The 72,089-nt window shown below is 42.9% G+C and overlaps 3 protein-coding genes across 4 annotated transcripts in view; 2 read left to right on the top strand and 1 right to left on the bottom strand.

The window, feature by feature from the left end:
• The window catches only part of epha2b (eph receptor A2 b), a 42,682-nt gene extending 19,819 nt beyond the window's left edge, over positions 1 to 22,863 (top strand). The window contains exons 4-17 of the mRNA XM_083770043.1: positions 4,626 to 4,781; positions 5,582 to 5,950; positions 7,453 to 7,586; positions 9,457 to 9,619; positions 10,001 to 10,100; positions 10,805 to 10,860; positions 10,971 to 11,096; positions 11,733 to 11,918; positions 12,455 to 12,516; positions 13,287 to 13,496; positions 15,379 to 15,528; positions 17,184 to 17,377; positions 18,240 to 18,395; positions 20,108 to 22,863. Of these exons, the coding sequence (XP_083626169.1) occupies positions 4,626 to 4,781; positions 5,582 to 5,950; positions 7,453 to 7,586; positions 9,457 to 9,619; positions 10,001 to 10,100; positions 10,805 to 10,860; positions 10,971 to 11,096; positions 11,733 to 11,918; positions 12,455 to 12,516; positions 13,287 to 13,496; positions 15,379 to 15,528; positions 17,184 to 17,377; positions 18,240 to 18,395; positions 20,108 to 20,216 (2,171 nt within the window). The 3' untranslated portion in view covers positions 20,217 to 22,863. The remainder of the gene's footprint in view (positions 1 to 4,625; positions 4,782 to 5,581; positions 5,951 to 7,452; positions 7,587 to 9,456; positions 9,620 to 10,000; positions 10,101 to 10,804; positions 10,861 to 10,970; positions 11,097 to 11,732; positions 11,919 to 12,454; positions 12,517 to 13,286; positions 13,497 to 15,378; positions 15,529 to 17,183; positions 17,378 to 18,239; positions 18,396 to 20,107) is intronic.
• Positions 22,864 to 36,313: 13,450 nt separating this feature from the next.
• Positions 36,314 to 66,316, top strand: fam131c (family with sequence similarity 131 member C; the record flags this gene model as incomplete). Its single annotated transcript, XM_083769775.1, has 8 exons — positions 36,314 to 36,382; positions 38,030 to 38,065; positions 38,213 to 38,358; positions 45,329 to 45,440; positions 47,120 to 47,204; positions 64,208 to 64,432; positions 65,006 to 65,095; positions 66,039 to 66,316. 8 exons carry the CDS (start codon positions 36,314 to 36,316, stop codon positions 66,314 to 66,316), a joined length of 1,041 nt encoding a protein of 346 aa, XP_083625901.1.
• Positions 53,991 to 57,497, bottom strand: LOC310861793 (uncharacterized protein; the record flags this gene model as incomplete). 2 transcript variants are annotated; one of them, XM_083769428.1, is made up of 3 exons in its annotated part: positions 54,594 to 54,732; positions 54,346 to 54,498; positions 53,991 to 54,086 (listed from the first exon to the last, which is right to left on the bottom strand). In XM_083769428.1, the coding sequence occupies exons 1-3, from the start codon at positions 54,678 to 54,680 to the stop codon at positions 53,991 to 53,993; spliced, it is 336 nt and encodes a 111-aa protein (XP_083625554.1). In that variant the 5' UTR covers positions 54,681 to 54,732. The 2 variants fall into 2 exon arrangements, 1 of the variants encoding a protein (XP_083625554.1); XR_014569524.1 differs by lacking the exons at positions 53,991 to 54,086; positions 54,594 to 54,732 and adding an exon at positions 56,090 to 57,497 and having other exon boundaries at positions 54,363 to 54,498.
• Positions 66,317 to 72,089: the final 5,773 nt, after the last annotated feature.

The following is a 72,089-nucleotide window of genomic DNA, read 5'->3' as shown; positions in this document are numbered from 1 at the left end:
TCTCCGCTCCCGGTACGGCTCCCCGCACGTCAGCAGGACCCTAGAGGCCATGTTCCTCCTGGCCTACTCCGGCTTCTTGAGGTGCTCCGAATTCACCTCCTCCTCTCAAGCCTTCGACCCTCGCCGCAACGCCCGCATCTCGGACCTGTCGCCGTACTCAAGCGACACCCTGGTCTATTACATCAAGCACTCAAAAACTAACCAAACCGGCCCCAGCACACCCGTCTTCATCTTCAAAAACCAGTCCGCCCTAAACCCGTTCCAAACCCTCTCAGCCTACCTCTCCTACCGGAAGTCTCAGAGCCACTCTCCTTCCGATCCCCTCTTCACCTCCGAGTCCGGCCGTGTCGCTTCCAGACATTGGTTCCTCAAACACCTCCGCAACGTACTCGCCCTGTCCGGCATCTCCCCCACACACTACTCGGGCCACTCCTTCAGGATCGGAGCTGCCACCTCCGCTTCTCGCAACGGCATCCCCGACCACCTCATCCAAATCATGGGCCGCTGGTCCTCCCAGGCGTACCTACGCTACATCAGATTAGATCTGCAAGATCTGAAGGCCGCCCAATCCCGTCTCCTTAATGAGGCTTTGGGGGTCTGACGTGCCTCGGGAGCACGCCGGGTCCCCGAGGCTTCCCCACTCTGCTTAAACCTCGACGCCGCCGCTGGCCCGTCGTGGGCCATCCGTCATAACCTAACCATGCTTTCCTCCCCTATACATTTCAATAAATGGTTAAATGTTTCCATTGGTGGTGTGGTCCTTGATAGTGAAATGGTGTTAGAGATAACTGAGATTCAGGGTCAGGACCACACCCCCAATGCAGCCACCTCCACCTCCTATCAGCTATCTCCAATCAAGCCACCTCCACCCATATATAACCAGCCCATCTAACCACTGGCTCTCCCCTGTTCTCATTTCTTGTCACCCCTCCCCCCCACCCCATTTCTCATCCTACTCCCCCTACAGGTTCCTAAAGGGGGTCTGACGTGCCTCGGGAGCACGCCGGGTCCCCGAGGCTTCCCCACTCTGCTTAAACCTCGACGCCGCCGCTGGCCCGTCGTGGGCCATCCGTCATAACCTAACCATGCTTTCCTCCCCTATACATTTCAATAAATGGTTAAATGTTTCCATTGGTGGTGTGGTCCTTGATAGTGAATTCAGTGTGCCATGTGGCATCGAGGCTATACCCATTCGTAACAAGTGTGTGTGCATGCATTTCTTTTTTCCTCCTCCTTTCTGCCTTGCTTTGGCAGTTGAATGGTACCGCATTCTCCTTGTCTGCTGCCGGGCGGCAGTGAATAGCCATGTTAATGGGTTAGCTGGGAGTCTTTTTTTTCTTCGTCTTTTTTTGCGAGGGAAGGGAGGGGACAGAGGAATTCGGGGATTACGATGAGGAGGAGAGGTAGGGGAGTTGGGGATGTGAATCAGGGTTCAGGGCGGCAGCTGTTACCCCTACTCAATGGCACAATTCCGCCTCTCTCTCTCTCTCTCCCTCTCTCTCTCTCCCTCCCTCTATCTCCACTGTTTTCCTCAAGTCCCCCAGCAGGACTGAGTAACCCTCTCTCTCTCCGTGTTCCTGTCTCTTTCTTTCTTTGACCTTCTGTCTCTTCATCCCTCCATTTTCCGCCTCAGCCATCCTCTGCGTAAAGTCTGTGTTAACGAGTAGCTGTGGCAGCTATTGGTCAAACAGCTGCCGATGATGAAGAAAGCGAGGAGGAGAGGTCGTCTTGAAAGGACGAATGAGCCAACATGTGAGGCCGTCGGACAAAAGGTCACGCTTGGCTCTGGTACGCTGTCATCAACTTCAGCTAATCCTCACCTATCCCTTAACAACAGTCGGCTCCACTGAGATGCGGAGATGGTTGAAGTGAAACTTTTGGAGTCAATTGAGTAAATCCCCTGGATATGCTGGCCGGGGAGAGACGGTTGGCTCTCCGCAGTGTCGTCACTTGTGGCTTCTATGTGAACCTCGCTCAAAACCCCGACCACAATGAAAGCCGGGTGCAGATCAATGGAATACATGCCCTGAGAATATGATCTCGCCGCCGTTCTTTGGTTTCGTCTTGTAACTCGCCTTAACTCTTTGGATGCCAACGGTGAAACTGCCTGCCTGTCTGTCACTTACTTGACACGTTTCACCTCTTCACTCAGGTCACCACGGTTAAACTTCAAACTCGCCATCTGTCACACCTCTCGTTCTTTCCCCTTTGAATGCTTTCTGTTTCTGTCTCTAAAGCTCAGCGGTTGTCACATGCTGGCCCCCAAACTGACTTTCTGTAGGTCCTGCAGCACCCCATTTCAAACAATTCTGTATGGACGGTCGCGGATATAAAAACAGATGTGGTTTAAATTGTACTTGAAATATAAATTTAATATAATTTAACAACTAACAACAAACTCAAAAATACCCCCAAGATTAAACTTAGGTCTCAGACAGTAAATAAAGTACTCCAGCCTGCCATAATCACATGTAGATTTTAAGAGTTAATGCAAACCACATTTGTCATTCATTGACTAAAGAGCTTAATTGTGGATTTGCTTATTTCTAACCTAGTGGTGATATTGAAACATATTATTTTAGATTTGTATTGAAGAAAGTGAGTTAAGTATAGTGAAATTAAACAACTCCATTTGTCTGGGGACCCCTTGAAAGGACCTTCGGGGGATACCAGACCCTACTTTTAGAACCGGTCCGGTGTCAAGGCTGCTGCCATTTCTTTCCACTTCATTCTCAGTATCTGTACAACCGGACACTGGTTATGTAAAATTGTAAATATATGTATGCCTCATCATCTCTCTCTCGCTCTCTCTCTCTCACACACACACATACACACACACGCACGCACGCACGCACAAACACACTCTTGTTGCAACCTTGTATTCTTTGTTCTTTCAAACTAGTTTAGTGTGCTTCTGCAGTATGTGTTCATGTTAATCACCGGAAGTATTCATAGAAAAGTGTGTGTGCGTGTGCGTGTGTGTGTGTGTGTTCGGAAATTGAGGTATGAGAGAACAGGTGACAGGGAGATCACATAATCCATCTTCTGATGTCAATTTTACCCGCCCACAGGTGTGTGTGTGTGTGTGTGTGTGTGTGTGTGTGGGTGGGTGGGTGTGGTTGTCAGCGTGTGTAGGGTATGTGTGAGTGAGTGAGAGATCAAGTGCATTGCGCTTTGCATACATGTGGGTGTATTTTGTGCATACATGTGCACGTGGCTATGTAGTCTGTACATGCTTGTGTGTGTGTGTAACTATGTATGTGTACTGTACGTGTGAAATGGGATAGCTGTGTGTGTGTGCGTGTGTCTGTCTGTGTGTGTCTGTGTGTGTGTGTGTGTGGACATGACTGTAACAGTTAAAGGGAGGTCAGTCTTCTCATTTTCTCTCTCCTTTTGGCACGCTCGCCGAGAGATTTCACAGCGCATTAAGTTCATATTTCGACACCGCCACGCACAGCTGGATTCCGTACCTGCCTCCCTTTTATTCGGAGCTGGACGTGTGAAATTAGTTGTCATCTTATCTAAGCGATATAGTTTCAGCAGCCCCACACGGGGGTCTGTAAGGCAGAACATATATTAAAAAAGACAGTGGTGTAAAGTAACTAAGGGCATTTACTTAAGTACTGCACTTAAGTACAATTTTGAGGTGTTTTGTACTTTACTTGAGTCTTTCCAATTTCCAATACTTTTACCTCTACTCCACTACATTTCAGATATAAATATTGTACCTCTACTCCACTACATTTCAGATATAAATATTGTACTTTTACTTCACTACATTTCAGATATAAATATTGTACTTTTACTTCACTACATTTCAGATATAAATATTGCAATATTATTGCAACACATACATTAACCACATCAGCCCTATATAGCCTACATTTCGGCGATCTACAAGCTCACAATGTGATGCATTGTGAGCTTGTAGATCGGCTATTTTCAAAAGATCTTTATGCATTTGAAAACTTGAAAATTCTGCATAATGAGCATACTTTCTACTTTTGGTATGTAGGTACATTTTTATACCAATATCTTTTTTTTACTCAAGTACATTTTGAATTCCGGTATTATACTTGTAACAGAGTAGTTAACAGGGTGGGCACAGGGACCGTGGGCAAGCTCGCTCATTTCTCCTTTTGCTCATTTCTTGATGTTTTCTTTTGTGTCCCAGCAATCGATGACTGACTTACTGTCCTGGAATGTGGAATGACTTGTTGTGTTTGTTGAGAGAGAGAGAGAGAGAGAGAGAGAGAGAGAGAGACAGAGTGGGGGATGGTTTCAAAACTAGACTGAACACTGAACAGATCCTTAGATCGATGCACAATAATGACATGCGTGTGTGTGTCAGTTTAACTCAGTGACCTGTACAGGGTCAATTTGTTCACTGTATTAATCACTAGAGTCAACACTGCAGAGTCCTGACTCTGTTTTCCCTCCCGCGTCTCAGCTCTGACCTTTAACCCTGACCCAAAATGGTATAGGCGACTATGCTTGCTCGCAGGCGAGGTGAAAAGTTCACATTTACACAAACGCGCTTGAAGAGCTGTGTGAGAAGAAGAACAACGGATCGTGTGCCTCATTATAAATTCCCATTGTTGTTCTCTCTCGTGTGTTTGTTACAGAATGCCAGCCTGGCTTCTTCAAGGCGTCGGCGTCCGGCGAGAAGTGTGTGTCGTGTCCTGCCAACAGCCGGCAGCTGGTCTCCGGGGGGCTGCTCTGCCCCTGCGCCGACGGCTTCTATCGCGCCTCTGACGACCCGCCCACCGGACTCTGCTCAGGTGAGGGAACCTGGTTTGACTGAGAAACAGACCCTGCCTTTTGCCTGTGACCTTTCCCCCCCCCATTGAAGCCTGACTTGTACTACTTATACATGAACCCATTCTGACCTGAGATCAGATTCTAAAAATGTCTGTTTGAAAATGACAGTTTTCTGAAAAAGCTATGTTTCTACATGTCAGTCGTTCTTCGATTAAGATTAAAAAACGTTTTGACCCGACCTTTAGTCTGGGCTTAAGACTAAAACAATTTCAGGAGACTAAATACTATGACTAAGACTAAATGGTGTGTATTTCAAAAGACAAAGACTAAATCATTTCTGGCTGAATTAACATTGCATTAAGACTAAGACTAAAAGACTAAGATTTAGATTTGTAGTCAACTGAGACTAGACTAAACCATTTCAGAAGACTAAATAGGCTAAAGCCCTAACCACACCAAAGGGTCACCATGCAACTCCTTGGGTCCAAACGGTTGCAAGGAGTTAAGGCTTAAACCGTCTCGACCCTTTGGTGTGGTTTGGGCCATTGAATTCTATGCGTTGAATCACTAGGGTCAACGTGCAACAGGACATCTCACACCGCAGATACAACGTTAAAACCGTCTCGACCCTTTGGTGTGGTTAGGGCTTTAATGCTGTGTTATCAAAAGACTAACTGTAAATCTTCTGAAAAAATTAACACTGGCCAGAATAGGCACGCTGGGCTTCAAAAGCCCAGCATGCCTGATGAAGTACAAATCAGGAGTAAAACCTCCCTCCCCTCCCCTCCCCTCCCCTCCCTTGCGCTCCATTCCACAACAGGCCCTCCCTCCGCCCCGCGGGACCTGACGGCCGCCACCGCCTCTTCCGGCAAGCTCCTGCTCTCCTGGAGCCCGCCCGAGGACACGGGCGGCCGCAGCGACGTCACCTACGGCGTGGAGTGCCGGCGGTGCGAGGGCTCCTCTGCGTCGGAGTGCGGTCTGCCGTGCGGCGACAAGGTCCGCTACGAGCCGGCCAGCGCGGGCCTGACGGACACCAAGGTCTGGGTGAGCGAGCTGGACGCCCACCTCAACTACACGTTCACCGTGGAGGCGCATAGCGGCGTGTCGCACCTCGCCGGCCAGGAGACGCCGGCGCGCGCGGGCAGGCCGCCGTCCACCAGCGCCCTGACGGCCACGCTGCAGCACACAGGTGAGCATCGTCACGCGCCCTGTGATTGTTATTATGTGATTATAATACGTGCCCTGTGATTATTAGATCTTTAACTCTTGAGAGCGTATACAATGAAACCAAATGCTTGGTTACATTTCATACGCTCTCAAGGGTTACATTATTGTTAAACATCTGCATGACTTCATTTACAAGAAGTCTACGTTAGAGAATGTAAAATATTTGATCGTTGTCGCCTGTTATCTCTAACCTGACGCTGCCAGATGAGGGCGGTATTGGGTAACCATGTTCCCCAACACAACACTCATCTGGGATCTCTCAGGCAGTTGAGCTGACAAAAATCTGTTCCGTACCGGACCAATCAGCGTGAGCTAAGGGCGGGACATGGGCGAAACCGGATGTGAAGCTATATAGACACGTCAATATGATTGGTTGTGTTTGCACGCCCACACGGTGATAGACAGACGGTCCCATCCAATCATCTACCAAGTATCTTGAAAAAAAGGAACAGCCCCGTCATCGAATTTGCTTCCGCGATCCCAGATCCCAATAAGCTGTGAAACAAATTTGTGTAGCAAGCTTCTTGGATCTGGCAGCGTCAGGTTATGTTATCTCTGCTATGGTACCAATATCAATACAGCATGGAATTGTGGGCAAAGATTTTCCCAACGATAACAAAATATTCTTCAGTTTTGGGTTAGGGTTAGAGAGGCTAAATCTGATCAAATGGTGGTCCGTGGCTCAAATACCGAATAAATAATGGTCCTTGATATGAAAAAGGTTGAAAACCACTGGCCTAGGGTGATTTTGTGGTGTGTTTTTCCTGTAGGTTAAAAACTACAGAAGCGTAGGAACTACAAACATGGCAGGCAGAGCTTATAGTACACTGTGATGTGAGCAACTCACAAAACAATGAATAGAGTGTCTCGCCCCCTTTCAGAACGACGAGCGGAAGAGAATTTCCCATTCATTTTTCCATAGACGTTTCAAAAAGCTTGCACATTGGCAGTGGCACGCCTTAATCTAACACACCCATTATAATGTGTATTAGCTGCAACTGTGCATTGCTTACACAATGTTCCACAGGGCAGGGCTTCTCAAAGTGGGTGCTGCGGCACCCCAGGGTGCCTTGACTCCAGCAGTGCCACTAATGATTTGATATTGGACATTTACCAATATTACTTATACAATTATTTTATATCAGTTTAAATGTCAACTACAAAATTAATTTCAATCACTTGTAATGAAATCAGATATTCTCTCAAGTTTTAAATGCGACATATCTTAGAGGGTGGGGAAAAACATGTTTACAGTTATGCTAAATATCTGTACTGTAATGTCAGATACAGGAATGTTATACATGGGAAAGAGAGAATAGTGAAGAAATGAACACAGACTTGGTCGATTTCAGAGTTTGAAACTGAAAGTTACAGCTTTACTTCTCAGTTGGAGTTATAATTATTTTATTAAGTATGCTTAAGAATTGACTCACATCATTGGCTCGATCCCCTTCCCTCCCCCAGAACCCACCAAGGTGACATCCATGCGTCTAGACGAGCGGACCCCCACTAGCCTGTCCCTGTCCTGGGCCGTGTCCCCCCGTCCACGGACCCAGCAGCCCCGGCCCACGCGCTACGAACTCACCTACCGCAAGAAGGTACCGTACCACACTCCTGATGCTCTCCTGTTCACTGACATCAACAATAGTAACTTGAAATATAATTTATCTTATAACTGCCAGGTGCAGCAAGCTCTCATGTTAGCTCATAACATTAGTGCTCTCACTTGCGTTCTCATACAAACCCCTTACACAACAGCAGACGTTCAAACTATGTGATTTATGGGTAAGTCTCCCATTGGCTTAGAGGCAGCCAATCATGAAAAAGTGTCTATTAAGGTCGTCTTTACCAGAGTAATCTAGTAGGAGAGTGGCGACACTAGCGTTGACTCCAACAATGGAATGCGGAAGTGCTCATTCTATCTCAATGGGATAGTTCCAATGTTTGGAACTATAGCCCATAGGCACCCGCTTTGCGGCGAGATCAAAGCGTGTTGCCACTCTCTTACTAGATTACGGTCGCTAGTAGAGAAGTAGCATATGTGGTCTAGTTGCTTTTCAAGCACCTGACAAAGAGCAGATCTACAAGCTCACAAGTTGTCGCGATGTGACACGTTGTGAGCATGAGCTTGTTTTTTCTTTAAATAATATCTAATGATGTGAAACGTTTTTAAACGTTTTTTAAATTACTTGCCCAAAACAGGGCCTCCAGGTTGAAAGTGTTAAACAAGTTGCAGTTTTTCATTAAAGTGCATAAGCAAGCACACCCAGAAAGCACACCCGGAAAACGTCTCGTATGGGTTGCATGATTGTGGCTATTTTCCTAGCGATGTTTTACAAGACATGCATAGCATATGGTTTATATGCTTTTACTTACTGTTTAAACCCAAGCTTGTAATATTTAACTTATCACAAAATCCTACGAGATTTCCTGTAAAACGTGATGCATGAGAAAACAGCGGAGCATGTAGTGAAATTTGAGATGTATGTGTACGAAGCCACAGGAGACCATAATAAACTAAACGTTTAGGGGGCAAATTGATGAATACATTTATCACAGATAGATCTGTCGTGTCAAAGATTACACCACAGTGCAAACAATTTAATAATAATATACTCGGCGCATAAGCAATCACAATAAACTTTGTGACAGCATATTATTATATACAGTAAACGACATCCTGTTTAATCACTTGATCCCTAGCGTCCCTATTCTTGGGGGCAAACATAGGCAAAAACAGAAGATTTCCACGCTCACAACGGGCATAACACAGAGCATAAACAGGAGGGGCCCTAGGTGTAAGACTCATGGGGAACTCCAGTCAACAAAGTATAGGGTTTAAGTCAGTGAAAATACAGAATATATACACACAAAGGACACTAGCTCCATACCATGCCGTACCCGTGAAAGGGATATACGGAACTTATCAGAGCTTGACATGTCACTTGAAATCACGTGACTATAGCAGAGGTTTTCAACCAGTGGTCCTTGAGGGGGTTCCGGGTGGTCCCCAGCTAAATGATGGAGAGTTGGTAACCAAATGGACCCTTATAGATCTTTAACTCTTGAGAGTGTCAAATGAAACCAAATGGAGGGTCCGTTTGGTTTCATTTTACGCTCTGAAGAGTTAAATTATTGCTAAAAAATAATGTAGTAGAGTTGTTATTTTGATCAACGTTTGCCTGTTATCTCTTCTAATGGCACCATAACAATACGGCATGGAATTGTGTACAAAATCTTATCCAACGATAACAAAAAGTCTGAGAGGCAAAATCTCATCAAATGGTGGTCCGTGGCACAAATGCTGGATAAAATAATTGAAAACCACTGGACTAGAGCATCAGGTATGGACCATCATATACGTCAAGTGATAACTAACAGCACGGGAAAAGGGAAATATAATCTTAACATATTATAATGGTCCTCTTCATCTTTACGAAGCTCTGTTTGTCATTGTCCGTTCCACAGGACGACAACCTGGACGTGAGCACGTCCATGTACACGGTGCTGATGCTGGAGAAGAGCTCTGTGCAGATCAGTGAGCTGGCCCCAGGCACGGCGTACCTGTTCAAGGTCCAAGCACTGCCCAGCGGCTCCAGCATGGAGGACGAGTTCGAGACCCTACCAGAAGGTATTCATGGATTAAAGCTCTCAGTCACCACGACTGGTTTCAGTCTTTCGGATTCCATATAAAGCCTTCTGTGAAAGCATGCTGCGCACCGTAGCAGATCTACAAGCTCACAACATGTCGCAGCGTGACGTGTTGTAAGCTTGTAGATCGGCTAGCAATAGAATACAAGTTTAGAAGCATCTTCCAGAAACATTTCTGGTGTCAGAAAAAAAGTTAATGCCTCAAATCTGTGATTTCTTCGTCTGGTTGGAAACAATATGGGTATTGGAGAGATGAGGAGTTTAAACAGCTTTGACCCTGTCGCCAAGGGACCATGTTCTTCACAGTGTTTTTTTTTGTACGTAAATGTTTATAACGACGAAATCCCTCCATGTGTTCCAGTGCCTCTGGCCCAGAGCAACACCGCGGTCATCTTCGGGGCAGCGGTCGGCGGAGGGGCGATGCTGTTTATCGTGGTCGTGGTCCTGCTCATACGCAAGCGGTGAGCGGCACTCCCCCCCCCCACCCACACTCACTGCTCTCTCTGTCTTAAACAGTTTGAACACTCCTTCAAGCAGCTTCCTTTCCCATTCTTCCCTTCTTCCTTTGTGGGGCCTCCAAATGGCCCCCCATGCATTCACTCTCTCTTCACCTCTCTCTTTTCTCTCTTCCTTTGGCCAACTCTCTCGCTCTCTCTTTATCTGGATCTGTGTCCCAGCACTTGCTGGGGAAGAATTGGTGTTGAATGGGTCTTGTCATTGCTCAATGGGCATAAAATTATAGGAGGGAGTGTTGGGGGCTTTTGAAAGGAAATGGGCCCAGAGTGGCACATTGTTGGTGATAAGAGGCGCTCGGCTCTTTCTGTACCAGACCGTAGCCACTTTGTAAAGGTGACCCTGACCTATACTGTAGCAGTGTGTAGCTGTCTGTCCGCCTTGCTGCCTGCCTGTCTGTCTGTCTGTCTTTAAATCGGTTTGGCAAACAGAGTCTGACGACAGCTTTTTATCAAAGCACCGCGTCTATCTGAATGGGGGCAGCGCACTGATGTCTGGTTTCTTTGATAGTACAAAGTCTCAAAGCTCCTTGACAAATCACGACAATGGCTGCTATCTGCAATTAGGATTGAATCAAGACAAATGACGCAAGGATGTTGGGACAGAATCTGCTGAAATTAGATAATAATTTTCAGATTATGTTTTTGTTTAGGAGAAGAAACTCCCACACCAGACAAGGACCAGAGGACACCTACTTTTCCAGCTCAGGTAGACAGAAGAAAATCACTCCCTCTCTTATAATCTTGTTTTTCTTTTCTATTTGTCCAGGTTATATTCACCTTCTTTCACTAAAATCTGTTTATACTTGTGTCTCCCAGAACAATTGAAGCCTCTGAAGACCTACGTGGATCCACACACTTATGAGGACCCCAACATTGCTGTCCTTAAGTTTGCCAGTGAGATCCATCCCAGCCACATAACCAAACAGAAAGTCATTGGAGCTGGTGAGTGAGAACACTGTTGAAACAATGTGTGCTTTGGGGCTTAACTCCAAGATGTTGAAAGATTTTTCCAATCTCTAAAGTCACTGTTTATATTGCGTCTTTTTCTTCATACAGCTTAGCAGATTGACTGACAGTGGTTACTTGAGCAAGATTAACATCTTTGCGGCTGAGTTCTCATTCGACATGTTTGAACATATTTCCGTGTGGCAACCCCTTTTTTGGCTGCAATATCCACATGTTTTGGTAGACACGCAAAACAGTCAAATCAATGCGCTTCATTGGCAAATGAGAGAAACTGTTGCAGAAGTTCTGTGGGAATTCCAGAGCACCTGGCTTCTCGTTAAATTAGAAAGTTTATTGAAGCGACCACCTTTACCCTTTGAACCAACACCCCATTGCCCCCCATCCCCCACGTGACAGCTGATTCCCATGCCCCCACACCACAGGCACTCCAGAAATCATGCAACGCTGGCTATCAACACCCCAGCCAGCACACACACCTACATGAGAGCGCCTGAGGCAAAACAGCCGATGAGACTTCCCTGTTTACTTTCTCTCTGTTACAACCAAGTCAGGAAACCGGAGGAGACTGGAGACTTTTTCTTGATTTTTCTTTTTTTATGTCATGCCCCGCAGGGGAGTTCGGCGAGGTGTACCGTGGAATTCTGAAGGCGCCGAGCAGGAAGGAAGCGGCCGTGGCCATCAAGACGCTGAAACCGGGCTACTCCGAGAAGCAGAGGCAGGACTTCCTCAGCGAGGCCTCCATCATGGGACAGTTCTCCCACCAGAACATCATCCGCCTGGAGGGCGTTGTCACCAAATGTAAGGATTCAAGTTCTCAGTCCCCGTGACCGATTTCAGTCATTTTGGATCCTAGAGATGCCAGCATTTCTTCTATTTAAGCATAAGCGAATAAGCCTATTCTGTAAGCTTGTAGAATGGGCTACTTTAGCTTATTTTAACATTAGAGCATTTCAAGTGTTCAAACTAAGCATTATGTGCAGAAGCATCGTTCCATAAAACCCTATAGTCTCGGATGTTTCATATAAAAGCAAACGTTACGGCCTCTGTCTGTGATTTCAGTCACTGTTTCAGTCGTAAGATTACATTTTGCTTTAATCCATGTGTAAGGACCCTCCACCCACCCATATAAATCATGAGTGTGAAATTAACGCTGGGAGTGAAAATGTTTTTTTTTACTCATCAGCATTTATTTTACCCTCTCATAATAAAACTGACACTCAGGATCTTGCAGTGTACCTTCCTTCCTAGCTATTATCGTCTCTTATTGCAGTTGTATAAATGTACAAGGTGCCAGTTTGAGCAGTCGGTAAACTTCTCTTTTTTTGTGCTTTCAGTCAAACACGCCATGATCGTGACAGAATACATGGAGAATGGAGCACTGGATAAGTACCTCAGGGTAAGATTTGTTGAGAATTATGATATTTCTCATTGAGTGCAAACTGTACCTCTCTGACATATACAATACATCTACATATTTAACAACTTTAATCCGCCTGCCGTCCTTGTTTTGGGCATGCCATATTTGTCATTATAGGTGAACATTTCCCCCAAAGAACTCTATGAAACACAGTTATACGAAAGTATTAAATAGTATTGTCAAGTCACAGTGGTGGAAAGTAACTAAGTAAATCTACTTAGGTACTGTACTTAAGTACAGTTTTGATGTATTTGTACTTTACAATTTCCAATACTTCTGCTCCACTACATTTCAGAGGCAAATATTGTACTGTCACAATGCGAGCGCATTGTGATCAGCTATTTTCAAAAATATAAACATTTGAAATTTTGAAATGAGCCATTCTGCAAAATGAGTACTTTTACTGTTGGTACTTAACTACATTTTGATGTCAATACTTTTGCACTTTCACTCCAGTACATTTTGTATTCCGGACTTTTACTTGTATACATTGCAGTATACTTTTAGTTATTTACTTTTAGTATACTTTTACTTTTAAGTAAAACATGCAAGTACTTTTTCCACCACTGTCAATTCATCTTTCATTCCAGTGTTCCATATTTCAGCCTAAGCTTATAACTAATTCCACTTCCCAGCAGCCTGTAGCCATGTGTTTCACAGAACATTGTGCAACGGCCGTACGCAAATAATGAATTTTAGCTCTGAAATGACCAAAACATCTGTTGTTGTGGTCTTCTCGTCCCAATCAGGACCACGATGGCGAGATCTCCTCCTTCCAGCTGGTGGGCATGATGCGCGGCATCGCCGCGGGCATGAAGTACCTCTCCGACATGAGCTACGTTCACCGCGACCTGGCTGCCCGCAACATCCTGGTCAACTGCAACTGCGAGTGCAAGGTGTCAGACTTCGGCCTGTCCCGCGTGCTAGAGGACGACCCCGAGGGGACGTACACCACTAGCGTGAGTTGAGGAGGTCACACCTGTCATGGCGGAGGATATTCTTTTCTTGTTTTTGAGGAGGGCGCTAGCCCCTCCTGTGCCCAGCTTTGTGTGTTTGTGTGTACTGTGTACCACGTAGCGATGATTTGATTGGCTGAGCAGGTGTGATATTTTCTTATTTATGATACTTTTTTAGTTTTTTGCCTTTATTGATAGATTGATAGTAAGTTGGCAGGAAATGGGGAGAGAGATGGGGGGAAGACTGCAAAGGTCGTCGGGATCAGGACTCGAACCTGAGCCTAGCCTAGGTGCCTGGACCGTTAGGCCGGCCCGGGCCAAGAGTGTGTAATAGTTTGCTAGTTTTGTCTGCTAGCATGCTGAATCTACCTAACGTATGTTTGTCTATGCCAGTGGCTTTCAACGCTTTTCATATCAAGGCCCATTATTTATTCTGCATTTGAGCCACGGACCACCATTTGATTACATTTAGCCTTAATGCAGACCCCAAACTAAAGAATATGTCCACATTTCCATGCTGTTGGTACCATAGGAGAGATAACAGACAAACGTTGATCAAAATACCAATTCTTCTACATTCTCCAATTGTGTAGACTTCTTATAAATGAAGTAATGCAGATGTTTAACAATCACTTAACTCTTGAGAGTGTAAAATGAAACCAAATGGACGCGTAAGGGTCCATTTGGTTTAATTTATAAAGCTCAAGGCCAAGTGGGGACTGCATCTTTGCCTCTTGAGTAGTAGAAATGTAACACTCTTGCCTGAGAGTGGTAGAAGAAATGTAACACTCTTGTGTCTGAGAGTGTTAAAGTTTAACCAAATGGACCCAGACCCAGAAGCATCCATATGGTCGCATTAGTACACTCAGATTTAAGTCAACACTTTTTTTTGTCATCAACGATTTTCAATAAATAATACAAAATACACAAGACTTACATAAAAGAAAAGAAACTGACATGAAAAAACAAACAAAAACAAAACACAACTAGCAGTCAAAAAACTAAGCTAAATGGACAACACCCCTCCACATTCTGTTGACAATAGTGATTATATCATCTGTAATGTATTACAAATTGTTAATGCAACAATCCTTTAATATACAAATAAAAGTAGTCCCATATTAAATGGAACTTCCCTTTCAGATTGAAGTCAACACTGAGGATCTGACATGGGAAGATCAAGTAAACAGGGATTGTTCTTTTGTGGTAGAGTAGACACTTTATCCATTAACCAAGTTAACCATTATTTTATACTTTAGCTATTGAAAAATTGCAGATGTACAAGCTATGAGCTTGTAGATCTGCTATTTTTGAAAAATCATGAATATGTGTGCACATCTTTGAATATATATTCTTTCAGAGCAAACCTTTTTTTCACTTCATTTTTATTGAGAAAAAAGACAGTGACAACAAAAAGGAAAAAAACACTACAAAAATAAACAAGAAAAAACAAATCAAGAGACAAAAGAAAAGAAAAAAGGCTGCATTTTTCATATTACAGGATACATTCATTGAATTCTTCATACATAGGCTGGATGAAGAGATCCCACTTTTACCAGTTTTTCCATGACATACAATTCCTGTCCATCCAATGTTCTTTCGTTGGTGGGTAGAGCGAACGTTTTTAACTCAAATCTTTGCTTCTGGGAGGTCCCTGGAACAAACTATTTTGAGATGGGAGTTTGCGGCCAAATACATATCATTCTGGGGGTCCTTGACATGAAAACGTTTGAGGCACCACTGATTATAGAAACAGAGTTCAGAAAACTGTCAGCATTTAGAAGACATTTGTAGAATCCGGTCTCAGGTTGAAATGTGAGAGTGAATAATAACCACACGGATCATCAGAGTTCGTCTGTATAATCATCCATATACTTTTCAACAGGGTGGTAAGATCCCTATCCGCTGGACAGCTCCGGAGGCCATCGCATACAGGAAGTTCACCTCGGCCAGCGACGTGTGGAGCTTTGGCATCGTCATGTGGGAGGTCATGGCCTTCGGGGAGAGGCCTTACTGGGACATGAGTAACCATGAGGTAAAGCTTCAGCTTCAACTGTCACTTTGCTATCATACACTAATGTTAGAGCAGATGTGAAAAGAAGGCGGAGGACTTTTAAGTACTTACTGGGTCAACATTTCAGAGCAATGGAGAGTGTGGAAAAGAGGCGAAGAAACGAGTGCAAGCAGGTTGGAATGGGTGGAGAAAAGTGTCAGGTGTGATGCGTGATAGGAATGTAACAGCAAGAATGAAAGGGAAGATGTACAAGACGGTGGTGAGACCAGCTATGTTGTATGGTTTAGACTAGAGACAGTCGCACTGACTGAGGAAAAGACAGGTAGCAGAGACTAAAATGTTGAGGTTCTCTCTGGGAGTAACAAGGATGGATAGGATCAGGAACGAGTACATCAGAGGGATAAAGCCAGAGAGGCCAGACCGAGATGGTTTGGACACGTACAGATCGAGGAGCGATAGTGAGTATATCGGTAGAAGGATGTGGAGGTTGGAACTTGGATCTGGAGATTTATGGATGCAGTGAAAGAGGACATGAAGTTAGTTGGTGTGAGAGGACAGGCTGAGATGGAGGCAGATGGCTTTACCCAAAAGGGAAAAGTCGAAAGGAAAAGAAGAGTTAGCCAATGTGTTAAGGAAACCAGCTGCAAGAAAGCTTTTGTGACTTCCGCTAATGTTTGAATTTACAAGTTTAATATCCTGCTATTGTACATTGTGGGAATTCAATATAATATTCAGTGTAACATCATATGCAGTACATCTTAATACACAATATTCACTGCTACAGTCAGTTCCGATCTGTTCTCATGTTCTGCATTTATTGTGTAAATACTCCTCCATGCCTGCACACCGGGGTGCTCAGACAGGCCCTTGTGTAAATATGACTCACTATAATCAGATTTCTTATTCTTTATAAATATTGTACTGTATCAGATTTATTATTTCTGATTTTGTGATAGTTGGATCAACCAAGAGAGCAACTTACCAAGTTGAAGCTCTTGTACTGTATATGTGTGACAGTACTCGGCCAAGAAAATCTGATTCCAACACTGCTATTCTGGAAATCAAAACTCCTGTTTTGATTTTCTGTCGGGTGAAAAAAATGGGTTGCAAAATCGTGGGATAAAAAAATATATAGAAAAAAACCTCCTGTTGAAAGCCATTTTGTACTTTTTAAAACAGAATGCTAACATTAATTTTGAGCAAACCGAGGCATTAGCAGTGGTGGAAAAATTACTCAAAGTTTTTACTTAAGTAAAAGTATCAATACTGCAATATAGAATACATTACAATACGTAGTAATAGTAAAAGTCCGGAATTCAACATTTATTTGAGTATTGGCTTCAAAATGTACTAAAAGTACCAAAAGTAAAAGTTTTCAAATGTATAATAAATCTTTGAAAATAGTGAGCTTGTAGATCGATAATATGGTTAAAACTTAAAAGTAACTAGTAACTAAAGTTTTCAAATAAATGTAGTGGAGTAAAAGTACAATATTTGCTTCTGAGATGTACCGTAGTGGAGTAGAAGTAAAAGCACTGGCAATTGGAAATACTCAAGTAAAGTACACATACCTCAAAATTGTACTTAAGCAGAGTACTTAAATGTAGCTTAGTTACTTTCCACCACTGGGCATTAGCAGCACTAAGTCTGCCTTGTGTCTCCTGCTGTGATTGCAGGTGATGAAGGCCATCAACGAGGCGTTCCGGCTGCCGGCGCCCATGGACTGTCCCTCGGCCGTTTACCAGCTGATGCTGCAGTGCTGGCTCCAGGACCGCTCCAAGAGGCCGCGCTTCCCCGACATCGTTAGCCTGCTGGACAAGCTGCTGCGCAGCCCCGACTCCCTGAAGGCCATCGCAGACTTTGACCCCCGGTAAGATTTTTGTTACAGTGTTTAGCCTGTTTAAACCTGAGGAGGACACATCTGTGTCGCCTTAACTTTATTAATCATTATTTTAAACTAGCTGTTGAAAAATAGCAGATCTACAACCTCGTAGAATGGCACCGAGTGCCGCGCTACGAGCTTGTAGATCTGCAATTTTTTGAAAAACCCATGAAAATGTGGTGCAAGTTTTTGTATATATATAATCTTTCACAGCAAACTTTTTAATTCAAATCTTTTGGGTGGGTTCCCTGAAACAATATATTTTCAGATGGGGGTCCAAGGCCAAATACATATCATTCTGGGGGTCCTTGACATGAAACAGTTTGAGCACCACTGATCATAGAAACATAGGTTTTTCAGAAAACTGTCAGAATTTAGAAGACATTTTGTAGAATCTGGTCCTCAGGTCTCAATGGGCTAATTACACCCCAAGAAGGACACGTCTGACAGGCTCGAGCGTACGATGTAAAGTCGAGTGCGGGCCTACACAGCTAATGAGAAAAATCTGCCGACCTTGTCTGTGGCTCTGCTTGGGTTTCTGGTGAAGAATTATAGTGGTATTTAGTGTTGTCTAAATGTTGTGTGAACGCACGCACAATATTTGTCTTTTGTGTGCGAACGTGTATATAGACGTTAATGCGCATTGTGAGAAGCGGGTGGAGGACAAAGGTTGCCGTGCTGTGTTCATATCTTAATCGGCGCTCTCTCTCACCCTGACTGAACCAACTGGTTTTTATCACTGGGGTTTCCTGCACAGTAATTACAGCCCTGCTCTCTCTCTTTGCCGGCTTTGTTGTGGGAAAGCCTGTTGATGATTATCGCTCTCTCGATCTGCTTGCCTTTCCGCCAGCGTATCCATCCGTTTGCCCAGCACCAGCGGTTCGGACGGCTCCCCCTTCAGGTCGGTCTCGGAGTGGCTGGAGTCCATCAAAATGAACCAGTACAGCGAGAACTTCACCTGCGCCGGGGTCGTCACCATGGACCAAGTGCTGCAGATGAAGAACGAGTGAGTGGCCTCGCATTCAGTGTTGTGCAATGTTACATAAGTATTCTTTTTTAAATCAAAATGTCTTTATTAATATGTTCAAATCACATAAGGGTGAAATAGAAAATAATAACAAAAATAGTATGTTTAGCCCTCCCACCCCCCCAAAGTTCCCGCTCCGAAGGAGCCACAACCCTGGTATCTTGTACCATTAACAAAAAATACAATTAAAATAAAAAGTACAGTACATACAAATATAAATATTCATGGTGAAGCACATAAACAGTTCAAAAAAGGTTAAGTATTGACGTTACGTAATTAGACGGTTTACTTGCTCGCTATCTTATTGGCAGAGATGGGAAAGAAATGGTTTACCGTGGCCAAACTGCCGTTGTGTCTTGCATGAGAATGTTGTGACTTCTCTGAAACCTGCGTCTAGCCTACGTATTGTTTTTGTTTTTCCAAAATGTCACTCTTTAACAGCCAGCTGAATAGTTTACGCACAATATAAACTTCGGCCTCAGCTACAACTTGAGAGACGGATGAGACGGAAAAAATAATGGGAGGGAAAGAGAGAGAGCGGCCTCATTTGTGGTAGCGTGGCGGTGGCGGCTTGTGGTCTCTCCATTCCCTATTCTTCCTCCTCCCTTTCTCCATTCTTTCTCTCATCCCTCCCTTCCCTTCACCCACACACTAGCAGCCCTGGGCAGCACTTTTGCTATTGCCATAAACCACTAGTTTTGCCTGTTTGGGGCAATGGCCTTTGTGGCTGCTCCGACATTAAAGGGAGTGGAGAGAATAGCCTGTGGAGCGAGAGGAACCGGAGGAGATCAAGCAACCGAAATAGACGAACGAGACTTTAAGCCCCAAAGTCTGTCCTTTCCCCTTTTTCTTTCCACTGAAGAGGTGTAGCCGAATTGGTCAGCATTCTGCCCAGCTTATCACCGCTGCGCAGTTTGAAACAATTATCATGCCGATTAGATCTCCTCGGATCTGTGGGAGCACCAAGGGGGTCATGTACTTACATGGTCGGAAATTTGGGGAGGAATTGGTTAGTGAAGCACATAATATGAAGTTGTTTTTGGACAGTAACAAGGTCCAAGTGATTATTCATAGCCATAAAAATAAATAAAAACGTCCGCCTGCGAGGGTTTTACGTAACACGGTTGGTGTTGGTAGCCGTTGGCAGAGATAGGCATACTCTTAAAGCAATCCCCCTTTGAAGTGTTTGTCATATTCTGTGGCGAGATTTCACAGCCGTTTCCATCTCATATGGTTGCACTCTCGGAAAACCAGCAGCTATTTACGACCCACCCTTCTGTTCACCAGACAAGTGATTCAGGGCAGACAGGGAGAATCCTCGTTAAGTAATTATGGCTGTAATTAAGGCTTTGACTATGGGCTGACTATGGCACGTTGAAGGCATTTTAAAGGTTTGCATCACATAGGTGAAACCACCATTACCACCCCCTTTGATGGTAAAGAGAAACCCTGGGAGATTACTAACTTGAATACACTCCAAACTAAGCCAAGTGACTCAATGATGGAGTCACACATGAATGGAGGTTATGTATTATGCCGGTAATTCGTCACAATGGTTTAGTTGGTGATCACTTCAAGGAATGAGAGAGAGGAAGGAAGGATGTGCTTGGAGAAAAAAAAGTGCTGGAACGAGGCCAAAGTATGAACCCATCTGTGGCTCCTCTTACACAAGTCTCATCTCTCTTTCACAGGGATATCAAGAACATTGGCGTGAGGCTGCCCGGCCATTTGAAAAGAATCGCCTACAGTATCTTGGGCTTGAAAGACCAGACCAGCACGCTCAGTGTGTTCGCAGTGTGACGATCCCGAAACAAAAACAAAGGGAATTCGAATCGGGGCACTGAAGTGGGCAGCCCCCTAAAAAGACTGAATGTTGAACTCTTAAGCTGAGCTGGAGTCGAGCTGCAGGGACGGCAATGGATTGACTCAAGCAAACAAAACTCTCCAACCCCAGGGGGCCTGCCCAAACAGACTGACTTACTGTACATTTTTTTGTTCCTGCGAGTTTTGTTACAATTGTTTTTTGTTTTGTTTTTCATCTTATTCAAATTGGAATGGCGCAATTTAAATATACAGCAATAGATGTATCAAGTAGTAGACAGTGTATATTTTTTGATATATATTTTTATTATTCATGCCTAATGTACAGATACAATTAATGCTCACGCATCTATTTTTTATTATTTTTTCTTTCCTTTTGCATTCCTACTTCGTGGAAAAACAAGAATGGAGCCAGACATTAAAGTGGCTTGAGCTTTGGTCCTTTGCCAGATTCCATGCAAGAAATGATAAGGAAAGCACAGTAAGTCAGATTGTACAGGAGAGGGTGGGCCGACCGGGCCGTCGCCTCGCCTAGGACTGAGGCTGGTGCTGATGTTGTGATGTCATCTCCTTTTGAATGGCACTTTGACCGGAGTGGACTGAGATGAGCTTGAGCTGGCCTGAAGTGAACCACTTTGACTCCTTAGTGTCCCAATGTGGGGGCATGTCATAATAGACGTGGGGGGGGGGGGGGGGGGGGGATGTTTGTGGAACATTTCAAAGTTTGTTTTAAAACGGCAGATCTACAAGCTTTTTATGCGATGGATTGTGAGCTTGAAAAATTGCTATTTTTGAAATAATATCAAAAAAGTGGTTAAAGGCAGACATCATAGAGGTGTGATAACCTTGTTGGCTTCTACTAGCTGTGTCCGGATATTAAGCTAATGCTGTTGTCATATAATGATGTTATATGGTGAAAATAAGAATGAACTAGCAGTATATGAGGTACTCTTCACGTACAGTTTCTGCACACACTTTTTTTTGTTTTTTAATTTGGGTAATTTCCCAAAGCATTGGGATCAAGAACGCCACTTATAATGTAGCACTTGGACTAAGAGTCATTTGGTCTGGAGTCGTGTCAGATGGAGAGCACAATGGGTGACTTTGATCTTTTTCCATAAGGAGGAAGCAGACGTTAAGATGAATGAGGTGGCATTTTAAGAAAAAACGTGTTCCATTTTGAACACATCTACAGGCCAGTTGCGACATCAGTCATTAATGAAGTGTGAGAGTGGATTTGGACTAAAAGGGCATCATGACATTCATGATGAAACTATTATGGTTATAATGATTTCATACCCATTTATATTTTAGTATGGTTTGTTATTTCAATGTTTAATTCCCCCCCCCCCCCCCCCCCCCCCCACACCCCTTACTAGCAGAACACAGATTAAATATATTCTATCTTTTAAATTGGTCTATATACCCATACTATTGTTGTGGGATGAAACTATCTGCTTTCACATTTAAGATTGGTGTGAACCTCTGCTTTCTTTCATGCATTACTTTTCATCCATTACTTTTTAAGCACCCATTTCAGGGGTGGCAGTGGGGAGTTCCTGTCTCTGCACTGTAAAATCAGGGGGCACTAAGTTAAATCACCCTTACCGGGTCCATTTGTACACTTTCAGAGTTTACAGATTACAGTAGCACTGCCGATGTCACTGTTTTATCCAAACAGGTCTTTGGTATAGTGGGCAGTTTTACAGTAAACATATAGATTCCCCCAGTGCTCTTAATTGATGACTGCAAATCGTCACTGTCAGTTGGAAACCTTGTATGTCCAAAACAGTTACTGTGTTACTAGTTATTAGTCACAAGCACAAACACACTGAACCACTTTTATTTTCACTCATTTCGAAAATGGCAAATATAGCAGATCTATAAGCTCAGAGTTTAGGTTACTGTAGGTTATCAAACTATCAGGCGATCCAGCTTCTAGATACTGTATATTTTTGCTACTTTTGTGTGACACTAGTATGGCAAATTAGGGCATTAATTTACCAAAAAATTATAATAAATAAAAATGGAGATACAAGGTTTCTGCCTGACAGCAACGGAATATTTTTCGTTACTGTTGTATACCTTCCTTTACTTGAATTTGTGCTGTAATTTGCTTTTGTTCATATCAGTGATTTATTTTTATTGAGTAGTTAGACCCAACTCTGGAAAAGGGATTTTTTTGTGTGTGTGTTGTTATTACTCTGGGTTATTGGCTGCAATTGCTGTTTATACCTTTTGTATGATTTGACTTTTTAGTATTTACCACAATACCAAACTTAGTTTTTTTGTGAACACTCCCATCACTATGCTTAATTCATCCCAATCATGTCAAAAGCCTACTGTTTGCTGTCTTTCTTCTGAAAATGTTTGCCTGTTCCTTCGTCAAAAAAGCCAATTCCTATCCTTTGACCCTATTGTTTTATACTGTATTTAATAGTCTATTTATTTTTTACTTTTATTTATTCGTCAAGATACACACTGAGCTGGGAATTTATGGTTGAAGGTTGTTCTCTCAGTTATCAATAAACTAGAAATCCTCCAACATTACCCTTTTGTCCAACAATTAAGATTTCCCACAGAATGTTTGATCACAGTAGTGGAGCAATAAAAACCTGAAATGTTACTTCTGTCTGGCTTGGTTTATGATTGACACACCAGGACAGAGGAATGTGTTGTTATTTTGGCTGGAAGTGGCCTTTTTAAAGACATACGACGGGATGTTTAGACTCAACCTGGATTTCCTTTTATTTATTCCTAGTATTTTCCCAAACAAACAAACTGGAGAGGAGCTTGGTTATACCTGCAGTGAAGCCTTGAGTTAGCAGTTTAGTAGCTGGGCATGTGCATGCTTGTATGCGCACACGCACGCACGCACCCACACACACACGTTTGCATTAGGCCACACTGTTAGGCCATACTATACTTGTGAGGAACATTTTAGGATGGCAATATTATGAAAGCAATTCTTTCCTCCATTATTTAACCCTATAACTAAAGCCAAAAATAGGCCATGTACAGCGCGTGTCGCGCTGTGACACGTTGCGAGCTTCTCGGTCATGATGACACCTACATGCAACTACTTGTAAATTTGGGCATAACTAAACTCCAACCCCTGAAGCCTAACCTCCAAATGCCTAAATCTAACACGAACATGAATCGTTTCCTAATTGTAAACCGAATTCTTCAGATTTATTTTAGCATAAAAAAAAGAAAGAAAACAAACATGCTGGGACATTTGGCCCTCACAAGTATATTAATACAAGTACACACACACACACACACACACGCACGCACACATGCACTCACTCACTCAGGCACTCACGCACACGCACACACACACACACACACACACACACACACACACACACACACACACACACACACAGACTCTCTGTCAACAACTATTGACAGCATTTGACATGAGAATATATATTCCCCAATCAAATTCCTCCCAGATGTTTATTAAACAGACATTCACATTTAACACCAGTTCCTCTCCCGTGAACTCCTGTAGTGAGGAGGAGGTGGGTGAGGTCGATTTCACATTAAGTGAAATGTTTGTGTGTTGCGTTTCCCCTCTGATTCTCCTGATTCTTTCATCTATTTGGAAGCGACGCTCGCATTTATGACCCTCTTTAGACTGCAGTGTCATTATTCTAGGGTTGCAACTATCAATGATATTCTTAGCAATAATAATTCTAGTTTTTTAGATTCATCGAATAATTGAAAAGCACATTGGTTTTTATATAATTAAAAAATATATATATATATATATATATGTCAACGTATATTAATTAATCACTTAAAGGACAACTTTAGTTTTTTTCAACCAAGGTTCATGTTTTAGTTTGTTATTAGATAAAGTAAAAGATAATCTTTTTTCATGTGCTGCTTTCTTTCGTTTTAGGTATTTTAGCGGTTTTGTACAGGGGGGCGGGGGCATTCGAGCATGGGGCTAAATATGCATTTTTTAACACAATTTTATGGTGATTTCTTTTTCTATGGTACTATAGTCCTAATAAACGCCAGGAAATTTCATATGGCCACAGAAGATCACAGGATCTACTGAATGTGAAGGTAGCCTACTGGGGGAATGCTTATACTGTGTGTATAGGCTCAATATGTCAGTTTGTCACATTCAATAGATCCTGTGATCTTTTGTGGCCAGATGTAATTTCTTGGGTTTATTAGGACTATAGTAAACCATAAAAAAATAAATCACCATAAAATTGTGTTAAAAAATACATATTTAGCCCCATGCTCGAATGCCCCCGCCCCCCTGTCAAAAACTGCTAAAATCCCTAAAACGAAAGAAAGCAGCAAATGAAAGAAAAGGAACACTCACCTTTTAGTTTCTCTAATAACAACCTAAAACATGAACCTTGGTTGAAAAAAACTAAAGTTGTCCTTTAAGCGTTTCTTCAGACAACAGTGTTGTCAAGATCTGCAAGCTCACATTTGAGCTTGCAGAATGGCTAATTTAGATTTTCTTCCTATATGGCCTGCATGACATGCCCAAAAGAGTGATTTATTATTGATCAAAAACATTTTTTTTTATTGTAAATTATCGTTTATTTCTTATGCACGCTTACAAATACAGTAAATACAGTCGGGAAGCAATGAAATCCAGCATGCATGTACCTAGGTTTACCTTGACCAAGCCCTTTGCCTAATCTCTTCTACTTGACCTTGCATGGGCAGGCAAGTGACCCTGGCGCCTTCCTTCTATTATAAAAAAGTTATCAGCTTTACTTGATTGATGCCTGTAACAAATCCTTTAATGCATTCCACAGATAAGAGCGACACACACCAGCTAGGAATGTCAATATTTAGACACTGAAGTAATCTGCAGGTCAACAAAGTGTACTACTGTAGGCTACCAAGGAATTACAACAGGTAGACTATACTATGAGAATTTGAGATTTGCTACTTAGGTACTTAACGCCTTAAGGTCATGTGTTCACATGGCCTTGTTCAAGCAAATGTCATGACTACAAATAGTCCTCGCTTTGTTTGGGGACTGTAAACCAAGATCTTCCGCCATTGCCTCCAGCCCTTCTTCCATTCATCCAGTATATCTCCTTGTGGGTGTGGTAGACTCGGTTACGCTTTTTCTCTTCCGCTCACGAGGGCAAACAACGAGAACATGGGTCCACCGCACTGCACTGTTTATTTGCAGAATGTGTGTCCAAATTTGTATTCACACAAATTCATGTCTGAATGTGTGTGTGAATCAGCTGAAATGTACTATATCACTGTCGTCGACTGTTGTTTTCCATTTTATTGCCCTTGGTGCGGAGTGGATGGATATGTGGAAGCTTGTTTATGTCTGTCGTTGGGGGAGTGTACAGTAAATGAGAGGGATGCATGCAGAGGGGGGCCTTGAGAAAGGCCTGATTTATGCTCGGTCGTATGATGGTGTCGCATGCCAAGAACAGCAGATCTACAAACTCTCAACGCATCACAAATTGAAAATTCTGAGCTTGTAGATCTGCTATGTTCTGCGCGTGACACCGCCATATGAACTATACGTCTGGCTAAATAGCATAATGGGAGGGGAGATGTAGGGGAGAGGGAGAGGCAGAGAAAAAGGCAATGAAAGAGAATTTGAGATGGGAGCCAAGCCATCCCAGGGCTTCACTGCAGGCCACAATAGCATGTGTGGTGATTGTGTTGAAGGCTGTGCGTCCTGAGCCAGTTAAAGCCTCTACCCATGAGGATTCTTGCACGTGGGATCCGTGGCTTTCGCTTTCATAGCTTGTCCCTCTTCTTGTGGCTCCTTAGATGTCTCTGTTCCTATAGTAAATGTCCATTTAAAACAAGTGGGGGAAAGGAAGCATTGGAAAACGGTACTGGTCATATATGACCTCTCCCTTCCACTGCTGTTTATTTTCCTTTTTCTTTTTTCTTTACTTCTTCTTTTTGTTCCCTGTAGGCTATATTGCACTGAGTTTCATGTGCGGATTTGAAAACCGGCAACGCTGAGGAATTTACATCCATGCTAATTTTAGCGATGGGTTCCTGACCAGAAAACACATCCTCCAATTTCTGTCTATATTGGTCTTCCTGCCGCTCTCCACTGCTCTTTCTCTCAATAACACTCCAGGGTTTTTGCAGATTATTCTGTTCCAACCTTTCCTCACAGACCCTCAATTTTACAATGTTCGCAGAATAGAAAATGCTAAATAAATAAAAATACATTTCCTGATCTAACACATAATTGCAGAGACCACAATTAGATCCAGTTGTGGATAAAATATACTGAAGTAAATACTCAAGAATGAGTATGTCGATTGCATATTTTAATATCGATGCTTTGCTGTATTGAAAGTTGGTTATCAAGAAGGTAGGATGAGAAACGTGCCATTTTAGGTCTCAGGAGTCAAGACAAATATAACTGACACAGCAAGTGCACTGGTTTTACTATTTTGTGCATAGATTAAATTGCATGGGGAGAAGGCAAATGTTCTCCAATCCCGGAGTGGGTTTTCCATCATATTCCACCTAAATCTGCAGAACCTTTGACATCGCGGTTACTCCGATTTTCCCAGAGTTGGACATTGCGTAGGCAGCGAAGACAGTGACAGGTTAACACTTGACCACATGTGTGCAGTTTGATTGACATCAAACACAGTCCTGTGATGACAGCAGTCCCTGCCTTCTTCACAGCCACTGGATAAATGCCAGAGTTTTACAAAGACATCTGTCCTGCAGTGCTTTGACTTTTGAGAACTTTAGAGCCAATCAAAATATGGGACAAGGGATATAAATGCTGTGCAGTAGGCTACAGTGGGATACTTGGTGACCCTAGTGCACGCCTATATTACAAGTTTTATACTTATTTTGAATGAATTAAACTTGTAGACGAAAATGTGTAGACGAAAGACGTTAAAATATAAGACACCCATTATTTGAGTGTATAGTGCCAGAAGGGAATATCTGCCTACACGCTACGGTATACCTCCCTGTAACCATGTGATGGCTGCCTCAGCATCAGCAGCCACACATTGAGACAGCATACTGTATGGTGACTTTTCTTTTTGGTTTATTTATTTATATGTTATTATTTAATTATTTGTTTATATGCATTCTTTCTATATTCAACATGCAAACACACTACACACAAGACACAACCAATTGAAATGACAGTTTATTGTTTTCTCTAGCTGTGTTATTTATTTGCATTTGAGTTGACTCACTTAACTTACTGAGTGTGGGAGAATGATGATTGGCTGGCCAGAGCAAGGGGAAGCAGCAGCAGTTCCATATCGGCAGCTGATGGGGACAATTGGACTGCACCACAGTCTCTCTGCACCGTGGCCCGTGGGGAATGGCAGGGGTTATTTCTAGTGTGTTTAGGTTGCAGCCTGTGTCTTTACCCTCCTTGTGTTTACAATGGTTTGACCTGTCCCTATATATGTTCCCCTCATTCTGTCCTGTCCTTCCGGTTAAATAAGTTGTGTTGTTCAGTTCAGTGTTGTTTAGTTATAGTTAAGTTGATCTCATCTTTGTTTAGGGCCCACATTTCTGTTATTTGTTAAAACTATGATTTGAAACAAAGAAAAATAAAGACAATTTTTTTTTAAACTTAAACCAACAAGTTTACCTATGTGTCTCTCCTTCCGACCAACTCGGTCGCTAACAAACCATGGTTTGGAAAGTTGGTAGGCCTACTCTTTGTGCTCTTAATGTCCCAATAATATAATGTGCCAATACATTGACAGAAGCCTTGAAAGAACAAATTGTGGCGAACTTGTGGTTTAGGTTCAAGCCACATAAGTGGCACAAACCCTATAGTTAAAAGGCTTGGGGAACTGCTGATGATCAGATGACTGCTCTAACTTCTGAGCCAGTTAGTTATGTATAAATGCAATAGAATCTCATTTGTTTTCACCACCAGGCCGAAAGTGTGGCAGAGATTACATCTTGCACTCTGTCTGTCTGTCCGTCCGTCCGTCAGTACACGTGATCAAGATGGATCCTGATTGGCATTTAAAGTTTGCAGTGGTTCGCTTTTAACAAAATGCCTGAAATTATTCCACTCATCTCTATAAAGATCCGAACATTACTGGCCCACTAACCTGGCCTGTACTTTTTCTAGTTTTCTAGTGCAATGTTTTTGAATATTTACAATACCAAATTTGGAAACAAACATTTCTAACCTATAGGCCTACTGTACCTGCCAAATATGGAAACTGTACTGTTAGCTCTGGATGCCCTGTGCAAAAGCCCCAGGACTTTAACAAAGCTTTTTAATAGAAACAAACATACAGAAAAACACTACAGGATCCGTGTGTGATTATTCTATTTCTATTGGCCCCTAAATCTCACTCAGCATGACACGTCTCCGGCTCTCCACTCATCTTTTCTTTTCCGCAGAACTATTCTTCATCTCTCTGGTCCCCACGACCACCTCCCCCTTTTGAAAACTATTGAGGCAGCGGAGGATTGCAATTTTAAGTGTGTCGAGGATCATACCAATAAGTCAGGGTACTAAAATAAATTAAATTCAGACAGTCAGTTTAACATGTTGGGGTCCAAAGTTCCAATCCTGCATCATTGCGATATGAAACCGAGACTGATACTGTACCTCTCTGCCAGATTAGACCTTATCAGAAAGGATACAGTGGTTAGTAGCCTAATTAGATAGCTGTCACTAGTAATAAAACTGAGGACAAACGTTTTAGCAATGGAAGAGTGGAAGGAGCAGCATTTCTATAAATTATAAGATTTACCATTGCCTTCCGAGAAGAATCACACACTGACAGACTCTGTCCCAAAAGTTTAAAACCTCAGGCCGTACATGCCCGTCTCTATCCTAATCAATACGTGTCCCGTACATCAGAAAAGTGTACAGTCATTTTCCTACTAATCATGGTTCTTGTCACAGCTTGCTGACAAGATTGTATATTTTAAATGTACATTTCTCATCAAGCCAAATTATGCTAAAATGACTAAGTGACTCTCTCAGCATTTTCATTCCATTACATATCCATTTAGTGTATATGCAGACTTTTGTAATCATATATTTCTGTCTCTGAACAGAATACATTTTGTTGTACTTGCATGAAGTATTGAAGATTAATAAGAGCTCCCTGCAGTTCATGACTAAAGAAAAGTTTCAGGTTCTCAATGGCTAGTTGTACATTATACACAATAGTGTCTTCAGTAATAACCACTTGTGCCCTGATATACTTGCGATGGGATGCATTGTGAGCTTGTAAATCTGTTATTTTCACTATTCAAAAAATAGGGACACCATGTTGAAAGTGGCAACGATGAATAAACAATGAGATAATGTTTGGAACAAATTGGCCTACCAATCACTGCCAGAATTTGACATTTCCTAAAACGTGCTGGCTGATACTGTTGGTCTGTTTGAAGTCAGAAAAGGGCGACACGAGGGAGCAGGGCAGAAACACAAGCTGCTGTTGACATAAGCCTTGCCGTCCTGCAGACTCTTTGTATATTTTGAAACGTCGGCCTAATTCACTCCATACTCCTTCTAATGACATTGCTGATGTCACCGAGCACAAACAAATCCTAACAAATCCTCCACAAAAAAAAAAGAACTTGAGTAAAACTCTGTACTGTCGGCTCCAGAAGCTCTTTGCTTTCTGCTTAAGTGTTCAAGAAGGGTTTGTGGACGGCGCCACACAGAGGGGTTTACATTTCTCTTGTGCATTGAAGAGACAAAGTATACTTAAAGAGCTTAAATTTGTCCCTGTCTGAAATTTAGAAGTCGAAGCCCCAGAAGTCTGGACTTGTGGAAGTAAAAATCCAGTCTCCAAGTTTACATAGCTATTTTACCAAATACATTATAATTATCGTTTTCTTTTTTTTGTAGGTTTGTACACAGCCTAATTCTCCTAGTGAGGGTTTTTTTTGTTCTGCAAAAGCTTTTAGCCTTTGACTGTGTGCAACCTGGGTGGCATGGATCTGGCCTGTATGGACATAATGTGGCGCCCAGATTCAGTTTGAATCTTGTAAAGATCAGGCACCTCTGGATGCCCTGTGCAGAAGCCCCAGGACTTTAACAAAGCTTTTTAATAGAAAACAAACATACAGAAAAACACTACAGGACCTGTGTGTGATTATTCTATTTCTATTGGCCCCTAAATCTCACTCAGCATGACACGTCTCCGCTCATCTTTTCTTTTCCTCAGAACTATTCTTCATCTCTCTGGTCCCCACGACCACCTCCCCCTTTAATTTCCGCCTGTCTGCATATGTTTTGGAGGCCATTAATCGTCCCCTGCACAACATGTACCCCAGCAGATAATTACAGTCATTAAACCAATTAGGCAGCGCATGGAGAGGAGGGTAAGTCGGGCCCCGGGGCTTCTTCAGTCCTGTTCTTCAGCAGCAGGACGGGGGCCGACAGCTGAGGTGGTCCGCCAAAACTCTGGCAGTGTTTTAAGAAACACAGAAAAGAGGAGAGAGAGAGAGAGAGAGAGAGAGAGAGAGAGAGAGAAAAGAAGAAATAGTGAGAGGGGTGGGAGAATTACTTCAGCCCAGTTCTGGATTAATGCAGTTTCCTGTCAGTGGTGCTTTGGAAGGGCCTTGCCAAGTTCGTTTCAGGCTAAGTAACCATAGCCATTACCCACCAAAATCTTCATCCATTCGCAAATGCTTTTCTCGGAGGACACTGTGACTGTGTCCATTTTGGTTTGTGTCGACCCAAATGTGCACCACTAGTCACAGGCTCACAGCCCAGAGGCGTTACTGAAGGATATAATGAAGAAATGTGAAAAATACATTAGAGGTGGCAGGAGAGGGAGAAGTGTGACTCGGCAGACAGCGGTTTTTTTCTGTCATGCTATTCTTGAGTTAATAATATTATGATTTGTGCTGGGCCCAGTGTGAGTCCTGGCGCCATCAGGCAATAATACATGGTTATTAGTTATAGAGACAAATGGGAACGAGACCCCAGTATAGCCATCCAAATGTCGAGCGAAGCCACAAAAACTCCCTCACACTTCCCTGGAAAGTCGTGCATGGTTAGCCATATTGGACGACAGACTGTCCTCCGTTGTTTCGCCGAAGTATTTCCCAGCATTCATGGTGTTGCACTTGGCCTGTATGTTTGTGAATTATTTAAGGAGAACAGAGTTTACTGCTCACAAAGAACAGATGGAGCTATTCACAGGTTTTCCCAGGTGGCCTTTGGATTGCATGTTCCACGGCAATGAAGAACATGTAGTGACTCCATGCAGAGCCTATATAAACAGAGAAAAAATATTAAATACGTCCAAGGTGGAAACAGACTTGTGAACATTAGCATGTGCACATTATGCCAAATGGAGCTCAATTCCCCTGAGCCAAGCACGCTGATTTATTTCTTGGTTTATGTATTCTTGGTATAAAAAGGCGGATCATACTTGACCAAAAATTAGGCAAGATGAAAAAGGAGGAGTATTGTCCCTCACATAAAGACTTGATAAAAAAAACACTTTCACGCAACCATTAAAGCTTTACACTTTGGCAATTTGACAATATCTGATCCACCACACCACAATGTGTTGCATCTTGCAGTTTGTAGATCTGCCATTTTTTGAAAAACATGAGTTTTTGAAATGTTTTGAATTATTTTTAAAGTCATGAAATATCTTCACCTATGACAATATGGATGCCAGAGTCAATGTGATTTCAAATAATAACACTGTATATTTATTTCACTGTAGAGATTTGTGCAACTGAAAGTGAAAAGAAAGCCCACCTAGAAAGCCATGTGGTTGACTGCTGTGCAGTCCCATATGGTCCCATGAAAAAGTGATCGCAGCTGTTTTCCTTCATGACTCAAAGAACTTTGAAATAAAACGCATTCTGCCCCCTGTGGCCACACAAGACAAATGCCAGCGCATCTTAAATGTTCCAAGTTTGATGAGCACCCAGCTCTCATTCCGCGACTCCAAGGACTACAACAAATATTTTTTGCTAATGTTTGCGGCTCCATAATCAGGAACGATGATGTATGATGTATATATTGGGAACTTTTGAATTTTCCTTTTGAAGGCCTATTCCAATTGCTGTGCAAAAACCACACTCGCAACTAATCAAATCATATGTTTGATTCGGTTCAAAATGTGGAATTGTTTGTGTCTTTCCCCTGTGATGAAAAATATAAACAGACGGGACGAAAGGAACATAATATTGTACAATGTTCAAGTCAAAATAACTGAATATGGAGAAATGACAGAACAATAGGCTATCGTTTAGCCTATGTAGACACTGGTTTTAGAGAATTTCTTTTGTCTTCCGCTCGCCATGACAAACGTGAGGTGGAGACAGGTTGTGGGATTGTAGAGAGGATGTGTGAATTGCTGAGGAGAAGGCTTGTCCTCTGGGGACAGCATCGCAGGAGAAAGGCACTGAATGAGGCTATGCAGTATGCAGGCTGGGGTGGATTACAGAACGGCCTTATAAAGGCCAACAGGTCCAGGGGCCCAAATGCTCAGCTATATTTAGTGAAGACATAACCTGATATTCCTTTCATAAGAAATATAAAATATATAATGTGACAGAGAAGCCTCTGTCAGACTATTTATGATCAACAATACACTACACATTCATGGTCTACTCGTCACTGTAATGTTTTTGTTGCCGATAACTTTATTGTCTTCTTATTTTTGTACTCTATTCCTTCCTTTATGAGAGTCTATCGTTTATTGTCATTATTGCTCATTCTTCTTGCCATGTCTTTGTATACATTTTTATTTATGTACACTAGTGTTATGCCTGAGCTGTTTTTCTTTTCTTTTCTTTTCTTTTCTTTTCTTTTCTTTTCTTTCTTTTCTTTTCTTTTCTTTTCTTTTCTTTTCTTTTCTTTTCTTTTCTTTTCTTTTCTTTTCTTTTCTTTTCTTTTCTTTTCTTTTCTTTTCTTTTCTTTTCCTTTCCTTTCCTTTCCTTTCTTTTCTTTTCTTTTCTGTTATTAAGGTATATGTTCTTTGTTGTGTCTGTGTGTTTATTGTCTTTAATTTTGTCTAAAAACCCCAATAAATATACTTTATAAAATAAAACCATACACATTCATTGCATTCATGATGTTCAACAATATACATTTATGGTATTTATGCTGTATTGTATGTAGATTCTCAGAAAGTCCCACAGAAGGTGCGCATTCTGCTGTGACATATTAATCTAAAATGCTTATGTTTATCTATGCAGATGTTGTAATTGGGGAAGCTGCCTTGATTGAAGCCTGTGAAGAACTGATTGATTTCATTAGTGGGAGCATCTTGGGTGGATTGTAGTATATACATTGTGATTGGCTGATTACCTAGCCAGGGGTGGAGTCGGTAGTCTATATAAAGGGGAAATGTTTCAGTTGAGAGGATACCAATGCCATTGTCACCTGTGGCTCTCTGTTTAAGTTATGTTTGATTGAGTTTCCTTTTGTTTAGTTGTACTGTTTTTTTCAATTATGTTATTCTGGTCTGAAACATATTACAAACTTTTATTTTTCACCTGCAAGTCTGTCTCCTGGTCCATTCTGTCATTTAAGGGTCTATTCAATTCACGGGTACAGGCTTTAGTTCCAACATACTATTCGTCCGACTGTCATTAGACCGACACCCTACCCAAAACCCTGACTTAACCCTGACCGCAAGCACGGCCGCAACGCATGTCGGACCAACGCATTCGTTTTCACTGATTTTTAAGCCGATTTACAATCCCACTTACGTAACATTTATTTTGAACAGTTTATAGGGGCCCACCTAGTATTGCAAAAATCAGGGGATGTCCTGTTTATTGCAGATATTATATTATTAAGTCAATTATCGATTAAATAAAAAAAACATTGTGTAGGCTAGGCTGAAAACTTCCCTATTGGACTATAATGAGTATAAACTGCACAAATGCAAAATAATTCAACATCACATACCCATGATCACACCATATGGCACCCTTGAGCAAAATGTTAAGGGGGAATAAACCAACCATAGTAACATATGTTTAAATATCTGGATAGTTTTGTTTCTCCATCTGTTTGTGGCTTCATTTACATGTACTTCCTTAATTTGCTCAATATGGATCAAATAATTGATAAAAGAATGTTAGGCGCATAAGTTGTATAGTTTCGTTTCTCCATCTGTTTGCAGTTTCGTTTAGATGTACTTCCATAATTTGCTCAAAATGTACCAAAGAATAGTTTTTCTCAAATAGTTTTGTTGTTGTTATAGGTTGTGAGGTGGGTAGTTTTGTTTCTTCCATGTGTTTGCAGTTTCATTTAGATGCACACGCTTTTTGCTCAAAATGGTTTGCCTGAAGGTGAACAGAAATATGATTATAATACTTTTGGAATTCACTAAGAGTGTTCTGTGGTCAGATAGAGGTATAGTGATTACTCTCCTCTGAGGAGTTGTTAAATGCAATCTGTTACTGAAATACTAGAAACAATCTCAGGTTACACATACACATACCTGAGAGTGTTTCTTTGGTAGGCCTATTTGTAACAGATTGCATTGCATTAAAGGATTAACCTACCTGTTTGAATTATACAAGCAGGTTTTAACAAGACAACTTATTTGACTTTGAAATTAACCTTGGTGCTCACTGGTGATTTGGCATGCTGGTCTGTTTTATCCAGTAGTGGACAAAGTAGGCTAGTGCAACAAAAAATGATTGCAAAAAGAATATGTCAATTTGGGGGTGAAAGTCTTTGACATGAAAATGTTTGAGAATCACTGTTTTTTTTTTTTTTTTAAGATATTTTTTTGCGGCTTACGCCTTTTATTGATTTTTGAAGGGACAGACAGTAGGCTGACAGGAAATGGGAGAGAGATGGGGGGATGACATGCAGTAAAGGCCGTGTCGGGTCCGGGAGTCGAACCCGCGGCACACTGCGACTGGATTACCAGTCCGGTGCCCAGACCGTTACGCTACGGCCTGGGCTGAGAATCACTGTTGTTCAGTTTTATCACTATATTTGAAATAGGGATGCAATAGTTAATTCATAACATTTTCCCTGTTTCTATAGGAATGTAGAGGAGTCAAAAGTATATTAACAATATTTGTCTTTGAAATATAGTGGCGAATCACAAGTATCCAAAAATACAAATACTCAAGTAAAGTACAGATACTCAAAAAGTGTACTTGTACAGTACTCAAGTAAATGCATTATAGTTATACTGTCCAACACTGTTTTTCTTTATTACACGGTTCCTCCTTCTGCTTTACAGCAAAGCAGAAATACTTTAAATTAAATATTTAAATATTTATTGAACAGGGACCATATAAAAAATTAAAAATACAAAACAATTTAGCTGCAAACAGCGATAAGATTGAGGGCCCAAGAAGGAATGCACTAAGCAATAATAAAAGAAAGAAAGAAAAAAATGATATGCAATACGCACAATAAGCCATAGAAACATAGAAGACTGAAGTTGAGAGAAAGAAGACCATGCAATTAAATAGCCGACCCTAACTTAACCTCAGAAAAACTATGTTAAACCTAATCTTAATCCTAACCTCGTTAAAACTATGATAAATCTAACATTTAACCTCAGTAAAACTATGCCTAAACCTAACCTTAAACCAGGGCTGGACTGAGACAAAAATTCGGCCTGAACATTTTCACAGAATTTAAGGCCCAGACTGGCCCACCACAAACAGTGTGCAGATACTCTACTGATTTTTCGGGTCGAGACCCATACAAATACTTGAAATACAAGCCACCACATTTACAGTACAACATCAATGAAACACAACCAACAGACAACTAATTTAACATTTGGCCCACCAGAGGGTCGGCCCACCGGGCATATATGCCTGGTACCGGTACGTCCTGTGGCCAATCCACCCCTGCCTTAACCATAATCTCACAAACACAATGCCTAAGCCTATAACACCATGCCCATGCAAATATGGGTAACTGCATGCAAAGATGGCAAGGATGGGCGTGGTGAGACCAATGGGTGTTGGAGGAATTGGAGTGGAGTGACGTCACACAGGAATTTATTTTATTTTATTTAGAGTGCCCTCTACAGATCTGGTCAATGGGCAATTTATATTGAACAGATCTATAATTTATATTGAACAGATCTATAGGGGGCACTCTAAGTAAAATCGGCATGGCGGACATACTCTATTTTCTGCCCTGGAGAATAGACTTTCAACAACACAAAACAGCCTTTGTTTCGGTGAGTAGCGAAGTAGTTGATTTTATCTAAAGTTGGGACTTGGGAGCCGACGCACGGCAGTGGAATTTTCTGTCCATGTGCAGCAGAAGAGTGTGCGGAGCTTCCCTTCATTTTTTCCATTATCCATTTGTGACTCCAGCACCTCCAAAACCTTTTTCAGCTGTGGTTCTTTTTACATTTTTTGTAAAAAGATCCATGGTTTTTGGCCAAACGAGGCTTGATTTATGCCTGTTCAAAGTTCTCATTTCCAAACGATTGCTATAGCGCCCCCCATTTGGTCGAATGGAGTAAGACTGGTTTCAATGCTATTTGGCATGACCCTCTATAAAGTTTCATAAACATGTGACTGCATGTATGCATTATTCACTTAAAGATTGAGTGCCACATTTATTTTTATTTTTTGTGTCTATGAGGTGACAGTACTTCATTAGACACCCTGGATTCGTTTTTATGTACACCTTATATAACAATAAGACCTGATGATTATGTTTTAGGGTGGAAAAAATTCACGGCACTCCATCTTTAAAAAACTTCTCTTCCACTGGGTTTTTAGATATTGGTCCAAAGTTAATGTGTATAAGTTTTGTGCATTTTTTTTTTTTTTTTTAAGATATTTTTTTTGTGGCTTACGCCTTTATTGATTTTTTAAGGGATAGAAAGTAGGCTGACAGGAAACGGGAGAGAGATGGGGGGATGACATGCGGTAAAGGCCGTGTCGGGTCCGGGAGTCGAACCCGCGGCACACCGCGACTGGATCACCAGTCCGGTGCCCAGACCGTTACGCTACGGCCTGGGCCAGTTTTGTGCATTTTGATCAATAAATCCCAGGAGGAGATCAATTGTAACAGTTTTTCATAGAATTGTGGGAGATCTAAGGATCACTGTCATGAACTGTGTACTGTGTACCTTTATTGTGTAGTTATGTTCCTAGTGTTTCCTGTCTGCTCTAATTTTTGCTACCTGTCTTGTCTCACCTATCCTGATTGCTAACTTGTGTTCACCTGTGTCCATGCAGTTCAGTCTCAGCCAGTCATGTGTTGATTGTAGTTACTAGAAACTCAACCGGCCGAACAATTCTAGTTCCACGCGTGAGCAAGGAAGGTGTTGGTGTGAGTAATGAGTGTGATTGACGCACATGGAGAATAGGGTGTAGGCCTAAATACAGACAGGAAGTAGATGGAAATAAGATAGCATTTTGTATTTTCATGTTGTAATGTATGACAGTGTTTGTAGCAAAGAGTAATTAAGGCTAAATAGTATAGCAAAATGTTTATTGAGGTTTATTGCTGTCGGTCAAACGGTTCATGAGCCATGCCTGCTCAAAGTTTGGATTTTCAATTGAGTGCTATAGCGCCACCCTTTGGCCAATGGTTGTGGGCTTCGTGTCTTCACCATTTGGCATAGTCCTCTACCATATTGCAGAGTTTTGTAAAATTCAGAGTGTCCACAAATAAGGGTGAACAAATGGCTTCTCTTGTGTATGAAGTGAGTTCACTTCAGCAAATACATTCTAATCCTTATTCAAGATTCCATAATTGTCAATGTTTAGTGACAGCAACTGAACTGCTTGCACATTTCCCATAGTGCCAGCAGAGGTCAGACTGCTCCTAACCACCCAGCCTAAACCCCTTCCTCTGTTATTTTTAGAGCACCCTTGCTTCAGCACCACCACCAGCCCTGCAAGTTAGACCACCTCTATTGTCAGTTGTCACTAGTCATATTTTAGAGGACATCAGCATGGATCTCTGTGATGGTGGAGGATGGACTTTCATGTTTCTGAATGTCAAGGTTAAGTTTTCACAGATAACTTTATCATCTCCTCGCCATCAGATTAATAATGTCACCTCACAGGCTCACACGTTCCCAATCCCCCTGTCCAACCCTGTAGGAATACGTGAAAGCGTGGAGCAACATGGTCGCCATGGTAACAGGATTTTCCCGGTGACGGAGATAAGGGCTCCAACGCCAGGGATGATGTCAGCGGAGCCCCACATTTTTCTCATGAGGGAATCATACTTTGCTGGGGCCACAAACAAACACACATATTGGCACTTATCTCATGTTATTTGTGTGTGTGTGTGTGTGTGTGTGTGTGTGTGTGTGTGTGTGTGTGTGTGTGTGTGTGTGTGTGTGTGTGTGTGTGTGTGTGTGTGTGTGTGTGTGTGTGTGTGTGTGTGTGTGTGTGTGTGTGTGTGCGTGTGTGCGTGCACGCCCACCCGCCCGCCCACACACTCGTGCGAGAGAGAGAGGGTGCACATGGGGGGGGGGTGCTGGCAGAAAGGTGAGAAGGTGAGTTAGTTTGTGCATGCAATGCATGAGCGCATGTGTGCCAAGATTGACACTTTGTTTCCAGACATGGTTGAGAGTGAGAGAGTTTCACATTCTTATCCAGCAGCCCTGATTCTATAGGAGTGCATAACTCAGTCAGAAAACACACAGGTATATTGTATGCAAAATATCACCATGACCTTTTCCTGTGACTGCGCCAATGAATGCATACCTCTGTCCATGCTCGCCCATCCAGGGAAACACATAGAGAGAGTCAGACAGACAGACAGACAGACAGACAAAGAGCGAGATAATAGAGTGGGAGGGGACACCGTCACATCAGCAAACAGATATTCATGCTTTCCCCATTTTTCCATTCTTGTCTGTTTCTCTCTCTCCCTCTCTCTTTCTCTCTCTCACTCGCCACCTTCCCCTCACTCTGCTCCTCTCCTCTCACCTCGCCGCCTTCCCCTCACTCTGCTCCTCACCTCGCTACCTTCCCCTCACTCTGCTCTCACCTCGCTACCTTCCCCTCACTCTGCTCCTCTCACGTCTCCTTCTGTAAACTCAGGCGAAGCATTGGGCTTGGGAAGAAAGCTTCCCCAACGTTGTCTCCTACTTTCTCTCTCCCCGGCTCCTCACCTGTTCCTCCTCCGCTGACTGCTCCGCACCGATATCCGGGGTCAATTTCTTTCTTATTTTCTTATCTTTCTTTCTTTCTCTCCGGCCCCCCCTGCACCGTTACCCCATCCTCCTCCTCCTCCTTCTCCATGCCTTGTCACCATGGTGAACAGATAACCTCCCGGGGCTGTCCTTGACACCATGGGTGCCTGTCTCTGCAAAGGTCACCAAGGTCAGTGCCTCCATCCGTCCGTCCGTCCTTCCATCCGTCCATCCGTCTATCTGTCCATCCGTGTTCGTTCCTCTGTCCCGTCTGACCATCTCTGTCTGTGTCATCTGTCCGTCTGTCTGTCCATCTGTCTGTCCATCTGTCTGTCCGTGTTGACAGGAGTAGCCTACTAATAGCCTGGGCCAGTGAGCTGCATTGCAAAAAAAGTAACCAAAACTAAGTTGTGCGCTCGCCAATCTTTGCAGAGGGATTGTGTGTAAGAAAATAGCCTCTTTTACATACACTGAAAGGTCATTGTTATTATTTTTATATTTTATATTTGTTATAATGTTATGAGGTCAGTGGCATTGAGGAATATGCCTTTTCTGCCGTTAGAGAATAAAGCCTGGTTTGTACGCCATATGTAGGTCTGCAATGTCTCTAACAGAGATTCCTACCAAGTCACCTGGGAAAGGGACAGAGAAATGTTACGTTTCCATGCTGTGATGGAAGAGACCAAATCGCAACGAGACCTTTGTGTGGGTGCTAAATGGTCCTGAGTGGTCCTCGGAAGTGATCCACAGATAAATAAACACAGGATCTTTGGGATCAATGGAGGATAGCAGGGGATTTAGGAGATCACAACACAATTCCCCTGGCGAGTGTCGCCACTTTTGTATAGTGTTTGAAACAGTATGGTAGAATTCAGTGTTAGCTTGATCTGTTCGAGGTGTCACAAATCATCTAGTCCCCATGGCAGTCAGTTGTCATTTTCTCTCTTCTGTTATCGTTCTGAAGCTGTTGGAGAAGTGGATACACTGATACTAGAATTCAAATGATCCTAATAATGGTAACAAAATCCAAATTCTAGATCTTATTCATAAAAAGAGATGATGAGAAATGTATACTGATGTGCGCTGTCTGTGATACAATACGGATGGATAAAGAAATGAAAACGTTCTTTTTCCTATTTCATCTGATCGTGTCACATTTTATGTAAGGATTTAATGTAATTCATATTAGTTATGTAACAAGGAAGCTTCCGCTCAGATGAAGGAGACTATTAGGGCTGTGATTGTGTGCATGCGTGCGCATATCAGGCAGAAAACCTTCATTATGTATTTACATAGCTCATGGTGTTAAGGACAGCTCTGGGAGGCAGATTACAAGGGAGCAGATGACAGGAGTCACAAATGAACATCATCCAACAGGGAGCCTGCAGGGCAGTGCGCAGTTTCCAAACGTGTGTCAAGGACCCCCAAATTGATTTATTTGGCTGCAGATTTTAATTTCAAGGACCCTCAGGGTGACATGCATTAGACCTCGGACCCCAATTTATATTGTAAAATCACTGATTCAGTGATTAATTTAACAGAGTGTACACTCTCTGGCCTACGGAGCACCTGCTCCATGGATTACACCTCAGTAATGGCCGCGCCCAGGGCACCCCTCTGTGGATTTGTCTATAGAGCGTCGCAGTCCCGACCACTCGAGAGACATGGAAAAGAAATCGCCGTTCATTTTCTCATAGGCATTTCTTTAAAGTATTTATTTAAAGACGGTTACGCCACGGACAAAGCCAACTCGGATCGTGACAAATCATGACAATGAACACAATATTTTGGGCCGATCAAATCATTAGAAAGAAGAAAATAAAGGCAGGAGACAAGACTATTTGTTTTGTTTTTCTTCTTATAAATTATTTGATCGGCCCAAAACATTGTGTTCATTGTCATGATTTCTCACTTTCCGAGTTGGCTTTGTCCGCGGCGTAACCGTCTTTAAATAAATACTTAAAGAAAATCCGATAGGCGAAATGCATTGCATTTCATTTCCTGGGCCACTGGTCGTTCTGAAAGGGGGAGGGACTGCGACGCTCTATAGCGTGACCATATAGCCCAGGGTACCCCAATAGGCGGCCCGCGGGCCATTTGCGGCCCACAGAGCGCCCCCTTGTGGCCCATGAAAGAATTTCAAAAATAAATAAAAAATAAATGTTATTATTTTTTTTATTTTTTTTAAGGGTCCCAGATATAAATGGCATTAAATGGGGGTCAGTAGCCTATGCATGTCAAACTGGGCATCCTTTTCAAATGGGGTCTTGCCCTGAAAATTAATTTTCAGGGCAAGACCTCGCGCGAGCAGACTCGGCCCCCAGCCTGGTACGCTAGTCAAAATATGGCCCTTGAGGAAAATTAATTGGGGAACCCTGATATAGCCTATGCTGGTATGACCATTTACAACAGTGCTTATTAGGGTTTTGACTTTTCTCTCTTTTCACTGTGTCGAAGTGTGTTCTGTATAGGTCAACTTATTAAGATATTTCTGTATGTTCTGTATTGAGATATGTTTCTGTCATTTGTATTTGTCTTTCTTGTGTTTCTGTTCTGTTTGGTTTTCTGTTTTTTCCCTGCTTTTGTGTACCTTATTTTGTAGTATTGTTCTGTGCCTTCCTGCCTCCTCTTGTTGGTGTTCTGTTTGTGTTCTGTTTGCCTATTAGCCTATCCTGTGTTTGATTGTATTTTGAGTTCACCTGTGTCCTCTTACCTCTGTCTATTTAAGCCGTGTTTGGAATTTGATTTTTTTCTTTTTGCTCAGTAGACCTATATGTCTGAAAGCCTTATCGACCTTTGCTTTGCCCATTTTGGAGGAACCTTGGTTCAGTTAAATAAACACCTTGAAGATATTCTGCTCTGCGGGGTGCAGTACTTAGTTTTAGACAGTACTTAGTTTAGACTATAGTCACTTGGTTAGACCAGTCATTAGTCCTACAACTACAACCTATCTCAAACCCTCACCCTAACCTTAACCTCCCACGGGGCAGCACACCTAAACCTAACCTTAACCCATGTCTAACCAATGAGTGACTAGTCTAAACTAAGTATGCACCCGCTCTGCGAGCTTTTGCCTGCTTTTGGGTCCTTCTCTGTAACTCATTTGAGACAGACAGACAGAAACAAGGATAACCTATTGGTAACGCACAGCGACAGGACTAAAATACAATTGATATTAAAGCCTACTTTATGTGTACTTGGTCTCGCACTGAAAATGGCACAGATAATGCTATTTTTGGTGTGAAACTCTGACCTGCTTGGCCCCCTCGTACTTGCATGCCATAGATATACTACTGAGAAGTGTTATTCCTTTAAAGCTTTTTATTTCATTATGTACTGCCATTTGTGTGTGAAGGGGGGGGGGGGGGGGGGGGGGGGGAGAGAAGAGATATATTTGTATGAATAGCTTTGTCAAGTGAGAAAGTGTATAAACATACGTCTAAATATATATATATATATATATATATATATATATTAAGAACTAGCATGTCAAGTAAAAATGGAACCAAACGGACCCTTACGGGACCCTCCTTTTTACAGTGTTGGGAAGTGGGTTAATTGAGGCTGATGAAACCTGACACAGGTGGACATCAGTGTGTGTGTGTGTGTGTGTGTGTGTGTGTGTGTGTGTGTGTGTGTGTGTGTGTGTGTGTGTGTGTGTGTGTGTGTGTGTGTGTGTGTGTGTGTGTGTGTGTGTGTGTGTGCGTGCGTGCGTGCGTGCGTGCGTGCGTGCGTGCGTGCGTGCGTGCGTGCGTGCGTGCGTGCGTGCGTGCGCGCGCACGCGCGCGCGCATGACTAGTGCAGGGAAGAGGATCTTCTTTTACCTTGTGTAACATGTTGCCATGGAGACTGCTAATTGTCTTGACACACACACACACGCTCGCACGCACACACACACTTCCCTGGGGATACCCCAGTGTGTCAGTCATGCAAAGCTCATCCTCTTTCATTAAAAAATAAAATCCGTAGTGTTAATGTTATCAGGGACGTCGTTCGTTCTCCTGATGCTGAATGTGACCATGCAGTGGACCAGGGAGCTCTCTCTCTCTCTCTCTCTCTCTCTCTCTCTCATCAATTATGAATTATACCTTTTAACCCTGGCATTTAAAGACAGCCATGTTTTAGCTTCACAGGGCCTTACACACACACACGCACGCACGCATGCACGCACTACACACTACACACACACACACACACACACACACACACACACACACACACACACACACACACACACACACACACACACACACACCAAAGATATCTCCAAATGATAAGGTGTGATGTCTTCTTATCAGTAGACCTCAGGCTGCAAGCAGAGTATAAACTTAAATGTGTCCTTTTCCCATCCTGAAATGCAACACAGACACCAGAGGAATCTAAAACCTGTGTGTGTGTGTGTGTGTGTGTGTGTGTGTGTGTGTGTGTGTGTGTGTGTGTGTGTGTGTGTGTGTGTGTGTGTGTGCATGCATGCATGCATGCAGATCTCCACCTCCCCATGACAGTGTTGGCTGCAGAGGGGGAGCCATCCACAGGCAAGGTCAGTATCTGCGTCACCCCCCCCCCCCCCATAAGGGGCCCCCAGGAGCCTTATTGCCACTGATTGTCTATCTGAGAAACCAAGCACACCACTTCATGACCAAGGGGCCAGTGAGGCGCTCCAACGTTGAAGAGGGTGTGTAGAGCCCAGGATCACATTAGATGATTGACACAGGGGTGAAAAATGGGTTACAAAATTGTGGGATAAAAAAATAAAATAAAAATAAAATAAAAAGTATTCGCCTCAGTCTTGAGCATTGATATGATAGGTTGGCTCCTATTATAGTAACCTGACGCTGCCAGATGGGGGCGGTATTGGGTAACCATGTTCCCCAACACAGCACTCATCTGGGATCTCTCAGGGAGTTGAGCTGACACAAATCCGTTCCGTACCGAACCAATCAGCGTGAGCTAAGGGCGGGATATGTGCGAAACCGGATGTGAAGCTATATAGACACGTCAATATGATTGGTTGTGTTTGCACGCCCACACGGTGATAGACAGACGGTCCCATCCAATCATCTACCAAGTATCTTGAAAAAAAGGAACAGCCCCGTCATCGAATTTGCTTCCGCAATCCCAGATCCCAATAAGCTGTGAAACAAATTTGTGTAGCAAGCTTCTTGGATCTGGCAGCGTCAGGTTACTATTATAGTACCCCTCGCGCTGTTCTTGTGGTACCTCATGTACAGTCCTACGATTTATTCATAAATGTAACCTGGGCATGCAGTACAACTTTTGACCAGTAGGGACGGCGCTGCTTCAACGTTGCCCAGCCATTCTGCGGGCTTGGGAAAAAAGAGTGGCTGGATTCGACAATTTGGATTCATAACCGCATACCAATTTGTCATCATTATTATACTGACACTTCCTCCTCGAAAAAGGCTTCCAGGTTTCCTCGTGAGAAGACACGCTCGTATGAAATACAATTAATCTGCTGTGCCTGGCTGCATGGGTATGAATGCCGTGAGGGGTTTGGGTGTGAAATGTTGCCCCCCCCCCCTTATCGCAGTTCATGTCAGAGTGAATGCTTCAGGAGATCTTTAGAACAATGTTGTTGCACCATAAAGTCCTGAATATTATATAAATGTAACTTTGAATCTCACAGCTAGACATGTGATTCAGAGAAATAAGGGAGTGGATACATTAACACTTCAATTAACACATCATAATTTACCGTACTGTGAATTTACGGTTCACATGTGTTGTAATTATCACGTGGTTGTCTAGAGTCTATATAATCTGATCCCATATCCCTCCCTATGATCTGTCATGTTATGTATGTATCCCTGTGTTGTCTTGTGTTTTAGTTATAGTTATAGTTCAGAGATGAAATGTTTTTATAATCGTCTTTTTCGTTTTATTTTCCTGTTTCACACTAAACCCAAGCGTTTAGGTTCTAAACACTTATTTTATAAATATAAACGTGTCACAGTGTTTAGATTATAAACAGATTATTAAATGCCATGATTGCAGGCTAGTCCTGTCCGCCTCGGCAGGTTCTGTAGAACTGTCGCTGGGACGGCGGAAGGCATCGCTGTTGCCAGCCAGGGTGTTCTCGCTGGTGGTGGTTTCATATTGTGAACAAGTAGCCTAAGCAGAGTACAGTAGCCTACTGTATGCATGCATACCCATACCTGGTGGTAGGTGAAAACAAGCACCCAGATTAGCAATGATCTGCATGTGTACAAGGGACAGGCAATGCGGTCCACCCCCCACCACCCCCGTCCCGGACAGTGAGGAACTAGAAAAAGTCACAGGTCTCCACCAGGATAGTAATGTAGGACATTGCAGCTTGCCTTCATCTGGTGGTTGGATAAAAGGGCAACAAAAGTAAATTATCCACAGATCCGTGCAGTTAGAGGTAAAAACACTTTTCGGCCAGTTATAGCGCCACCTTGAGGCTGAGTTGAAATTGTTCATGTGGCATTTCGTCCTCGGCCTAGTGGGAATGTGCGTGCACAATTTCACGGAAATCACACGATGTGTTCATGATTTGCAGCATTTTGTTTGAAACTAAGCACTCCTGTGAACTTTGGAAGCCAATCTTAACCAATCAGGATGGAGTCTGAGAAATCTGAAAGACTGGTTTCGTTGAATGGCTCTAGAGCGACTGTGTACCAATTTGCGCGATGTTTGGACAAAATCTGTAGGTGTACTGTGCAAAAACTTGTTTTGCACAAAGCGGCCTCCTGGTGGCGCTATAACAGGCCGTTCTGGAAAGTTTGGGGCAGAGGTTCATCGTTGGCATCCAGGGAGTGTGTGTGCCATATTTGCCATCGACCGGGTTAACGGTGGCCGAGATTAGCTGCTCACGGACACACACACGGACACACGGACACACGGACGGACACACGGACGGACGGACGGAGTGCAAAACATACTCTCCCCCCATGCCTTCGGCCTGGTTAAGGTGCCAGACTTGGATGGTTACTAGAGACGAGAATTGCGTGAATGGGCGCGGCGCGACCTGGTGCGGTACAAACGGGACGAACCGAGGCGAATATATATATATACTGTATATATATTCAGGTCCAATTCCTCACGAGATCCTCATGGGGGCCCTGGCCCCCCGGCCCCCACAGACTCTACGTCAGTGTTTTTTATGTTTCAGTTCTTATTTTATTTCCTGGATTCCTCTCTTGCTGCTGTTACATGTACTGTACTCTATTGAGTTAAGAGGTATTTAAAATTTTTCTATTGTGAAAACAGCAGATCTGCAAGCCCACAACGCCTCGCAATGCAAGGCGTTGTGAGCTTGTAGATTATCTATTTTCACTTTCCCCCCCGCTTTCTTGTATTATGACATTGTTTCACTAGTTTTTCCCATATAGTTTGTTGATTACTTTTCTTTCTTTCTTTTCTTTGAGGTATTAAAAAGGTCTCAAAAGTCCTTAGATGGTCACTTCACTCACTGTCACCTGGGGACACCCCCCCCCCCCCCAAAAATATGTGGGGACCCCCCTAGGGGTCCCGATCCACAGGTTGAGAACTACTGTACTAGACCACATGATTTAGCAATGTTGTTCACCTGTGTCCTGAACTGGTACCCCCCTAGCCAATCCTGTGTCAATTCACCATGTGTTCACAACTTCACCTGTGTCTATAATATCTGTTAGTGGCTATCCCTGTGTGTTGAGTGCTAAGGTTTGCAGGTTTGTACATGCAGTACGCCTACACTTGATATGGGAAATATATCTTCCTCTAACACCTATACGTCATGTATAAATATATCTTCCTCTAACACCTATACGTCATGTATTGCAGGACAGCGGGACTCGATCCAATGGCAACGTGTCCGATAAGACTAGTGTGTATGACATCGGGGAGCTGGCCACTTCCTCTCTGATAGGTAAGACATCCCACTCCGCACCACCACCACCACTGCTGTACGCACGCACGCACGCACGCAAACGATGCTCGGTATTTATTATTAATCACATGTGGCCAAGCTACACCAGGCTTTTCTCGTGCGTTTACTCTAAACGCGCGGACCGTGCGTGCGTGCGTAAACCAAATGCCCTGGCTACATCGATCTGTCAGACGCGCGGCAGTTTTGTGCGGGACCTTCCGGCGGGAGGATACATAGATACACGCGCATGGGGGCATACGCACGTAAAAAAAATTGAACCGATCCTATTTTTAGAGCACACGTAGGGCCTGTCCACACCGTAGCCTAAAAGATTTTCCGCAGCCGACACTTTCGGTTGTCGGCTGCCGACACTTTGACTTCTTCCGGGGCTTTGGGCGGTTCCGAGAGGAGACGCACACGGAAGCCTATTTATGGCCTGTAGTCCTCTATTTCGAAGTGGGCGTGAGAGTGACAAGTGAGTGACAAGCTGTTGACACAGACAAAGGCGCATTCAAGTGTAGGCTATATAGGTGCTGCGTTGCTACGTGGCTATAGAGTCATGACTCTCTAGTCGAATGGTTAACGTACGTGCCTTTGGAACGGAGGATCGGGGTTCGCCTCCCGGCTGAGGCTATATTAGTTTTGTTTTCGCCGACGACTTGCGCGACGGCCAGCTTACATCTGACGCGGAGGAGACCTCCGTGTCAGATGTAAGCTGCCGACAAGCATAAAAATGAAGTGTGTCACCCAGCGGTGAGAAGGAGAAGGAGATTTTTGATTGATTGATTTAAATATGTATTAACAGTTTGCAGAATTACAATACATTTCAAGCACAAACTCAATACAAAGACTGTTAACTGTGTGTGGACGACCCAATTAAGCATTACACTTGTTTACAACAGGGTCCACATTGTTCAGTTCATCAAAACATTAAAGACGTACAAATAGACACTTCTATATAGTTAAAGAACAGAACAGGAATTCATCATAAAACAGTGTTCCCTGACCGGGAATCGAACCCGGGCCGCGGCGGTGAGAGCACCAAACCCTAACCACTAGACCACCACGGAGATCGATAATGATGATGAGAAGGGCAGCACATGGTGAAGAGAACGGGCTATTTTATAAAGTATAAAGTTATTTTCATTGTCATGGAACAGGGTTACAATAAATAAATAACAATATAATTCAGGGGTGCCATGGATGAAAAGATTACAGGGGTGATCTGAAGCAAACATGAGAACCACTGCTTTACATTACTTCAAACGATTTTGGACAGACAATGTTACTTTGAGGTGCCCAGATATCTCCCTGTATCCCTCGACATTCACAAGTCCCTCCCAGGGGCGTTTGGGTGTGTGAAAGAAGAAAACTCCAATTGAAACTCCGCCCGTAGATGGCCTGCAGGCTGCATCTGTTCCATTGGCTAGTGCATATCACTGCCGGGTGACACACTGCTTGTCGGCAGCTTACATCTGCCGCGGAGGAGAGCGTCAGCTGTAGGCTAGCCGTCGCGCAAGTCGTCGGCGGAAGTGGAGCATTTTCTCCATCCACCAGCTGTCTAAAAACCCCGAGACTGTCGGCTGCGGAAAATCTTTTAGGCTACTGTGTGGACATACCCGTAGGATGGCCCGCGGTATCCGTGCGTATCCGTGCGTATCCGTGTAGCTTGGCCGTAACGGCCAAGCTACACCAGGCAATTTTGCGCATGTGCGTATGCGTTTACTGCGCGCGTTTACTGCACGCGTACAGTGCGTTTGGATAGGACCAATATATGTCAATGATACCAGCTACACCAGACGCACGGATACCGCGGGCCATCCTACGCGTGCTCTAAAAATAGGATCGGTTCTAATTTTTTTACGTGCGTATGCCCCCATGCGCGCGTATCTATATATCCTCCCGGAAGGTCCCGCACAAACCTGCCGTGCGTCTGACAGATCGATGTAGCCAGGGCATTTGGCTTACACACGCATGGTCCGCGCGTTTAGAGTAAACGCACGAGAAAAGCCTGGTGTAGCTTGGCCGTAAGAGGTTGGGGAAGAGCAACGCTCTGTCCATGGGAGGTTAGTAATGCAATTTTCCCAAAGCTTGACTGTCTTTCCTTATCACTCTCACACACTCTCTCACACACACACATACACACACACACACACACACACACACACACACACACACACACACACACACACACACACACACACACACACACACAGGCCTGCGCAGCCTTCAAACCTCTATATATTTCTATGTTGCGCTGATAAGAGCAATGCAAGTATGGCCATTTGAAGTGTTAAAGGTCTGGTGAAATGAAAAATACGCATTTCACACTTTTAAATCAGTCATCTTATGGGCATACCTAACCTAACTATAGATGCCAATTATTTGTGTATTGTAATATCAAAGGTTCCTAAAAGGCCAATTTTAATTATTTCCTGTGAACGAAAACGTGCTGCGTGATGACATAGAGTCTATGTCATCACGCAGCACGATTAATTTATATTCATGAAAGTCTATGTCATAGACTTTCATGAATATAACTGAATCTTGATTTCGTTCACCTGTGTGTTTCTAATAGCTGCACGTTGTTCAAACACAGCTGATTTTGATTACAGAACTACTCAGTTTTTAAATCTCATTCAAGATGACATCCAGACGGTGTATTAATCCTTTTAAACTGAATCAGCACACTAAAATAATATGTATCTGAAAACATTATAGGTTACCGTAGAAATAAGCCACGTAGTAGCTAGCCTCGATACCCAGGCTTTCATTTCGTCTGCGCGAAAGATGAAAGCCTGGAAAAAGCCGTGGGCTGAACCAGTCTAAAAGTGGGAGTCAACCCTTCCGGGTGGGCGTCGCTCTAAATGATGTGACGTAGCGCTGCACTAGGGGGGAGAGGAGACAGATCGATGAGATCCAATCAGGGTGCGCGCATTTCTGAGGCGCGACCCGCCCCTCTAGACCAGAAATGTCTCTGCTTAGGTCAGGCTACGTAGTAGCAAACATGCTTAGCTGGCAGTCTTTCTCTCCCTTGTATATCTGAAGGGATGGGGTCGACCTTTTGATTTGTTCTGAAACATGCAACAGGCTTCCGTTTCAGAACCTTGAAAATAAAATGTCATTGCAGTAGACCTTTAAACACTGCTATAACAGTGCGTTTTAACAGCGGGAGAACAATGGCAAGCGATCATGAATTTCATTGGCTATCGCCTAATCGCCCGCTATCACCGGACGATGTCGCCCGAAAAGATGAATTATTTGGATTTTTTCGGGCGACGTTCCTCCGCCTATCGCCTGCTATCGCCAGTAGTCGCCGGGTCCCATAGACAAATAATGCACTTCTGGAAAATGTGTCTATTCATGATCGCTTGCCATTGTTCTCCCGCTGTTAAAACGCACTGTAACACTGCTCTGCTGCTCTTGCAGCACCCAGGTCCACTGTCATACCTGTGCGACCTTGTGTTTGGGAGGGAGGTAGGGCAAGCCCCCAGGGAGGCGCTCCAACGTTGAAGCACTCGGCCCTAGCGGTTAGAGCGTGAACTGCAGGCAGACCCGTGGATGCATGGCCGGGAAACACTGTGCAGCTGGGCTTTAACATTGAGCGCTCGTTTGCACTTACGCATTTGACCACCAACATGTTGTGGTCAAAGGAGGAAGTAGATGGTTCTTCCGGGTGCTTCAAAACGCCACTGAGCTACTTCCACTGACATGAATAGCGGGAGGGCGGGGCTATCACTCCGGTTCAGTCTCTATCCTATTATTACTCTATGAGGTAGGGTTCTATGACCACTTCCTGCATGGTGAAACCAGAAGTGAACATATCCACTTCCGGGTGGATTAACCTCAGAGACAAGATTATTATAGTTAGCCTAATTAAAACTAACAAAAAAACTAAAATAAATAAATAGAAACATTATTGTTAACTGAACTAAATAAAAACATAGAAAAGGAAAATAAAAACGATAACTAACTGAAACTGTATTGTCTGTTTACAAAACTAACTAACACTATTGCCCTTAGTTTTTGTTATTTATAAGCCCTAATCTGTAACTGAATATTCTTTTTTTAAATGCTACCTTTTATTGAGGTTTTATTACACAATACTTACTCTTGCCCCTTTCAATCCTGCACCTGATTTATCTGTCAGGTGCAGGATTAAAAAGAGCAGATAAAACTAACAAGCAAACCCGCTCTAAAAACAAACGGCTCGGGCTGTTAGCCGTGCAAGTTTGTAAACGGTATTAAAGTTTCGATCGTCCACATTGCGGTCATGTTAATTATGCATGTAGTCCACAAGAGAGCGGCGGGGCGCTCCGAACACACGAGAAAGCTGGCATTGTGGCATAATCATTCAGTATAGGCTACTGGGCATAATCAACTGTAGCTGATGTTTTTCTTTATTTTCATTACAAATCATTACAATTACATCATTACATCATCATCATTACATTACAACTACCCTCTTCTGCCAGAAGTAGGCTACAAAGTAACGTATAGACCGATTCCGTACCGGTTTCATGGTCGCAGCCTACGTATTTCCTGTAGGCGGATCCGCCATAGCTGCGGGGGAGATCAGCACGTCTTTCATTACAGTGAATGTAAAGTGTCTTGTTTTCGTTGGCTCACGTTACGCTAATTGATAACTCTATAACGTTACAAAGATGCCCAAAAAATCGGGACGAACGTGTGCAGTTCATGGCTGCTCCAACAGTAGTGGCAAAATCCAACTCTGGAAAGAAACTGAATGTCAAAAACACAAACCTCTACATCATGAAGATTGTCCATGCCAAAAGCCATACGGTTTGCACAGATTCCCTGGGCGTGCAGAGGACAATGACGTGCGCCAGATGTGGATCAAAAACATCAACATAAAGGACTTTGTTCCCACAAAGAACAGCACGGTAACTTTTGGATACTTTTTGTTAGTTATACCATTAATGCTAGCATGCAGCCCCCATTGAGGAGTGAAATGTTATCTCAACTAGTTCATCATTGTTAGTAAATAAGTCACCTGTGGCTTGACATTATTGTGATTAAATACTAGGCTATTTGGACAAACTATGACAGTCTAATGAACACAAATACTGCAGGACACAGTTGTATGGTAGGGTTCTACACATAAACAAACTTCATGGAAAGTTGGAAACATCTGGGTCTAAATTAGACCCAAGTAGTGAGTCACAACAGTGGCTGAATGTTGACAATCTAGTCTACCCCCTATGAAATGGTGCAAAGCAATGTACAACGTCCACTCTATGAAATGGCTATGCCACCATTTAGTGGACAGTATTTTCTGAATCAGAATAAATCTTTATCACATCACAAGGTGGGTAAAATTATTAGTTGAGAAGGCGTTTTTGCAGTCAAAATAGAGGCATAAAGTGCATAATATAACTAATTGCATAACATGATACATGAAACCATTTAGTGGACAGTATTTTCTAAATCAGAATAAATCTTTATCACATCACAAGGTGGGTAAAATTATTAGTTGAGAAGGCGTTTTTGCAGTCAAGATAGAGGCATAAAGTGCATAATATAACTAAATTGCATAACATGAAACCATTTAGTGGACAGTATTTTAATGCATTATGAGTTATATCTGGTAGCCTACCAGTATTTACTATTCATCCTAATTATTCTATCTTTAGGTGTGTGGAGTACACTTCCCAGATGGGAGGCCAACAAAAGAACACCCGTATCCAGTTCTGCAACTAGGATATAAACATGTACATTGACAGTTTGATGTGATTGTTTTTGGTTCAACAGATTAGGTTTATTTTGAATAAAACAATAACTTGTAGTGCATCGTTTCTTTTCCTTTCACAGGGGAGAATGACATCTGGTAGAGCCCCCCCTAAGAGAAGAGGCCTTCGGTCATCAAGCAGCAGCAGCACACAAAACGCAACAACATCAACAACAACAGAATTAAACGCAACAACATCAACAACAACAGAATTAAGAGCAGGACCTGAAGACACCAGTGATATCGGAATGGAACATATTGCAGACCACAATTACTTCCGTATCAACTCAAGGGCAAACAGTGCAACACAAACTGATGTCATGCCTCTGAAGCGTGATATTGGAATCCAGTGTCCAGAAATTATTACAGACCACAGCTACTCTACCATAAAGTTAACAAACCGTGCAACACAAACTGATCCTACACCATCATTGTCAGCCTATGACCTAGATGACAAAGATGCAAGGTTTCACACGGGCATAGGTATTGCAAGTTTTTGGCAGCTTTTACATTCCCTCATAGCTTTTCACCCACCTCCAAAGATGACCAGATTAGCAGTCCATGACCAGCTGTTACTCGTTTTAACTAGGCTACGTCTTTGTTTGATGTTCACAGACTTGGCTAAAAGATTTGGAATAAGCAAGACCTCAGCATGTGTGATCTTTTCACTTTGGAGACCAATACTTGCTAGGTTTATGAGGGAAAATGTGATTGCGTGGTTGCCTAGGGATACTCTCAGAAGAATAATGCCATCATGTTTCAGTAAAAATTATCCCAAAGCAACATGCATAATAGACTGTACAGAAATATTTGTCCAAAGGCCAAAACACTTAAGAAAGCGATCCCAAACATTCAGCAACTACAAACATCATAACACTTACAAATTATTATATTGTATTGCCCCCAATGGTTATGTGATGTTCACATCAAAACTATTTGGTGGACGGGCCAGTGACACTTTCATCACAAAGAACAGTGGTCTTCTTGAACTTCTGATTCCTGGTGATCAAATCCTAGCAGACCGTGGGTTCACCATCTCAGATGTGTTGCCTCCAGGGGTGACTCTGGCTCTCCCAGCTTTTACTCGCGGCCTCAAAGAACTTCCTGGGCATGATGTTGTGGCAACACGGCGCCTAGCAAATGTCAGAATCCATGTAGAGCGTGCAATTAGAAGGTTCAAAGGTTTTAAAATGGTCAGTTATGTCATTCAAGGTAGTATAAAACATGTTGATGACATTGTGAGTATTTGTGCTGGGCTATGTAATTTGCAACCCAAGTTAATTCAGACTGAAACTGAGCAACAAGAAACATCTGATATTGAGGAAGAAGAGGAATGTGATGTGGATGAGGATGTAAGCCTAGATGAGCATGACATGACTTGATCCTCTTTACCCCATCGAGGGGCATAGGGCGTCCACCAGAGCTCTCCATCTCAATCTCCTGGGCCTGGGCTTTTGCTTCCTGCCAGCTCATTCCAATGTTCTTTAGGTCTTGGAGAGTCTCTACTCTCCAGGTGTTTCTCAGCCTACCCAGATTCCTATTCCCCTGAGAAAGAGAAAGATGGAAAAAATTATAAACAATTATTATTAATTCTCAGTTTCCCTCCTCATGCACAATAAGTAAAATGTTTATTAGAATACCTGTATCCCTGTATCCTCTTCAAACCACTTTGTTGTCAAAGGCTCCGATGTTTGGTCATGCCTAGTGGCTACCAGCAAAGGTGCCATTCAATTTTCGTTCCACCCAGTTTTGTGGATTTTCTTTTTTGGGCACTTCAGAGGCTACTGATGATTCAGATTTCCTTTAATTTACTCCAAATAAACTACTCTGGCCCTTTGTTTGTGCAGCAATTGTCTCCCTCTCATGTTTCCCACATATCACATTTATTTTCATTACAAAGTTTACATTTGTGTTGAGCTCATGACATGCTCATGACATGGTGAGTTTTTCATTTGCTTTGTTTTGTGGCTGTGCAGTCAACACGTTATGCAAAAGAGTTCCAGGTATTTTGGATAGACCAGCCATCTCAGGGGATTGCATCCGTCTCAAAAGCTGTTACTTTCATCGAGGTCCCTGGTCTGGCCCCCTGATGTTGTCAACTGCATCAGGCCTCACATTGTCACATTGTCATCTGTGCATGCTGTGCCTGTGTGGCTGGCCGCATCTTTGATTTTGTACAGTATCCCTGCTGAATGACTGCAGCTCTTCCCTTAAGTTGGTTGGCCTAGCAGTCGCAGTTCACATCCACCACTTTGCCATCCCTCCTCTGCAAAGTTACTTCAACATGATGGTACATGATAATGTCCTGTGAGTAACACAGGTCCTTTCAGAACTGTGCTCATCATTTGGTAGCATGTGGAGTATCTTGTCAAAGTCAGGGGCCAGATAACAGTGATTGGCTTGATTGGGCACCCTCTGGGTGCACACCCTGTAGGTGCATAAATTGATTCCCTTGGCGTCTGGCTGGTGTTTGGCTGCTGCTACCATACCAGTCTTTATCTGCTTGGTTTACCAAAACCTAACTCGGTCGGTTGTGACAGCCAGCGACTAACAGAATGAGTACCTGGATTGACGACGTCAGACAGTGGCCTCCAGTTACTGATAAAGGTAATTAATTGATGGCAATCGCCAATCAGTGCTTAAACCACTGTCTTATTATTACACTGTCTAGTAGACTAGACTAGCTTTGACTATTTTCCTACACCATCTCTTTGCCAGAAAGTCACCATGGCATGCATGCGGTTAAGTTAGTATTTATCCCAATGCTGCCTGGGGTGGTTAACTTGTGTTTACTGTTTGTTGTTTGTTTGCATAATAAAAATTATGAAATGCAAATCTTAATGATCTAAGACTGTGTATTTCCTAATCATTACAGATAAGTGGTATTAATCCTATTAAAAAAACGAATGTTTTTATTTATTTTTATGATAGGTATTCAAGAATATTTCCTTCACCGACTGGCATGTGATGAACAACCCAATGCCAACTACAGGTCCCTGATAGAGGGTCAAAATTACCTGAGCTCCGGATGGGTTGGCCAGATACTCCACAGGCTACCAGATGAGGAGCACATACTCTTGAAAGGACCTGTTCGCTACTCACAGGACATTAAACAGTACCATCATGTTGAACTGACCTTGCAGAGGAGGGATGGCAAAGTGGTGGATGTGAACTGTGACTGCATGGCCAACCAAGGGAAGAGCTGCAGTCATTCAGCAGGGATACTGTACAAAATCAAAGATGCTGCCAGTCAGGGGTTCACAGGCACAGCAAGCACCGATGAGGCTTGTGTCTGGAACAGTTCCACGTGTGACAATGTGATGCCTGATACAGTCGAGAACATCAGGGGGCCAGACCAGGGACCTCGGAAAAAAATGAAAATAAAGTCAACAGCATTTGAGAAAGATGCAGATGTCATTCAGCACCTCACATCCCCTGAGATGGCTGGTCTATCCAACATACCTGGTACCCTTTTGCATGATCTGTTGACTGCACAGCCACAAACCAAAGAGGTTACTGATAAACTGCCCACATGTCACGAGCAATGTGCTCAACAAAAATGTCAACTTTGCAACTGTATTTTTGAAAGACATGTGTTATGTGGGAAACGTGAGAGGGAGAGAATTCTTGTACAATCCAAGGGCCAGAATAATCAATTTTGGCTAGATCAACGAAAAATAAGAATCACAAGTAGTGAGGCCTCTCAAGTGCCCAAAAAGGTTGACCCACAAAACTGGGTGGAACGAAAATTGAATGGCACCTTTGCCGGAAATACAGCCACTAGGCATGGCCAAACATCCGAGCCTTTGGCAAGAAAGTGGTTTGAGGAGACCACAGGAATAACTGTGGAGTGTACAGGACTTGTTGTACATGAAGAGGAAAACTGGCTTGGTGCCAGCCTTGATGGTATTATAGATGCCGATACCATCATTGAAATTAAATGTCCTACAGCCAAAAAACTTGTGGCACACAATGGCAGTCTGCTAAAAATGATTGACTCTAACAAGTACGATGTGAGGCATAAGGATGGAAAATATATTCTGAGGGAAACGGCATCAGGATTAGGGTACTATTACCAGGTACAAGTGGCGATGCATTGTGCTAAAAAAAATAATTGTAAATTCATTGTCTGGACTCCAAATGAGCAGGTCATTGCAGATGTCCCATACAATGAAGAGTGGATTACAGAGAAAATCAGCCACCTGAAGGACGTGTATTTTCAGCACTTACTTCCAGCAATATCCACAAGGATAGCCCACGGGGTAATGAAAGTGGATGGACTAAAGTAAACTAGCCCTCTTTTGAATTTAATGAGTTTCAGTTGAGAAAATGTTTTCTGTTTTTTCTTTATTGCTCTGTAAAGCACTTTGCGCTGCATTAATGTCATCAAAGAATCCAAAAGATGCTATATTAAGTATATTATTAAGTAAAATAAATATTTTTTTGATCTGCACATGCCTGTATCTCCAACTTCATGCACAGAGGCATAACATTTTCCACATTGGATGCTGTGTCTTCACTTCAGGCCCTGCTGCTGCTTTATGACTGAATGCCTCTTCTCTTGGGGGGGGGGGGGGGGGGGGGCTGCATTCTCCTCTGTGAAAGAAAAATAAACAGTGCTTACCTTTCTTTTTTTTAAGTTATTGGTTTTCAAAAGAAACCAAATATTAAATGAAAACAATCACACCAGACAGTAAATTTTAAGGGGGAAATTATATTTTTATCCTAGTTGCAGAACTATGGGTGTTCTTTCAATGGCCTCCCATCTGGGAAGTGTACTCAACACACCTAAAGATAGAACGATGAGGATGAATAGCTGGTACCACATAATAACAGACTCAATAACGCATAAAACATATTTTCCACTAATTTTGGGCAGATTAGTCATATGATGCACTTTATTCCTCTATCTTTTTACAGTAGCCTTCAATGAGTGAATCTTCTCAACTGATAATTAATCACAATTATGCCACGCGGCCCACGCCGCATGTGACTTATTTTGAGGAGCAGCTTAGCCTACTAAAAATTATGTTTTGATGAATTGAACAAGGTGGACCCTGTTGTAAACAAGTGTAAACAGTAATGTTTAATTGGGTCGTCCATTCACAGTTAACAGTCTTTGTATTGAGTTTGTGCTTGAAATATACTGTAATTCTGCAAACTGTTTTCAATCAATCAATCAATCAATCAATCAATCAATCAATCAATCAATGTTATTAGCGTTAGCTTAGCCATTGTTCACATGATGCTACTGCAGTCTGTTTTACGCGATCGTTACATTTAGAGTGAAAACGTGTACATAAACATTCAGATTTCAAATATGAAGTACTCACCACGTGGGGCACGGGTGTTAGAAATGTGCTGGTACGGCGATTAGCATTGCTGCATCCCGCGTTGTTTAATAAAAGGCATTTTATCCGAGCAGTTTTTTTGTCAGGTCGAGGAAGGAGTGTTGCGCTCTGAAACAGTGGGTGTGTTCGATATATTCACGCTGACCGCACTGCCAATACAAACTAATGAGAGAGTGCGCTCCCGGTGAGAAACTGTGTATTTTCCGAACGCACCCCGTTTGAGAAAAATAACGAGGCGCTTGGATAAAAATGCCATTTATTAAACTACGTGGAATGCAGCAGTGCTAATCGCTGTACCAGCACATTTATAACACCCGTGGCACACGTAGTGAGTACTTTATATTTGAAATCTGAATGTTTATGAACACGTTTTCACTGTAAATGTAACGATCGGCGCCACGTGTTTCGCTAGCTGGACAGTGAACAGTTATTAATGACATGTAACATATTTCACCACTCAATGGGGGCTGCATGCTAGTATTATATTAATGGTAGTTAATGGCAACTAACGAAAAGTCTCAAACTTACCATGCTGTTCTTTGTGCCTGGGAAGTGGGAACAAAGTCCTCGCTTTTTGACCCACTTCTGGCGAACATCTGTCCTCTGCACTCGCAGGGAATCTAATGGCTGCCGGCGCTGCGCAGCCTGCGCTCATAGACAATCGTCATGATGAGTCAGGACGTAGAATTTGTCTCCTCCTAAGTGCATGAATTTTGCCACTACTGTTGGAGCAGGCATAAACGACACACGTTCGTCCCGATTTTTCAGGCATCTTTGTAAAGTTGTAGTGTTAGTAATTAGCGTAACGTGAGCCAACGAACACAAGTCACTTTACATTCACTGTAGTGAAAGACGTGCTGATCTCCCCCGCAGCTATGGCGGATCCGCCTACAGGAAATACGTAGGCTGCGACCATGAAACCGGTACAGAATCGGTCTATACCTTAGCCCTGAAACATGACTGCCATGATGATTATAATGACAGTCATGAAGTAACTGCACCCTGTTTTTGGCGCTGGCTACATTTACAACGTTTCCGTATATATAAACATTCGGAATTCAAATATAAAGTACTCACAATTTGTCCCACGGGTGTTAGTTAGTTGCAGCACCAGCGATTAGAATTGCTGCATCCCGCGTTGTTTAATAAAAAGCATTTTTGTCCGAGCGCCCCGGCTACTTTTTTCAAACGGGGTTCGTTTGGGAAATCCACAGTTGCACACCGGGAGCACACTCACCTATTAGTCTGTATTGGCAGGGCGGTCAGCGTACCTATATCGAACACACCGAGTGCCACCCTCCTCCCGACCGATAGCTCATCTACAAGCTCATGCACGGCTGCAGATCGGCTATTTTCGGATAAGAGATTTATAGACATTATGTGCAACTGCAAATATAAAAGAATTAGGTGACACTGTCTGGAGGTGGAAAGTCTGGTGACTTGAGGCTGTACACACGGAGACGACAAAGTCCCACTCTGGGAGGTGGTTTCAAAATTAGCCGGTTAAGTCCCCAAAAACGCTGTCTCCGTCTGGCAGAAAGGGCAGATCGGCTAAATACTTGCCCGGATAACGCAAAATAGGTCCTCGTCTGGACACCACCTAAAACTAACTGAATTAGAAAATGGTTTTTGGCCTGCTGCATGATAGGAACTGGATTCATGACAGTTTACACCTCAGCCAATAGGAAAGGAGAGGGGGCAGGGCTTCAGCAATTACAGCCCGTCCTGTATAAGACCAACTATGAATTTGGAAGCATTTTGCATACTGGGAACTGTAGTTAAAGACCATATTCACACGGCGGCCATGTTGGCATTTTGCATTGAAAAAGCAGGGTGCTGCAACGGGGTGGCATTTCATTAACTTAATGGCAAGATGGTCGCCATGTGAATATGGTGAATCGCTGTTTTCCCACATCATTCCAAAACCTATACTGGTTGTGCAAGGGCGTGCTGTTATTGGCCAGTAGCCACTTTGAGTTGCAGTTGGGGCAAACGTTCACCCCAAAATACGATTTACTATTCTGTGCCTGTCGGAATGCAACTCGAACAGCGATGAGTTGGCTCAAGCGAACTTCGCAATGTTCGGCATGCAGCAAAGCCCAACCAATAGGAAAACAGAGGGGGCAGAGCAATGTTGCACCTGTGGCACCTGTAACTGTCCCAGCAATGGGATTTTGTAATTTTCTATTTCTATTTTTCTATTTCTATTTTCTATTCCATTTTATTACTTACCTTTCGACAAAACAATATGTGAACATTATGTAGGTTTATTTGGGTACATATGGTAAATGCATGGTGATCTGTCTGATTCATGGGCAGGTTGAATTAGGCTCACCTGCTCTGATTACCTGATTTAAATCACCTGTTGGGTCTTGGGCATGTCAGATCAGAACAAACAGAGCAGAACTGCAGAGAGGAGCTCTCTCATGTCAGAGAGTCTGACAAAGAAAAGAAAGAAAATAATATGAAAGAACAAGAACTTAACTGAACTCCTAATAATCGGTGCAGAAGGCGCATACGGTATGTTCCCAGTGTTTTGTTTGTTTCTGTAAAAGTTTAATTGCTATTGTATTGTTTGTTTACATTTCATTGTGTTTGTGTACATATTGTGTTTCTTCACTCAACAAGGACATTCATAAAATCATATTGCATTGTTTTATTGTATTTAAAAGTATATTGTTATGTTTTTGTTGCAGTTTTTCACGGTTGCCACTTGGGAAAATAAAAAGCCCTCAGTGAGATCAGTTCGAACGGTGTCTTATTTCTGCCACGGATAAAGATGGTTTAGGAGCAGTTATAGCACCCATGGGGCCACATGTGGTGATTGTGGTCCCTGGTGTGGCTATTCTGAAGGCAGATCCCTGACCAGTGAGTGTTGGTGCGGATCGTAGCAACGGTGCGCCTCGCAGGTCTACATGTTACGTTTGTGAAGTCCACCCCACTGTCTGTTGACCTTCTAGCCTAGGCAATTTTATGTATTTGGGGAAGATTCCATTCCAATGGGTGATTGAGGGTCGTGCTCTAGGCACAATGGCCAGTCTGCTGTCCACTAATAGTTCTCAGGTCTGGTGTTTCAAGTGTTTGTCCTCTCTTTTTTCTCAGTGTATGGATTTTGGCCAGGCAGAAATGGATTTGGACAGCCTGGCCTCGCCTTATTGTAGATATGCCTCTGAGTTTTACCTTCTGTATCCTTAGGCTTTTCCCATCTATTTTTGAAATGTAGCCTATACTCTCTCTTTGATTGTTTTCCTTACATTCTACTGATAGTGTATGTTCACTTACTTTTTGAAATAATGTTTCCCTTCACCCTTCAAGCTTTTCACCATTTTACAGTTTTCTCTTTCTTTAAAAAAATTGAATAATTTCTAATCGAGCCGATCAACAACACGTCGATAGCTTGTGGACCGTCTATTTCCGAAATGATTTCGAACTTTTATGTGGTTCAAGAGGGTCAGTATGTGGTCTAGTGGCTAATGCAATACAGCTGAGCTTCATTCCTGATCTATTCATTATGTATTTTATAGAATTTTGTCTTCTGATACTACAAAGCTATCATTGTGATAGATGAGATGAAATTACATTAGAGTTTTTATTGCCATCAGACTCTGGGCCAGTGGAAATAGCTTTCGATAAAGCATAACATAATCGAATGGCTCTGCAGCATGCAGGTACATGGGCACATACTGTAACTACAAAAAATGTGCATGACGTGACTTCAGAGATAATGTGTATAGACTTCCAATTTGTGTGTTTTACTTTTGCACATAAGTTGTAGGAGATAAAGAGAGCGCAAAATGATGGAAAATGTATTTGGCACAAATGGGAACTTGCGTCATGATCCAAGGAATCCAGGGGAAAAACATATTTTGATGTGTGACCTACGTACGCTTCAACAGTTATAATAATAATATAATAATAAGTCAAAACATGAAGCGGGCTGTTATACTGTAGTGCCAGCATGAGGCCAATTTGACAACTTTGGATGGGTGGAGTTTCTTCTCTGACCTCCAGGTACAAAGTTTCACACCGATCAGTCCAAGTAATTTTGCATTTACTATATTCATATAGTAAATGCAGTAGCTTAATTTTACTTATTTTACGTTAGGTGTAAAAGAAAACACATACAACATGCTTTTCAAAAATAATTAACATCAAGGACAAAAACACAATAATGTCAGCGACGTATTTCCATTGCAGTCCTTGGTTTAATCTTGAAAGAATTGTGAATACATTATTATTTTCAACAAAAGCAAAAAACAAAACTCAAGAGCATTCAGACCCATTTGTTTCAAATTTCAATGTGTACTCTCAGAGTTCAATTAAATTAACATTAAACTAGAAAAAGTGCCCTACTGGGCACAGGTCTCCACCAGGATGAGCAGATGTGAATAATTCCAGGCAAAGGTTTTTCCTTGGCCTCTAGGGTGTTGGCATACAAAGTTATCCACAGATCCGTGCAGTTAGAGGTAAAAACACTTTTCGGCCAGTTATAGCGCCACCTTGAGGCTGAGTTGAAATTGTTCATGTGGCATTTCGTCCTCTGCCTAGTGGGAATGTGGGTGCACAATTTCACGGAAATCACGCGATGTGTTCATGATTTGCAGCATTTTGTTTGAAACTGAGCACTCCTGTGAACTTTGGAAGCCAATCTTAACCAATCAGGATGGAGTCTGAGAAATCTGAAAGACCGGTTTCGTTGAATGGCTCTAGAGAGACTGTACGAATTTGCGTGATGTTTGGACAAAATCTGTAGGTGTACTGTGCAAAAACTTGTTTTGCACAAAGCGGCCTCCTGGTGGCGCTATAACAGGCCGTTCTGGAAATCTGAAAGACTGGTTTCGTTGAATGGCTCTAGAGAGACTGTGTACCAATTTGCGTGATGTTTGGACAAAATCTGTAGGTGTACTGTGCAAAAACTTGTTTTGCACAAAGCGGCCTCCTGGTGGCGCTATAACAGGCCGTTCTGGAAATCTGAAAGACTGGTTTCGTTGAATGGCTCTAGAGAGACTGTGTACCAATTTGCGTGATGTTTGGACAAAATCTGTAGGTGTACTGTGCAAAAACTTGTTTTGCACAAAGCGGCCTCCTGGAGCGGCCTCCTGGTGGCGCTATAACAGGCCGTTCTGGAAATCTGAAAGACCGGTTTCGTTGAATGGCTCTAGAGAGACTGTGTACGAATTTGCGTGATGTTTGGACAAAATCTGTAGGTGTACTGTGCAAAAACTTGTTTTGCACAAAGCGGCCTCTTGGTGGCGCTATAACAGGCCGTTCTGGAAAGTTTGGGGCAGAGGTTCATCGTTGGCATCCAGGGAGTGTGTGTGCAAAATTTGGCATCGACCGGGTTAACGGTGGCCGAGATTAGCTGCTCACGGACACACGGACGGACGGAGTGAAAAACATACTCTCCCCCTAGGCCTTCGGCCTGGTGGAGACAATTGCACAAAGCGGCCTCCTGGAGCGGCCTCCTGGTGGCGCTATAACAGGCCGTTCTGGAAATCCAGGGAGTGTGTGTGCAAAATTTGGCATCGACCGGGTTAACGGTGGCCGAGATTAGCTGCTCACGGACACACGGACGGACGGACACACACACACACGGACACACACACGGACGGACGGACGGACGGACGGAGTGAAAAACATACTCTCCCCCTAGGCCTTCGGCCTGGTGGAGACAATTAACACCATAAGTATATAGTGTATATAGTGTGACAGTGTATATTGGGTTCTCAGAGATAAGAATAGGATCATATGGGGGTTGTTGAAATGACAAAGGGTCACTGGTTTGGGCCCATTCTCTTTGGTCCAATTTGTTTTAACTCCTCACTTTTGCATCTATCTATAGGCCTACAATATATCTCTGCTTGTCTGTTGTTGTCCCCCCCCTCCTCCCTCCCCATCATTAGGTCTGGTGGCCACAGTAAAGGAACACATCACCAAGCCTACAGCCATGGCCCAGGGGCGAGTGGCCCACCTCATTGAATGGAAGGGCTGGGGAGGAGGCGGTGAGGGGACATGGAGTGGCGGATGGAGTAAATCTGCAGGGGGGGCAATGGGTGTAGAGCTGCACGAGGACGAACAACTCTACTCACAGATGTCAGACGAGATCAAGGAAGCCCGGTTTGCCGCAGGTGAGGTGTATTATAAGCGTTAATTGAGAGCCGTTTTGCTGACTGTCTAAAACAGCAGCTCCCAACCACGGCCGACATGAACATTTTGGGCCCACCCATCTGACCATGGGTAGGCCTCTTTCGGTTGTGTTACGGCTTGGATTAATGGAATTAACGTGGTTCCTATTATTGGTGGTATGACAATGAAAACACATTTTTCAAGGGAAAATAAATATATACCATTGTTTTTGTGCATACATAAGTAAGTCTTGATGATTTGCCAATTATTTTGGGGCCCACACGGCCCATTTACGATCCTCGAGTCACGGTCCACATGTTAATTGGGAATTGCTGGGGTAAAACGTTATACCCGGTGGCCATTGCCTGTTTTTCAGAATGGTTTACATTTACGGAGAAACAAGTCTAAGAAAAATCAATAGTTCTTAAATAGCAGGTGGTGACGCAAACCCCCATGTGCCTTATTTGATTTCCCTTCATCTCGGAGGGCGCCACGGACATAACAAAACAACAGGTTGTTGACATCCGAGACACAGTCACATAAAGTCCTTGTATTGTGCCTTTGGTTTTTCTCAGGCGTTGCTGAACAGTTTGCCTTGGCTGAGGCGGCCATGAATGTGTGGTTGATGAGTGACAGCCAAGAACAGCCGTCCACCAGCCTGCAAGGTACATTATCTAATCATATCTCTGATAGTCTCGTGTAGCCAGACAACTATTCCACAAACTCTGAATGCTATACGTAGAGTCTGGAAGACTGGGACTATAGCATGGAAGCTGCCATTTCCGTTCACACAATATATTTTACAATATCTTTACATTTTTTTTTTGTATTTTCTTTTCTGCTAAGCAACAAGCTATATATGCTTAGATGTTTTCTGTTTATATTAGGATACATTTGCACGACTGTAAAGACGAAACGGAAGTGGGGAAGAGGCTCCACTTCCGCTTTATATTTCACTCATTATAGCTCTTCCGTTGGTAACGTGAGACTACTGTATATCTCTGAGGACAGAATATTAAATAAAAATGTTTACATGGTTGGGGTTACAACACCTCTCAAAAACATATATAATATAAATTCCTTTTTTATTACACAGTATACAGTATAAAGGGTAGACTTCAATATTTGTTGTTTACTGTAATTACAGTAATAAGCTGTACCGGTAATTACTACCAATTGATGATGACTCATCTCAAAACCATGAGGGAAGTGGTTTCTGTAAGGCCTGGACAGACTCCCAGTTCATGACACTTTCAACCAACCATAAAATGTCAACCAACCAATTCTTAATCACTTTATTTTGTTTTGTGTTTTGAAAAAGCGACTTTGAGTATTTAGAAAAGCGCTATATAAATTGCATGTACTATTATAATTATTATTAAACCCTATTTACTTGTTGACCGACTGATTGATTGATTGATTTGATTGAATATTTACATTTGTAATGTATGTACAGTACATCGAGTTAAAAACGGAAAATGGATGAGAAAAACAAAAACAAAGGCTTGTTTCCATTCATGATAGTTACAAGTTAGCATTTTAATGTTTTGAAGTAATTGTCTCTTGACTCTGTGCTGTTACTTTGTCTGAACATTCCTCTCCTGATAGCGGCCGAAGGCCAGTTCCTATCTCACTTCCTGCTGGATGGTGGAAGCGTTGGCGTGCCTCAACATCTCTACAGCATCCACGGCCAGTTCGACGGTAGTGACAGGACAGACTGCCTGGCTCCTCATCAACAGGCTGCCTCCATTCATCCTGTGTCGTCTACCTCTCAGCAAGAGGGACATCATCCAGTTGATGGTGAAAGTACTGTAATGACGGCGGAACCTGCTGTGCGACACGTAGACAGCAGCTCGCTGTCTGAAGACGATGTATTTTATAACTAGGGTCTAGAAAGAGCTTTTGGCAATCTTCAAAGTAGGCTAACCTTTGAAGGGAGACTCAAGGTGAGGACTTCTTCAAGTCTTGTCAATCTAAAGAAACACGTGGGGGAGGTCAATCATCTCAAGGAGGAGCATCAATTGTCAAAATGGCTTCTCTGGAAAGACAGCCTCGACCAGACACAAAAACTGATAGACTGACAATTTGCCATTAGCCGCAGCTGAAGCCTTTTCAGTCGCAATCATTGAGAGGCGTGGTTGAAACCACAATGCCAACGCCTCGCCAAAAACATGTCTGAACAGAGAAGATGTAATTACACAGAAAATTGAAAATGTATCTCATTTTAGAGCCTTTGTCTGAGACTAGAGGGAGTAAGCGAGGGAGGAGGGGGGGTTATTGGGGGAGCATACGCCCAATTATCTGTCTGGCTCCCAACCGTGATTAGCTATTATTCACATGTCTCCCTGAGAGCGAGGAAAGAGCATAGAGCAGGGGAAAGAGGAGGTAGTGCAAGGGAGTAGAGAAGGAACAACAAAACAACATTAGGCCAAACGAATTCTCGCATATGCAAGCATTTGTTTGGCCTAATGTACAGTATGATATGATATTATATGAACTTTATTTGTATAGCGCAAAACATAGTTCCAAAGTGCTGCACAGAACAAGATTAAAAACAACAAGAGACACACAGTAACAAAATTATAATGGCACATGAAACAATAGCAAGCATGTATGTACAATTGGCTAATTAAGTAGTTAACATTCTGTATAAAGGTGGGTTTTCAGACGAGACTTAAATAGGGGGACGGATGGGGCTACCCTAATGTGCACTGGCAGTGTGTTCCACAGTCTGGGTGCCCGAGCGGAAAAAGCGCGGTCACCCCGGGTAACTATGTTTGTACGAGGGACCGCCACGAGGGCCTTATCCGAGGATCTGAGGGTGCGCACGGATTTGGGGAGGGATAGCATCTCACGGATGTAAATAGGTGTCAGCCCATTTAGGGCTTTGAACGTGATTAAAATAATCTTAAAATCACATCTGGTGCTCACTGGCAACCAGTGCAGATCTGCTAGTATTGGTGTGATATGGTCCCGTTTCTTTGTATTTGTCAGTAGTCGAGCGGCAGAGTTTTGTATTAGTTGTAGACGGGATGTAATTTTCTTTGGAAGGCCATGGAATTGCAGTAATCGAGACGTGATGATATGAGGGCGTATGGCACGTGGGTCTATGTTAACACAAAAAATGCTGGAAACGTATCCATACGCTTTATTAATATCGAACGCCGTACGCGCGAAGCGTATGTATACGTTTTATACGTTTTTTTATTGCTTACTGTACATCAACGTCCTATGCTCCAGGACACCGAAGAAAATAACAGCTTTCGTCTCCAGGAAGCTCCAATATGTGATCCGGGAGTAAAAAGCCCCTCCCTCCTGAAAAGAGGTCTGTCTGTGGCGAAGACGCTCCCTCCTCCAATGCCTCCATTACACGTATGGGTCTGCACGGCAACGGCATAGACCAACGCAGATGTCAGGGCATCTAAAATGGAGTTACCCATACTCTAGTGTCTGTGAATACACTCGATTCCCCCTCCCCTCCTGTTTCTACATGGTTTCTCCCGAGGAAGCTTTGTGGGGGGAGTCTCTTGATCGCTTTGGCAGTTTGAGTTCCCCCCCCCAGGCCCCACTGCGCCTTGCGATCGCCTTGCACCGCCGACACAGCCCTCTCTAATTCTTTCCAACGACAACTCACCGGTCTGCCGCCTCATTCTCGGAAATATAAACCCGTATATAAACCAATAATAATCTCCAACGGTCGATCGCCATTTCACGGACAGGTATACGCGAAACGAATGACGTATTCTCGAAGGACCGCCATAGGAGAAGCAGTATACATCTGACCAACTGTCTTTTTTTCGCCGTCGCGTCAGCCATGTTTGGACAAAGAAGCAGTATACTAGGCTAGCAGATATCACACCGTGGAACCCCCCCCACACTGCGAGTTGCGATCGATCGTTTTGCAGTTTGCAATGCTACTCTCATTCTCGGAAAAAAGATTCTCGGCAGTTGATCACCATAATCGCCATAGCGCCTTCGCCAGCCAATTGCAGTGATAAGGCGTCTGGGACGTAATCGACCCGTTTGTAATGGATAACTAATACAATCCTAAGCTGCGGAAGCCATCGTGTTGTCTGTCATTTTGTCGAAATCACAGCCAGCCTGGCTACGCTTATCGCTCCTGTGGTTCATGTCCAGACATGTCGTGGAACCCCCCCCCCCCCACTGCGAGTTGAGTCGCTCCTGTGGTTCATGTCCAGACATGTCAACCTCTCAAGTCACTGTTATGCTATCAAACGATCTGTTGATTTTGTTTACTGAGACAATGATCACATATGTGCATAGAATCATCATCATCATGACGTTATCATGACAGGCAGATATAAACATAAATAAAGTATCAACTACACACTGAATGAAAGCCCTAAATGTCTAATTTTAGGAGGAAAACAAATAAAATACACATATCCCATATACTGTTTGTCAATACTAGACTATTGAATCCATTTCATTTATAAAATTCTCTTTTTCAGAGAGAACTTTAGCCCATTCTGACCTGAGATCAGATTCATACGAGGTTTCCACTGGACACACACTGGTCTGATTAGAGAAAGCATGGACCTATAGAACTATTATTCACAAAATAAGGCATATAGCGACATGTACATACTATATACCGTATGAAACAGAAGACTCTCTGCTTTCATAAGAAAAAAACTAATACTGTAATAATAATAAAAATCACACCCATGTGAAGTGAGCAGTGCAATGTTGTGAAGTGAGCAGTGCAACATTGCACTGCTCACTTCACAGGGGTGTGATTTTCATTATTATTACAGTAGAAGTATTTTTCTTATGAAAGCAGAGAGTCTTCTGTTTCATACGGTATATAGTATGTATAGGCCTTATTTTGTGAATATTTAGTTGTCAGTTCCTTGTCTTGTCTAAAATACTCTGAGGATTTCAGAAAATGCATGGACCTGAAGAACCATTATTCACAAAATAAGGCCTATAGCGACATGTACATACTATATACCGTATGAAACAGAAGACTCTCTGCTTTCATAAGAAAAATACTTCTACTGTAATAATAATAAAAATCACACCCATGTGAAGTGAACATTTCGCTATAGGCCTTATTTTGTGAATAATAGTTCTTCTGGTCCATGCATTTTCTGAAATCCTCTCTGGTGGGCGCAAGCTGCATTCAATAGCCAATTACTGACAAACTATACATGGGACCATGTGTATTTGTTTTCCTCCTAAAAGTAGACATTCAGGGCTTTCATTCAGTGTGTAGTATGTATATGATATTATTTGTGTTCATTTTTATATCTGTCTGTCAATGTCTGTCAACTTCAACCTTCCATATCTCTGCTGTTTTTTCAAGCGAGCAGTGTGCCTTCAAAAGCAGGTTTTAGAAAAAGGTCAATATCTCCAGAATGGAAGATGGTAGAATCATAATTTTTTTTTTAAATTGAAGTGGACATGTTTGGCCTACTTTTTATTTATGCGATGTGATTCTAGCTATAAGAGGCCCCTCGCTGTGGGCCCCTAAAAAGTTCAAAAGTCCAATGTTAATCGCTTAGCACCAGCAAGCCTGAGCAAATAGAAAACTCTAGCATACAATGTGTTAAGCATGATGTAGACCTAGACTTAGTTGCAGGCCGGTGTTGCGCACCAGGACTACAGCCAATCTACAAGCTCGCAGCGCATTGCGCTGCCATGTTTTGCGAGCAGTAGATTGGCTATGTACGACACCGCTGCACAATAAGTACAACTCAGGCTTTAGTATGCAGGCGTACATTGGAGCATGTGAGTGTGTGTATCAGTACGCCAGCTTGAGAGAGCAAGTGATAATAGAGGGGGCATGTTTAACCTTATCGCTCCAGGCGTTCTTTTAATAGAAGTTTACACAATGCGAGCCTCCTGGGGCTGTATCTGTCTGCCTTCCCCCTATTGTTATCGCTGACACTCAGAATAGTGTTCAATTGAAGCCGATAAGATGAAGAGCAGGCTAATATGATCATATTCTTTAAAATGACTGAACCCTTGGGCAGAGCAATCTGCTGATTTGGAATTTTAATTAGACCGACAACAATGTCTGCTGTTCCACTCAACAATAGTGGGGCCACAAATGCAGCGTGACTGTGGATAATGTCAAATGACAGACTTACACTGAAACCTGATGAGCTAGAAATCTTGTTATTGTTTGGCTTCTAGTTGTCTAAAGCATTTGCCCCCAAAAAAGTAATTACATTTTTTTAAGAGATCCATACTGTGGGATATAAATGGACTGATATCCCATACATAGGCTACCCATGCTACCCACCATTCCTGTCTAAACTCTTCCTCGTACACCTGAACCCCTTGTCTAGTGTCTATATTACCAATGAGAGGAGATCGATTGATTGATTGATTGAGGATGAAACCAGAAAAAGCACTAAGGTCAGATTCTCACCTAATACTTCGGTAGACTCAGATCCGTATGGGCGGGGAAATTGGGATTCTTGCATATTTAATTGGCTGCGGTTTGCCTTCACACTGTCATTCGCAGCAATTGGAAACGCAGCAGGGGGGACCTTTATCAATGTGTTCCATTCATAAACTATAGCCTACACAGTGAAATTTATGGTGATAGAATTACACTCATAACATGCATGTGTCGTGCCGTCTGGGACCCCCGCCCCTCTCTCTCTCTCTACGCACGCAGCCGCCACACTGTTCTTTTGGGCATGCAGCACAGCGCTGCATGAGCGCACTGATATAACTCCCCAGTCCCACACAGTGACAGCACTCCATGTTTACGGCACGCACAGACAGACAGACAGAATATTATGTAGGCTATAATACACTGCAGTGTTTTTATGTGTTTTCTTAAGCAATTGATTAATGTACACGTCCTCATTTCGATCAGGGCTTCAGTCTCCTTATTCGACCACGTCTATCCACAGTAACGGGACATCTTTGCACTGCGTAAAATATGCCTTCTCCGTCTCCAACTGTGTTCAGCTCCTCACCCGCCACATTATGTTTGCTTCATTTCCTTTATTTACTGCGGATTGCATTCACACCTGCACCGAATCGTAGTCAAGTGCGATTCGAAGCGAAGCGAAACCCACGTTTTTGGGCTGAGTAAAATGCGGTTATTTGCTGCGCATTAGGATTCGAATGAGCCTTCACACCTGCCAAACGAAGCGCACTTTCTGACAATGTGCAGCAGGATTCGTTTTAATCGCAGCAAAGCTCTCTGGTATGAATGTGACCTAAGACTTGTTTACATCAGGCTCCCCCATTTTCAATTCATCAGAACATTTAAAGACATACAAATACACACTTCTATGAAAAAAAAGGTTATAGTTAAAGAAGAAAAAGGGAAAAAAAATTACAAACATTAGCATTTATAAAGGTCCTTTAATTGTACCTTCACTTTACAGGCGTCAAACTAATTGAGACCCTGTCCCACATTGTGATTCGAAGGTATCGGTGTCAAATGCCCTAATAGTTAGTCCCCTAATAGTTGGCTTTCTGTTGTAAAGCTCTCTCATTGTCTCTTTTCCTGCGAGATGTGTTTTTAAGCTTTTTAAAATAACATGAGAAATATCCCCTAAGCTACAGCACCAAGTCGGCCATACCACCCATGAACAAAGTTTGCATTTTAAAACAAAATTGTAAACAAGTGTGATGCTTTATTGGGTCGTCCACTCACAGTTAACAGTC

The sequence above is a fragment of the Protomyctophum parallelum genome (assembly GCF_964188405.1).
Source record: "Protomyctophum parallelum genome assembly, chromosome: 7".
NCBI lineage: Eukaryota > Metazoa > Chordata > Actinopteri > Myctophiformes > Myctophidae > Protomyctophum > Protomyctophum parallelum.
This window is presented reverse-complemented; position numbering and strand designations above follow the sequence as displayed.